Source organism: Helianthus annuus, chromosome 6, assembly GCF_002127325.2.
Source record: "Helianthus annuus cultivar XRQ/B chromosome 6, HanXRQr2.0-SUNRISE, whole genome shotgun sequence".
Taxonomy (NCBI): domain Eukaryota; kingdom Viridiplantae; phylum Streptophyta; class Magnoliopsida; order Asterales; family Asteraceae; genus Helianthus; species Helianthus annuus.
In genome coordinates this window covers 139788959-139861047 of record NC_035438.2, presented here as the reverse complement: position 1 = coordinate 139861047, position 72089 = coordinate 139788959, and the positions used below count along the sequence as shown (strand labels likewise).

Here is a 72089-nt window from a genome sequence, read left to right as displayed (position 1 = left end):
ATGAATCACAATCATTTCTCCGTTCGTCATCGAGGTGCGGATGACAATCTCCGCTGGGTTGTTCGACAACCAGTCCATCCCAATTGTCACATCGAAACTTCCGTCAGGCTTGTTCTATCGAGAACTGGGTATCTAGGTTACTTACTACTAAAACAACTATATTTTCTGAAGCTATAATTTGACAATACTGTCAAATAGAGCGTAACATTAACTATTATGAGACGTACCGATATCCACGCTTGGATTCTATTCCCGCTGTTGAGCTTTCATCCACGTGCTTGAGTGTTCTTAGGGCAATACTTCCTGAAATGCCCCACATCACCACAATTAAAACATGCTTGGCCACAGCCTTGATCGTCACCATCCCTGCCTTGATAGTTGTCGTCGTCGTTATTTCTTCCGCGATTTCCGTTACCATCTTGACCTCTATTTCCATGTTCAGTACCTTGCCGACACGTTTCCTTGACATGTCCCACCTTGCCACAGTCACCACATTTCCCATATCTACACCGCCCGTTATGGTGACGTCGACAGTTGTCGCACTTTGGTAGGATACCCGTGTACTCTTTTCTCTTTTTGGCCTTGTCGTCGCTACTCGACTGGGTACCCTGTTTGAAATTCGCCAACTTCCTCTTGTTGTCCCCAGATGACTCTACATGAGTCTCCTTCTTCTCCTCAGAGGCTGAAAATTTGTTCATCCTGATTGCCTCTTCCGTCAGGGCTACACTTAGATTGATGGCCTCAGAGATTGTTGCAGGCTTTGATGTCGTTACCATGCTGATGATTTGGGGTGCCAATCCCTAAATGAAACGCTCAATCCTCTTAAACTCCGGATCTACCATGTAAGGAACGATACGCGATAGAACTTGGAACTTCTCCACAAACTCAGCTATTTTTGGACCTTCCATCTTCAAGTTCCAGAACTCAGTTTCTACCTTCTGGCTTTCTGTTCTCGAACAGTACTTTTTATGCATTAGCTCTTTCAGCTCGTCCCATGATAGAGCATACGCAGCAGCCTCGCCCATTGTCTGAACCTGAAGTCTCCACCATGACAGAGCCCCATCTCGGAACAGCCCGGAAATGTACGTGACCTGATCTCTTGGGGCGCATTTGCTTGCACGCAAAACAGGGTCCGTCTTCTCAATCCAGCGTACGAAGGCTACGGCACCCCCAGTGCCGTCGAAATGTAGGGGCTGGCAGCCTATGAACTGCTTGTAGGTACAGCCGTTGGGTGGGTCATTTCCTGAGGTACCTCCGTTGCGCTCGGAGTGGTGGGCCTCGTATTGTGCGATGACTGCAGCAATGATTCCCTGAAGTTCCGCCTCGTTGGTGGGTATGTGTACATCCCGTCTTGGAGGCATCTTCTAAATGATGATCGTATGGGTCAGGTCATAGTAAGTAAAGTGTACGTAAGTATACAACAATATCAACACATAACATCTCATGTTATAAATAAATCAATCACATAACATCTCATGTCATAGAACATAAACAATAGATTACTGCGATTGCATTGCCACAAATCGAGACCAGAATGTAAGGTTTACAGGTACCCAACTGTATCATACAACATCAATGACTTAGTAGGTGATGACCCTAGGCAAGTCGTGCGATCGCTGGACATGTTCAGGAATCTCTGGTTCGTCTATTTTCAAATTCCAGGACTCCATCTCAAGCTTCTGTTATTCCAGTCTTAGAACCATATTTCTCCTTAATCATTTCCTTGAGCTCGTCCCAGCTCAGTGCATAGGCAGCATCTGTACCAAGGGTCTGAATCTGAAGATCCTATCATGAGAGTGTGCCATCTAGAAATGACCCCGAGGTAAAGGTAACACTCTGTTGGGGCGAACAGCTAGTCTTTCTTAGAATGGAGTCAATCTTTTCGGACCAACGAACAAATGCAATGGCGCTTCCTGTTTCGTCGAAGTTCAAAGGCTTGCAGTTTGGAACTGCTTATAGGTGCGGTCAGCTGGGGGGTTATTTCCAGTAGTGCCACTGCTGTGCTAAAAGCGGAGAGCTTCATGTCGTGCAATTGCCTGTGAGTTGCGTTTTTGCAGCTCGGCTTCTATCCTTGGCAACATACTGGTGTTTGTGTCACGCCTGGGTGGCATCTTCTTCTGCCGAAATGGCATGAAGTGGGTTAGACAACTTTCCAATTGTCTATGAGATACATAGCACCATAAGCCATCATGTACTCACCCAATTTTACACATAAATATACTCAATGTATGGGTGGGGAAATAAATTTTCTGAGCCTTCACACAGGCTTGCCAATATGGCTTGTTGCTTGAAATAGATTGAACTCGAGGCTTCATCGCCTTGGTCATTAGTTATTTCCTGCTACATTGGTTTCCATTAGCTTAACTCGCAGAGTCCACCGGGATTTCTGTGCACTACAAGTCGTTATTACGTGGGCCCCCGTAATAATAAATTATCTTGCACAGTTACCCCACATTTTCTCTCATCCAAGCAGATGATCAACCAAGGAGCGACAGCAGGTGTATTGGCATGAACAGGGTCATGCTCCAATGCGGGGTCAAGAGCAACTCCTGGCTCAGGGCCACGGCTGGCTCCGGATCAACAAACTCCATCTCAAAAATCAGCTAGATCAACCATCACAGGGGGGGTTGCAGGATCCTCCAAGGGCTGGTCTAAGTGTATGAACTCAAGGTCATGGTCTGGAACAAAACCATATTGAAGAACAGGATCACCCTCAATACTGTGATCAACTCAAAGCTGTGTGCGGGAAACGGTGCAGCTAATGATGCCGTATCGGAGTCGGCGTCGTGTGAATGGTGCTGCACTCCCTGTATATGCGAAAATGCAGATGTCGGAAACTCAATGAGTCTGGGACAGGGGAATGGGCATGAGTTTCCCCCGCAGGGGCGTCCGCAAGCAGTAGGCTAATACCAGCAGCAATAGGGCCTCGCCCTCGAATGGGTCCTCCTCTAGTGGATCGTTATTGTCGACAGAGGCCGTGTCAGGGGCATATCAACAATGGGATAAGCGGCAAGGGGCATAGGAGCAGGGATCACCGCGAGTGGCAAATTCCCAACAAGATGGCCATCAGTAGGCTCTGCTACGACTTCAGGCAGCGCAAAGGGCTGAATGTCGTCATTGTCTATGCCGGTAGTATCGGAAATGTGCACCTCGTGCTCCGATGAACTATGTCGTCTGATGCTATGGCCAAGGGATTCGTAGTGTCCATCTTTCTTGTACATGATGAAAGCATGACGTTTGTAACAAAAACAAATATACGTATAACAATCAATCACATCAACATATAAACATGTTAGTCAGTAATAAGCAATCAAATAATTCTCCTAGTCCCACTAGCCTCCCAGCCTCCCAGACTGATATTCCTAGTCCCACTAGCCAAATTCCTCCCAGCCTCCAAGGCTGCTCTATCATCTACCTCGACCTCCTAGATCGAGCCTCGGCCTCCATGACCGAGCCTCAGCCTCCATGACTGAGCCTACTCTTCCTAGTCTCACTAGCCATCTACCTCGATCTCTAAGATCAAGCCTCGGCCTCCGAGACCGAGCCTCAGCCTCCAAGATTGAGCCTATTCTTCCTAGCCTAGCTAGCCATCTACCTCGATCTCTAAGATCGAGCCTCGGCCTCCAAGACCGAGCCTCAGCCTCCAAGACTAAGTCTAAATAATAAATAAATAAAATGTGCTCAACATTTGTTTATAAAAAGGTTTTGGATCTGGACATAAGTGGTATGCAGTAAAAATGTTTTCGTGAGAGCCCTAGTGATCATAGTCTAGACTCGAGAAGGAATTCTAGTTCGCTATGATCTGAGCTCTGATACCAAGCTGTCACACCCTGGCTTTGCGGAAGCGTGGTTAATTTGGTGTGACTTCTTAATACCATAGCTTAACCATAACAAAGCTATATGAAATAAAACCATGCAAGATCATCCATTTAATTAAGTTTTTAAAAACCAAATACAACAACATTGTCTTAACAAACACAAACATCAACATGACATAAACACAGTTTAAGGACTGTGACTTGTCCAGGAAAGAGTCACATTCCCTAAACCCGGATGACCTCGTAACTAGTGCAGCGGGAAAACGTGTCATACCGCGCCAGATCCTTTAATTCCCTGAAATACATGTAAGTTGAAAAATCAACAAAAATGTTGAGCGAGTTCATGCGTTTAGTATGTGCGCGCGAATAAACCTTTATAATCATTGTAAGTGTGAATATTTTGTAAACTCTAGTATGAAAGCAAATAAGGAAACATATTAGTTAATGTGTAACCACATGGTCCAACCTGCGGGCGCATGGGTGGTGTTACGACAAGGTCACCACATGGTCCAACCTGCGGGCGCATGGGTGGTGTTAAGATAAGGTCACCACATGGTCCAACCTTAGGGCGCATGGGTGGGGTTTTGTTATGCTCAAATAGGCCTATCACTTGTGTCCCTCGATCGTACTACGAGGACTAATGTTCTTAAGGTTTCACCTACCCAAATCACATAACCTAACAGTTCCTTCCTTAGCTGACCATACCATGTAAGAAATATTCGTAATCATAGTAACATGTATTTCACCCCCGCAGTTTAGAAAACTGAAAACAGTTAAGAGAAAAGGGGGACATGAACTCACAGTCGGTGCGTCTCTACCAAGTACTCCAAATCGGGCAGCTGTGCAACGACCTACATGTGCTAATTCTATTAGACGGACGGTCGTGCCTTAGCTTTATAGTTTAAGTTTTTGGGAAATAGTTAGACAACTATTCCGTATTTACCTTTCGTATATACTTGGTAGTTAATCTCCTTCCCAAGGATGGGGGATCTAATACATGTGCGTTTGAATTATATCATTAAGTCTCACTTAATATATATTTATTTCCAATTCCAAAATATAAGTATTTTTCTCAAAAATATTATATTTTCATTTCACATAATTTCCCCAAAAATAATACGTCGACAAAATCACGCGTTCATAAATATTTCCGTAATGCGTAAGTTACGTTTTAACGGTCGGGTGGTAATAATAATAATTACCGGTGTAACTTATATGTTATCGTAGAGGCGTTCGTATTATTTTGGATCCGTTAACGTTCGTAAATATTATTTTTACTCTAAAAATAATATTTGTGTATTTTCACAAAATAATCATAAACAATGTTGTGAAAATATATACTTACCAAATATATTTTAATCGCGTTTAATTTTTGTGAAAATCCCACCTCCGAATATTTGTAAATAAAGTCGTGGCGAAATATATTTTGAAAACATGTCAAAAATAATTCTAACACTTGTAGTGAAAATAATTATAAGTGTTAGGTTTTTAGAAAAAATTCGCCAGAGTTTCCTCTGTAACTGGAGGTGGCCACGCTTTCAAGCGTATCATTTTCTTTTACTAAATCAATTTCAACAACTTCTTTATTCAATCAAACAATTTCCGACACATCAAACTAGTCGACAAGTATGTAAATCGCATAATCACATGAACTTGTAGTTTTTCCGAAACTATAGTGTAAATCCCATTATATTTTGTGGATCTTTATATAAAGAAATGTGATCTCGTAAAAACCTCGTTTTTAGAGTAAATCCATCTTTGCAACTTCTCGTCATCTTTTACAAAGTTTGTTATTTTGTCGAAACTTTTCATTTCACAGTTTTTACACACTTGTGGTTTATAAAAATCATGCTTGTTAGTGTAAGATCCATTTTTAGAAAACATGATTTCTTTGACACTCGGTCCTTTGAAAATACCACTTGCAGATACGTAGATCTGCTAGTTTTAAACACTATTCCACAAGTAAAACATTTTTACACAAGTTCATGATTCGCGTGTGGTAGAGTTTCATCTTTTAACCCTTGTTCTATTCGAAACAACCTTATGTTATGATTCGTGATCATGACCAAACCTCCGAGCTACCACAACATAGATCGGGTCTAAATAATCACAAATCTCAATTACTACAACATTTACACAACTAGTGAGCTTTTAACCATCCTTTTTCATGTTTTTAGTAGACTTTAATGCACCCTTTTGTAAGATTCCGAGTTTTAACCGTTACAACACATATTAACCACTTTAGATTAGTTCAAGTAAGGGATTTAAACATCATACCACTAGCTCGGGGCTAGGGAAGAATCTATGCGCGAAAGAGGTGGATAAAAGCTAGAGAAAGTGGTCCTTCGAACTCCGAGTGCACCAAGCTTCCTAATACGTGACCCTTGATGTTTGTGTATGCTTGGAATGAAGAGATGAGAACTCGAAAATGGTGGGATGGCCAAGGGGGTGTTCGGCCGTGACTTGTAGACAGGGAAAGAGAGAGAGTTTGGATGGTGAAGTGTGTTGGAAGTTCTTTTGTGCCACAAGTGTTACTTATAGACAATTTCTTGGTTATAATCCATTGGTCCTAATGTCATTTAGATATTAAACATCTCTAATTAAAATAATCAAAGTTGTACCATGTGTGTTCCCCCTTAGTTGGGGACGGTTAGGATTGGGGGGGGGGGTTTAGTTGGATGGTAACTAATAGTTAGATTATTTAGTTTGGTTAATAGGTTAGTTAAGTAGTTAACTCGGTTAGTTGCGTGTTGTGCTTTATGGCGGGTGTTAGGGTGTTCAGGGACCCTAACTGGCTCAGAAAAAGGTCAATAATGTTAATGTCAATATTTTTATGTCCCGGGTAAAGTCCGGTTGTTCGGTTGGATAGTAATCCGTTAATGTGCTTAACAAAGCTTTTAAGTGTCGTTAATTCCCTTTTTAGTGACACATCTTATTCTCGACACTTTGGAAAGTGTCTAGTAATATTTTTCTCATGTTTTGGCACTTTATTAGCCAGCTAGAAGCTGAATTGTTCATTTAAGTGCTGTAATTTGTACTTAGTGTACGTTTTAGGCACATCCGATCACTGTATCTTATTCCTAGAGACGCAGTTCTACAACCCTTGTATCCCTACACTCCCTATGGGTGTAGTAAAATATTTCTGGCTCATACAGGCCTTAGAGGCAATATCTGCCTGATGCTGGCTTATCAGCATGTTCAATAGGTTATCCGTTCATAGTGCTACTGTGCTTTTGTGCATCATGTTTGTCACTAGAGTTCAGTATGTAAATAATGTAGTGACAGCAAATAAAGTATGATGCAAGTATGTACAAGTATCAACAGTCAAGTAGCAGTTCATCAGTAATTTCAAGTAAGCACAGTATTTAAGCAGCAATTAATTATTAGTTATGTCGTACGGATACCTGGTTTAGTGAGGGTTGTCACATATTTCTTCTTGTTAACAATACCCATTGACCACTAATCTTGCTTTGTTCCTTGTTATGACTCCCTGTTCATCAGATTTGTTTCTGAATACCCATTTTGAACCATTAACAGATTTGTTGGTTGGTCTGGGTACCAGATTCCACACTTGACTCTTCTTGAATTGGTCAAGCTCTTCTTGCATTGCTTGGACCCAATCTGAGTCACTGAATGCTTCTTTGACAGAGTTTGGCTCTATCAAGCTCTTCTTGAAGTTCTTATGTTAATTGGTTAATAAGATGTTCAGAATTTTCTCGATGACTTTGTCTATTGATTTCTTTTAGAATATCATCATCAATTTTTATTTCTGATGACTAATCAAAAGATACATAAAAAATTTCTCTTATTGTATGAGTATTTATGATAAATACTCTGTAGCCTTTTGAGACTATAGAGTATCCAAGAAAAATTAACTTTTCAGCGTTTCTGTCAAACTTTTCCAAACAATCAAAATCGTTAAACATAAAACATATACAAACGAAGGTGTATAAAAAATGATGTTTGGTACTCTACCGTTGATGATGTGATTAGGTGTTTCTGGTGTCTTTTGTTAATGATAGTTCTGTTTTGAGTAAAACAAGCTTTTGCCATGACTTCTGCCCAAAAGTATGCAGGCAGTTTGGTATAAGCATGCATAGTTCTTGCTGCTTTTACCAATGTTCTATTTCTTCTTTCCACCACTCCATTTTGTTCTGGAGTTCTTGGAGTAGAAAAATCATGAGAAATTCCTTTGTTGAGTAGGAAGGTCTCAAGTTTTGTATTTTTAAACTCTGTTCCATTGTTAGGTCTTTCTGACCGTTAATTTTAACAAATTTTCTATTTTCTTGATAAAGTTTATGATCAGATCTGGGGATTCACTTTTCTTTCTCAAATCTACAATGACCAAAATATATTTCTTTCCAGAAAAAAACTTGATGTACTTATAAGTCCACAAAAGTCCATATGCAAAAATTCTTGATTTTGTGAAATTGAAGATTCAATTATGGTTTTATGTGAGCTTCTTTTTTACTTGCCTAGCTCACATGCTTCACAGATCTTATCCTTCTTGGATGAAATAACTGGCAGGCCTTTTGCCAGATTTTTGTTTGGAAGTTGGTTTCGAGTTTTGAAGTTTAAATAGGATAGCCTTTTGTGCCAAAGCCAACTGCTACTTTATTTTCTTTTGAAAATAGACAAAGTTGAGGATGCTCAACCTTTTCTTTGAAATCAATGTAGTAACTTGATTTTCTGATTCTTTTTCCACTTATATATGCTCTGTTATCTTCCAAACCAACCAACAAACATCTTTCAGGTAAGAAGGTTACTTGGAAGCCTTTATCAAAAAATTGTCCACAACTTAGAAGATTGTATTTCAAAGCTTCTACATAAGCTACCTTTACAATTGTAAGTGATCCACACTTAATGCTATCATATCCTAATGTCCTTCCCATTACCCCATCTCCAAAATTTACTAATCTACCCAGTTTTTCTTTATAGTTACTAAGTAGGCTCCTGTCCACAGTCAAGTGCTTGGAGCTTCCTGAGTCGCAGTAACAAATCAGCTACACATGATGATCCTGAAATGGAGATGTTAGAAATTTGTTGGTACCCAAACCTCTTTTGGGTACTTTTTCTGATGAAAAGTTACTTGTATTTTCTTCCTTAGAGGAGTTGTTTCGAAAGATGTTGTTAACTTAATCTTAGTATTTCAACACACATAGAATACATTTTATTAGAGTTATTTGGAATGCGATGGAAGATTAAAAAATCTTTGAAATTCTGAATGAGTCCTTTTTGTATTTTCTGAGTAAACTTGTTTTAACTCATATTTCTTTGTTTTTAGGCTAGATCTTGAAGAGATAGATAGACTATCAGTGTTTGCAAACTTGCAGTATTCAACATCAGATTCTGATTCTGATGTTAATTTATCAGAATTTTGACACAGATGCTTTTACAAATGTGGTGGGATGTTTATTTTTTTTTTTTTGTATCACAACCCTTCTCCTCTATTTTTTTGGTGTTGCCTCTTTGAAATTAATGAATTCCTTTGCCTGTTGAAAGCCTTTAACATTGATTTCACTTTCATGAATTTTTTTTGTACAACGATTTTCTTTCTTGCTCGTAAAATTTAAGTTTTAAATCTTTAATTATATTTCATCAAGAAGAGACTTATTTCTACATTTGGTTTTATTTAGCAACTTCTACAAATCATCAATTTTTTTTGTTTTCTGCAATTTGTTTTTCTTGCAAATGTTTAAAATTTATCATAAGTTTGTTCAACTGATGTTTCAAATCTTGATTGTTTGAACTTACCTTCTTTTCTGTTGGCTCTGATTCTTCATCTGATATTCTTGCCATTAAACAAAATTCGGCCATTTTTTGATACCTTGTTTTTCAAAACTTCACCTTTAACTAAGATGGCAAACTTTCAAACATGGAACAATGCGTTCAATATCGGGTCTATGTCAAAGCCTCTGAACTTGGTAGAGTGGAGTAACCCCCCCCCCCCCATGGAGAATCAACATGATCAGTTTCCTTAATGGACATGATTAGAGCCATCAGAAATGGCCGACTTTTGTTTGATGGAAAGAATATGGTCCCTGATACAGCTTCGCCATTGTTAGGGTTCTTTGTGCTATTGTGTTATCTTCTATTTATTGTGATATTATTGTTTGTTATTGTTGATTATGGGTGATGTTAGTACTTCTCAGACCCTTATTAGCAAACTGACCCTTATTAGCAAACTGGACACTGTGGACCCATTATACTTACATCCCAGTGATTCCAGTAGTTTAACCATAGTTAGTATCAAACTGAAAGTGACTGAGAATTACTCTGTTCGGTCTAGTGCAATGAAACTTGCACTAGAGGCTAAGAATAAGTTTCGCTTTATTGATGGTAAATGTGAGAGATCCACTGATGATCATGTTCTTGCTAATCAGTGGGATAGATGCAATTAGTTATCTTAACTTGGTTATTAAATTCAGTCTCTAAGGAGTTGTTTTTGGGTCAAGTTTTTTCTAAATATGCCTTAGAAGTTTGGGATGATCTTAAGGAAACCTATGACAAGGTGGAAGGGGTTGTTGTGTATGACCTTTATAAAAAGATTAATGTAATTTCACAAAATGGGAGTTCTGTTCCAGACAATTATAATAGGTTAACAACAACGTGGAAACAGTTTGATGCCATGCTCAAACTGCCCACTTGTTCTTGTAATCCAGCAAAAGATCATAATGATTTCTCAATGTTAATAAAACTTATGCAATTTATCAATTGTCTTGATGATATTTATCAACCTATGAGAACAAACTTGTTAACAAGAGAGACTTTTCCATCTGTCAAGGTTGCCTTTGTTGTGATTTCTAGGGAAGAGTCTCATAGGATTGCTAGTGGAGGTTCTAAGGGTCAAAATTTGTCTTTTTCTTCTAAAACTAATCAAGCTTTTGATTCTAAAAGAAGAATAACTAAGGGTCCTAATCCAAACCGAAATGTACAAACTGTAATATGCTTGGTCATACTGTTGACAAATGTTTTGAGTTAATTGGGTATCCTCCTAGTTTTTAAGAAAAGATCTGCAAGTCAAAATGGTAAATCCAATGTGTCTAATAATAAATCAAATGTGTCTGTTGGTTTACCATTTACTTCTGAACAAATTAATAAGTTGTTAAATTTTCTAATATGGGAGGTAAGTACTCAAAGATGAATGATGTGGTTGGTAGTTTTGTTAGTTGCTCTAGTTATGTAAGAGTAGGGTTTAACTATAACTAGATAATAGATTCTAGGGCTAATCAACACATGGTCATGACAGATAGAGATATGTATAACTGTGTTGATGTAATAGAGTTTGATTTAAAAGTGTGTCACCCAAATGGAACTAGTGCTAAAGTGTCAAAGATTGGTAATACAAAAATTGGCAACTGGAGTTGTTTTATATGATGTATTTTTTGTTCCCATTTATAGTGTGAATCTTGTGTCTGTTTTTAAACTTGCTAGAGATAGTAAATTTTCCGTTGTGTTTGATGAGAGTATTTGTTCTCTTTGGGATTTGAAGTCAAGGATAGTTCTTGTGACTAGTAGACACGACAATGGTTTATATTTTGTGAATAACTGTGGTAATAATATTGGTTTTAGTTTTAATGGTATAAGTAAAGCCAGTTTATGGCATAGTAGACTTGGTCATCCATCTCATCAAGTTCTATCTATTTTAAGAGATAGTCTTGAGATTGGGTCTATTGAAAATCATCATTGTGAAGTATGTCATAGGTCAAAACAAACTAGAGTCCTTTTTTCCGTTAAGTGAACTTAGGACAAAAGCACTAGGTGATTTAATTCATTTAGATGTTTGGGGTCTATCACACCCTCAAATTCCACATGCAGAGTACTACCGCGACGCGTGTGACTGACCAGGATCCAGCCACCAATCATATTGAACATTCATAGTAATACAGTAGTTTCATCAAAATATGATTAGTGTCTAATAAAGTCCATATCCAAAGTCTTAAGTTTAAAAACAATGTTAAGAACAATAGAAGAAGCATAAGTTAAAAATTCAGTTAAAAGTTCAAAGTTTTGAAATTATTAAAAAAACGCAACACGGGTTAATGCAACCACTACAGTTCCCAAGCTGCAAGTTCCTACCATCACTGAGTACCTGCAACGCATGCAGTAGGGTATCAACATAAAGTTGGCGAGTTCACGAGTTGTCTAGTTTTAATTTCCATATAACTTCTTTAAGTTGTTAAGTTACTCATTTATATCATGCCATGGGGAGCTACCCCATATGTAAGCTACTAAATTGCGTAATACCGAATACTTAGCGACCTCATATTTCGTTGTTTCCCCGTTTGCCAATGTCTATCATCATTGAGGTTGGTGAGACCTAATAGCGCTATCAACTAATAACCCGTTCGCCAGGCCAGGCGACTAATTGGTATTGTAAGTGGGACTTCAGTGATATAGTTTTGTTTAGTACGCTTGTTGCATCTAATATAAATAGTAATTAACTGTATCCCAAACCAGGGAAAGTGTTTTTCGTTCTGTTTCCCAACCATCGGGAACGCATGCTTTTAGTAAAGTTTTGGTCAACCACGTCCTATTATAGTTACCATATTTAATTAGGTTCATATCCAAATAATCGTCATGTATACACGTATTCAACAGGTAGCACACAAGTTTCCTATTTCTCATACAAGAGTTTATACGGGCCACATAAACAGTAAACCCTAGATAGTTCAAATACAACAGATAATGTGTGGTCCAAATCAGTAGGTACGGTCCAGTATTCAAGGCCCAATAAGCAGGTGTGCGGCCTATCTAGTAGTGTGCGGTCCAAATCAATTATCAGTCTCTTTAAAGTGTGCGGCCCAACAAGTACCTGGCCCAAGCAAGAGTGTGCGGCCCACTTTGGACAGCCCCCACAGAGTGTGCGGCCTATCTCTAAGTGTGTAGTCATGCAAATCCTTACTTGTACTATGTGTTGCACATGTGGTACATTTATTGTGCGGTTCAGAGTGTGCGACTCTGCATGAATCAACGATACCTCATGCATCAGGGTTTGTAAAAAAGAGGTGTGCGGTTTCTGGTGTGCGACTCTACATCACTTCCTTGTACGTTAGGCAACAACATTGGTACCTTCACAGTGTTTAGCCGCTGTTGGTTGTGTGGTGTCAATTTGGGTAAACACATTTTGTCACAAATTATGCCATCAAATCTAAAAAGACAAAACCGGAAATTATTACATCAATCTAAACCTTTGTCCCAGGTTTTATATTTGTTCAGCATTTAATAAATGTCTGACCTATCCATTTATGTCTACAACAATCTGATCTACTCACAATCATCCTTCTTATTTCGTGTACTCAGATCCATAACGAGCAAAACTCACGACTCATCAAATTATTCATTCATGAAACCAAAACATCAAATCCTACTTCATTAACAGGCGTCAATAGATCTAGATTTCTCACATATGCAATGATTATCCCAACATCTATTTGCATACTAACACCCTTTTTATTTGATATGAACGTACTAAAAAATCTAGTAACGTCACAAACACACAAGGAAACAAGTGATCCTACCCTTATTTAAGCAACTTTGTCACACTATTATCAACAATATCATTCATCAAACAAATCCTTAATCAAGCATGCACCTTTACCATGTATTGTCATCATTTAAAAGATAATACGAACCCGTTTGGATGAGAGTGAAGAATGTGTGTAGAAGAGAAAAGATGAAAGCTCCTAAGGTTGATGAGTAGTGGTGATCCTCGAGTTGAATGGAGGTTGCCGTCAAAATCAGAAAGGAAGGAGGAGGCTTTTGTGTGTTTTTAGGATTTTTAGATTGAGAAAGTTAGAGAGAGAGAATGTTTTTAGGGATAGGTGCCAAATGATTGATGCCTAGAACATTCTCATATGTCGGATGGGAGAGGACATTTATACAAAAGGGAGCCGCACACATTAAGTGTGCTCCCTACAAGTGTGCAAGTTGTACTATGGTTTGTAGTGGACCTTGGGCCAGACCAGGTAGGTGTGCGGTGGCCCAAGCTGGATATGGGTGTGCGGTCAGGGGGCCGTGTACGAGGTTGAAAGAGAGTGTGCGGCTGGGCACACTTCCTTGTTTGGTTGGATTATAAACAATAATAACATTAATACAATAAAGAATTTCACACACTAATCACATATTCGTCAAATAAATCCCATTTATTACGTTCCCATAATAATAACATCAAGTAACTAGTAATGAAGGTTTCAAATATTTTCTAACTGTTGTAGATGATTTTACTAGAACAGTTTGGTGTTATCTATTAAAAGGAAAATTTGAAGTTTTTGATATTCTAGTGTTTTTTATGAATTGTTACATACTCAGTTTGAGAAAAAGGAGTTTTTTTCAAGAGATGTAAAATTTTATGAAACAGTGTATCCTTTTAAATCAAATGTTTGGAGTAATCAGGAAGTTTTAACTGATAGTAGTTTAAATCATTTAAACTTTTTTGATCTGTATGATACACAAGCACCTTCTAGTTCTGATAAGAATGCTGTTGAAAATCCCGATGATAAAGAGAGGGAATTAGGTTCTTCTGAGAGACCTTGTGATGATTAGTAGTCATCTGGTTCTCTCACATCTGCCTTACCTAGTCTAGATAAGTGTACAGAGTAGTAGCGGGAGAATAGTGATAGGGCAGAGGACACAGGTCTCTCTCATGAAAAGACCATCCTGTCTGAGAGAACTCGTCACAACTTAGGAAATCATCTAGGGTTAGTAGTTTGCCTAAAAAGTTTGACCAGTTTGTTGTTAAGGGAAAAGTTAAGTATGGGTTGGAGAAGGTTGTTAACTATTCTCATCTATAATATGAAAACATGTGTTTAGTCTCTTCTTTAAATAAAACTGTTGAACCTGTTACTTATAATGACGCTGTTAAAGATAGTAAATGGGTTGAGGCTATGAATGATGAAATGGAAGCCTTACATAGAAATAATACGTGGGTTTTAACTGATCTTCCAAACGGAAGAAACCCCATAGGGTGTAAATGGGTGTACAAAATTAAATATAAAGCTAATGGTGTAGTGGAACGGTATAAGGCCAAGCTAGTTGCAAAAAGGCTAACGGGAAGGTATAAACTTTGGAGAGACTTTCTCTCCGGTTGTTAAGATGGTAACTGTAAGAATTATAATTAAATTGGTTGTTAATAAATGGCCCTTATATCAACTAGACATTAATAATACCCCACTTGCGGTGTGTACATATAATGTATATATGTGTGGGCGATCGGGGGGCAAAAGTGAAATGGTACTAACTTTAACGTTATTTTACTAATTTCGTGAAAATAACGTTAAAAGCGGCGGATGGTTAATCATGCATCATGTGGTGATGTTGATAGCTGAAAGACACGGGGGTACATGCACCAATCAGTCTCTGTCCCGATTGTTTGAGTGTTATGTGTCTCAAATCCAAGGCTTGATACAAAACTACAATCGAGTCGAGGGTCTCACTGGAAGCAAACTCTCTATTTCTACGAGTAGAGGTAAGGCTATCTACATCTACCCTCCTTAGACCCTACCTTAGCTTTGCTATTGGTGGGATTTACTGAGTATGATGATGATGATCAATTAGACATTAATAATGCTTTTTATATGGGTCGTTGTCCGAAGATGTTTACATGACTTTCCCTTAAGGTTATTATGAAAAGGATAGTTCTAAAGTTTGTAAGTTTGTCAACTCATTGTATGGTCTAAAACAGGCTCCACATAAGTGGAATGAAAGGTTAACTAATGTGCTAATTGATATGGGTTTTGTACAAAGTGTTTGTGATCATTCTATGTTTATTTTGTGTGTCAAAGATGTGTTTATTGTTCCGTTAGTGTATGACATTGTGTTAACAAGAAACAATAAAGTTGAAACTGAAAAAGTTAAAAAGAACTTGAGTGATATCTTTAAAATCAAAGATTTAGGTTTGCTTAAATATTTCTTCGGTATAGAAGTGTTATATGCTGATAATTCTGTATGCTTTGCGCAAAGGAAATATTGTCTTGAACTCTTAAATGAGTTTGGTTATTTAGGTTGTAAACCTGTTGCAACACATATACAACAAAGTTTTTTGGTCACTAATAAAGTGGTTAAAGAAAGTCATTCTTTGTCAAATGTTAATGGCTTTCAAAAGTTGATAGGAAAACTAATATATTTGTCTTTGACCAGACCTGACATTAGTTATGTTCAGTTTTTGAGTCAGTTCATGCATAGTCCCTACCAGTCACACTTGAACATTGCTTTACGACATTTAAGATATCTAAAACAGTCACCTGGTAAAGGAATAGTGTTTAAAAGAACAAATGAAATGAGTTTATCTAGGTTTGTTGACTCAGACTGGGCTAAGTGTATTGTGACAATAAAATCTGTCACTGGGTTTAGAATTTTTCTGCGAGATACACTTGTTTCTTGAAAAAGTAAGAAGCAAAGTGTAATTTCTAGATCCACAGGGGAGGCTGGGTATCGACCCATGTGCTCGGCTACTTGTGAAGTTATGTGGATTTTAAATGTTCTTCAGGAACTTAAATTAAAACCTGTTTTGCATGTTAACTTGTATTGTGATAGCAAGACTGTTATTTCTATTTCACAAAATCCTGTGTTTCATGAGAGAACGAAACATTTTGAAATAGATTTGCACTTTATGAGAGAAAAGTTGCAAATGGTATTGTTGAACCTGAGAAGGTTCACAATGATGATCAGATTGCTGATATTTTTACGAAAGGACTGAGTGTTATACAACATAAAGTTCTTTGTGAAAGATTGGGTATGATTGACATGTATGTGTTGAATATGTCAAGTTCTAATTCTTGTGGCCATATGTCAAAGCTTAATTATTCATTTGCATGATCAAACTTTTACTCCTTATTTATACACGTGTCCTTATCTTTACCTTTTTGTCAGAATTTTTTGATTAGCTATATAAACTCCTTTTACTTTAAACGGCCAACAAATTAAAAATCCGACTATCCAGAGTAACCCAGTAGTAAAAGGCAACCCTATACGTCTGCCACCACAGACAGCATTGGGTAGTTCAAACTCATCATCTCAAGTTCCGGGAAAAAACCCGCCACCCGAAACCCACTGTGGTAAACCCGATTTGGATCGGATTCAAACTTATAGCTCAGTTGCACTATATATATAAATTACTTAAGCGGTATACACATTAATTTATCCTTTTTTTTTGTTAACTTTCCCACATTTGTTAATTAAGTGAACCTAACATTAGATAATCATATACGATCATGCACTAATGGTTAAAGTTGCAAATTTGCCAAGTTGCCAACAAATATTCTACATTATGTTTGAGTTCTATTTTGCCGAATTTGCTACATCTGAACTAAACATTGTATATGACTAATTACATAATCTATCTAATATTATATATTTTTAACACTGTATGTATTCAAACAATAATATTTCATTAGAACAAACTTTTCAACAAGTACGTTAGAATAAGATTTATATAGATGTCACATCCTTTCTCTGTTGGGTGAAGACTCTCCCAGAAAAGAAATTTTGAGTCGTCTCGACACAGCTTACTGAGTTTGTTACACGAAAACTCATTTCTATAATTCTGATACCACAACAACCTCTATCCGTAACTTCCAAGCCTAAGTAAACAAGAAAATAAAGAACAACTTATTGATTGTGAATGTGAAAAACAGGCCAACTAAATTGCAGAATATTTGGAAACTGTTAATTAATTGGTGCCAAGAAACAGATATAAAGAATTTGCGTGAATATTATATGACTCTCTGGAAATATTAAAGTAGAATTTTTTGGATTTGTTAGCAGTTTAGAGATGTGGGAAGTACTTCTAGCTATTTTTCGAAAGATGCATAAATAGGCAGCATGATAAAAAACTCATGCATGCAGATCCTGACAAAGATTTAAAAAGTCCACTGAGAGTTGAGACGGCAAGCAAACTTGGCTCGAGTATGTTAATCAAAGGAGTGAACTGCCTCCCGACTTCTTTTCGATGCAAAGTCAATAAAGTTACTATTGGTTCGAATTTGTTGGTCAATGGGTAAATCCCCTTGTTGGCGTTATCCGAGTTGGCTAGCTTGCCACACCAGCAAACTCAAAAAAGAAGGGAGAATTACAAAAATAATCAAAGTTAAGGCCGCGTTTTTTTTTTCTGAAACGCGCTGGCTAATCTTGCACTATAAAAGTCAAGTACTTCCCACGTCTCTAAACCATTATTTTGTTAAAAGAAAACTTTTAAACAATGAAGTTGGTGGTTTCAATATTAAATGGTATGAGATGTATTAGAAATTTTGTGTTCCTCAACTAAATGATATAATGCATTGAGTTAAATACCGTATTGATGAGGGTTTTCAATGATGCTTATAAGAGGATTGTAGAGATCCGCCATGGCAACCCTTGTCTCAGGAAGACTGCTTACCAATACGCTTAATAAGCGACAAGTAATTCTGTTGATACACTTTGTGTGGACGCGACTCGGCTCAGTTCGACTCGGCTCGGTTCGACTTGGTTTCGACACGGTTATGTTCGGATCAAGCCCAACGTCACGACATTCCTCCGACGTGCGCCCCAGAGTTCGACACGCGAAGCACGGAGAGGCGCGGCCTTTCCCGCCAACACATCACCATGACATCACCTTAGTGATGTCATGATGACGTCACAAATTGTCAAAGTTTGCAAAGTTTTCAATCCTCCTTCTGTTTCGTCGACGAAATAGGTGTGTGGGCCGAGACTCCATTGGGTTTTCACTTTCTAATTGGGCCCAAAACTTACGACGAAACAAGAATAGATTTGAAATGTTTGTCGACGAAACTCACCAGTTTCGTCGACTTTGTGTGTTTCGCCGAGAGTTAGTTGTGTTTCGTCATATCTGTGTCTGTCTTAGTATATATAGCTCTCATAGTTTCTGTGTGAAACTTGGACGAGACACGAGAGCTGTGATACTTTGAGAGAGAGTCTTTAAACACTGTTTATATATGTTTGTATCGTTCTCATCCCTAATCAATAGATATTGAATCTTTTGGTTACGCGTGTTCTTATTTTACACTGTGTTTGGTTTGCACCGTAACGGGGATTCCACACCCGTTAACGTGTTCATGATAAACAAGGATAGGTTTTCGTTATCGATCCACCGGAAAAACGGGACCTACAAATTCAAATCCAAGAAACGTTTACCAATAATCCTACACAAGTGGTCAAGCTGTACACGAATCCGTAAACAAAGTTCACTGCAAAACAAAGCAAAAGTTCATCCGGGTAGAAGTAACAAGAGATTTAGCCGCTCATTGTTGTCTTCACAGCTTGGGTTTTCATCCCGAATTGGTGAATTGGTTGAACATCATCAGCTTTCATCAGCTTTGAAAGATGAGAAAATATAATAAAAATTTTGTCCTTTAGTCGATGTCTCACGGCTGCGATCGAATCCCCTTCTCCTTTTTCTCCCTTTTTCTTTGCATCAATAATGAAAATATATATCATTCACTTTAGGGTTTTAATATGTTGGCCCCTTTCTGTGTGAAACTTGGACAAGACACGAGAGCTGTGAGACTTTGAGAGAGAGAGTCTTTAAACATTGTTTGTATATGTTTGTATCGTTCTCATCCCTAATAAATAGATATTGAATCTTTTGGTTACGCATGTTCTTATTTTACACTGTGTTTGGTTTGCACCGACACGGGGATTCCGCACCCGTTACCGTGTTCGTGATAAACAAGGATAGGTTTTCGTTATCGATCCACCGGAAAAACGGGACCTACAATTGATATCAGAGCTTTGGCTCTAATCCTTGTTTAAAACCAAACAAGTTTCGGTTTTTATCAAGTTTGAACTTGATTGTTTATGATTTTCTGAAAAAGTGTTCTTAAAAGTTCATATATTCTCTGAAAAACTTTCTAAAAATTTGTTAGAACTTGCTTGTTTGCCAAAGTTTTGGTAAAAACCTTTGTTATATTCTTGTTCACAAGATAAAGATCGGGTTTTCATTAAAAGTTTGTGCATTTTTGGGTTTCGGAAAATTATTCGGTGACCGGAATCTACAAATATTCATCTTATTCTTCAGTAAACTTCAAGTTGTTCTTCATATTTCACCTTTTTGATCTTTGGTGAATTTACTATTTATTTTGTTGGTGAATTAAAAATTATATTGGGTTTGCAAAGTATGATGGGTATGGTGTATGTTTGAAAAAGGGTGTCATTGTGTCAGAAAGGATAAGGTTTAGTGTTGAAAATTCTCACCAACTCTTGTGATCTTATCCACTCAATCTGTTTCGTCAACAAGAATCCAAACCTGTTTGGTCTCTCACAATCACAATCAGTTTCGTCATCCTACAAGATCCTTTATCAATTTCGTGACATTAAAGAGTTTAAATTGTTCCGTCGCCAAGAATCAAGCATATCAGTTTTGTCGCTATCAATCTCAGTTTCGTCCAAGTCTTTAAGCTGTTTCGTCATCAACCTTGTTTCGTCAGATCTTTCAACTCTTTTGAGTTTCGTCGAACTCAATTGTTCAAAATAGTTTCGTCGTCTGTGAACAACTTCAGTGTTTCGTCGATCAGATCTACATCACCATAGAGTTACGTTGAGCACCTTTTATCCACAATCTGTTTCGTCGATACATCACATCATTCAGTTTCGCCATACTCAAAGTTCTTTTTGATTGGGCCAAATAATCCACTTTCAAGGGATTAACAGCTGGCCGGCACCTTTTTAATTCATTATCATGTTATTGGACCGATCAAAAGAAGTGGACTGACATTAATCAGATATATTCATGTGATGTTCATGAATGGAACTGAGTCATTAATTGAAAAGTGTGCATGAATATGTTCACTAGTTAAAGAAGTTGCTTGCTGTATTTTTTATATTGTCTAAATCATTGAATTGGTCCAATAGATTTTGAGAGTTCAATATTCTTGTCGGCAATTTTAATTGAAAACATCACCAAGTCACATGATTTAATTAAATTGAGAAGTGATAGATTCCATCATTCACGTGATTCATATATAAAGGCCCAATAGGATTTTAGTTCTCAACTGTTGACGTGTGATTCTTTAATTGTTTGAAACACATAGTGTGATAGTTTGTAGAAATTTAATGATTTGCATGTGATTCGTTTGAAAGAAAAGGTCATTTTGTATTTTTAAACATCAGAGTTTCGTCGTTCTTTAATTAATTGAGTTTCGTCGATATTACAATTTAGAGTTTCGTCGATCAATTCTGTTTCATCGATCAATTCTGTTTCGTCGCACAATTGTTTAAGCTTTGGGTTTCGTCGAAACTTGTTAAATTTTTAACAGAGGCTTTGCAAAAGTGTTTTAACTGTCTGTTTTCAAGTATGTGACCAGGGTTTCCATTTCATACATCAAATATGAGTTGTACAAGTCCGTGGGATTGGAGTACGGACTCACAACCAGTTCAAAAACCGACTTCGATGGCCGAATATTTAGCGAGTACCATACCTCGACAACAACAGTCAATAAGTGCAAGTCAATGGGCATTGGTGTCGAATCAAAATCAGAGCATACAAAGTCTATTGCTTAGTGAGAGTGAGACGGGTAGCAACAATCGGCCGCCAAAGTTGAATCACATGAACGACTATCCATCATGGAAGGGTCGTTTCCACACATATATTCAAGGGCAAAGCAGCAAACTTTGGACATGTTTCATCAATGCATGCAACCCTGCCCTCGAAGTAGCAGTATCAACTTCAGCCGGTTTTACTAATATGCCTGAAAACGACAAAAAGGCATATGATCTGGAGAAGAAGGCATATGCTATTCTCACTCAAGCACTTCATAAAGACATCTACCATCAGTTCTCCTATTATAAGACCACGAAAGAGTTATGGGATGCATTGGTAGCGAGAGGAGAAGGAAATGCAGCTTCTAGAAAGACACGCCATGATCTATTGAAGAAAGAGTTTGAATTATTTCGATTCTTGGATAATGAAACTCTAAATGATATGAGTTCTCGCTTTTATCATTTGATTAGTGAAATGTGTTCTTATAATGTTGCTGCAACTCATCAGGAAATGATTGCACGGTTTGCTGATGCTCTGCCTCCTAAGTGGAGTCCATTCATTGAACTTCTAAAGCATACGGGCGCTATGGATACAGCAAATGGCACTCTCTATGAATTCATTTAGAAGTTGGAGCACAAGAACGAATAGGAAATCCGGAAAGCTAAAATCATTGCACCTCCTCAAAACACAGAAATGTATTTGCCTGGCTTTGGTCCTTCAGCTAGTTCTATTCAGCAACCGAAGCTTCAAACGGCGTTTGTATCCAACACAAGCTCATCTCCGTTTCCACAGTTCAATCAAGCCCAACCACAGTGGAATCAAAGTGCTTATATGTCGCAATCCATACCCCAACCACAAGCCCAACAGCAACAAGCACATTATATCAACAATCCTTCACTCCAAAACACCAACACTGTCAGAGTTGATACATCCAATCTTTCAAAAGTCAGTGTAGAAGTTGCTAAGGAACATTTGGAGCTTCTCAACACAATGTTCAGTTCCTATTGTGGATTGGTGGTAGGTCACATTGGAAACATCAATATGACCAATGAAGATTATCAGCAGATAGACCGTGATGAAATGGAGTTAATGGATATCAAGTGGGCGTTTGCAAGTGCTGTTAGACGGGCAAAGGATTTCATGGCTCAAACGGGAAGAACTTCATTGGAAGGCAAGAATGATACGAAGTACGGGTTTGATAACAATGCGGTTACTTGTTTCAATTGTGGCGAAAGGGGACACTTCAAACGTGAGTGCACTCGGCCAAGCAGATAAGGCAACCAGAATCCATTCAGGAATCAGACAAGTACTTCCAATGCCAATCAAGATAACCGTGGAAAAGGGATAGTAGCGGTGAACAACAACCAGAACCAGTCTAGACCTTCAAACACCAACAGAGCATTAGTTGTTCAAGCTGATGAAGGATGTGATTGGTCTGTACAACTCGGAGATGGTAATCAAGGAGATGGAACTGCATGCTATGCAAAAATCATCAACTACATCAAGCATGTTCACAGAGAAGAATTTGCTGAAAGCGATGATAGCTCAGGTTATAGCGGGAGTTCAGATGAAGAAGGCTCAAATGCTGGAGATTATAGTTCTGAAGATGGATCTTTTTCTAGTCAAACTGCCTTTATGGCAAATGTCTTAGCCTCTACGAGTCAGGTAAGATCTGAAACTCATAGCATATGTAGTGATTGTGCTGATATGAAACTTAAATGTGCTGATTTGAAACGTGAATCTGAAACGGTTCATAGTCACAATCAGAGTTTGGTTGTTGAACTTTCAAAGTGCAAAGAGGCAAATATGGCTTTAGTTCGAAATGAAAAGGAATTTAAATCTGTTATTGAAACCTTAAAGAAAAGTGTTTCCGAAGTGAACAAAGTTGTATATCACAAACAAATTAGTATTAATGATTACATTACCATTGTTGAGGAAACCAAAAGGGAACTAGCCATTGCCAAATGCGAGCATGATGCAATCAAGCAAAAATTGGAGAGTTATTCTAACTCCCGATTTATGCTCCATCACATCATCGACGTTCAACAACTAAAGGGAAACATGAAAGGCGTAGGGTATAAGGCGTGTCCACCCCCTTTGAGACACAACTATACCAAAATGCCCGATGAAGAGGATATGCCTCGGTAGGAACCCAGTGTGCCTCTTGATTATGAGGAAGTTACTACTGGCCTAGGGTTCAAACCGGATAATTCATCGGAGGGCTCATCTGATAACAAAGAAAAGTCATCATGTGCTTCAAATCAAAGTCCTCCAACCATTGAGGACTATGATTCTTCAGATGATGAATCAGATGTAAGTGACTAAGATGAATCACTTGATGAGGCGAAAGGAGTAGAAATTCGAATTGAGAATCATATTCTTTGTGATCCTCCTACTCCTGCCGTGCAACCTGTTGCCAAGCAAGTGATAGATCCTGTCAAAGATGTCAAGAATGACAAGGAATGTGTGGCTGCTGTTAAGAGCAATACCTTGTTGTACACTTTAGTCGGTGATAGTAAAATTTATTCGGACAATGATTTTCCAATTAAAATTGTCAATCCATCTTTGATTGATAAAGTTTTTGAGGACAACACGAATAAATTTTTGGGAAAGACCATTCCCGGAGTTGTGGTAACACAATGTGATCCTGTTCCAAAATCAGAAATTAGAAAACAATTTGGAAACCAAAAATCACCGACAAAGCAACAACCAATTGCTTTTAAGGGTAAACAACAACAACGAGCTCCAAAGCCAAAGGCTAAGGTTGAATCAAAAGGAGCTCGTTACAAGAAGAAAGAAAAAGATGTTAAATTTGTAGCATCAAATGGTACGGATAAAATTGAGACTTTTGAAAACAAATCAAACACCGATTTTGTACAACAAGTCAAGATTTTGAAACGTAATAGCGATAACAATTACACCAAACACACAAACGAGTGTGATGAAAGAGCAAGTACCTCAGGTTCTACAGGTTCGACATCTGCTAGTCGATCAAATTCTCCTAAGTTTGTTGAAATGAGAATGTGTTTTAAATGTGGGAAGTTTGGGCACATCATTAAAGACTGCACAAACTCGCCCAAACCAAATTTTGTTGAAAGAACCCCTTCTGAACAAGGTCACTCACAACGTCGTCCTGTTTCTCCAAAACATGATAAAAGAACTGTTAAGGAACAAGAAACGAAACAACGACGTCATAACATCAAAGCTATTGAAAAGGCTTTAAAATCTGAAGTCAAAACGGTTAAAAGGAAACCTAGTTTGTCACAACCATTAAAACCAGAAATTGTACATAATACACAATCTGGTAAACAAAAACAAGCTTGGAGACCTAAATCGGGTGAAAGTTCAGGGGGAGGTGCGGTGTTTGAAAATCTTCAAGAAATTGAAATTACATTTCTTGATTCTCAGGGGCAACCCAAGTCTATGAAGGCTTGGGTCCCCCTCTCCAACTAATCTCTGAGTGAGTGTGTAGGAAGTTCCGGGAGGAACTATCGATAGTCATAGGATTGTTGATAGTGGTACGTCCTTGCACAAGATAGGCGACAGAAGAAATTGTTTCCTTTGTTGGAGAGAAGAAGAAAAAGGAGACAGAATTATCTGTTGAAGAGATTGAAAAACTTCGACAAAATGCAAATCATTTCAAAAGTGTGATTGTTAAAGGAGTTGATCGGGTCCCCAGGATAGATTCAAATTAAAATGTACACACCTGCGGCACGTCTGAAGTTCACAATCAACAAGATGAACGTGCAATGTACATTTCCTTGCGGTGTGATTGATGAAAATGTGTTCGTTGTACAAACCAACCGGGTGTGGGGATGCCTTGGAGTGGATTGAACAACCACACACTACTTCTCAAGAGAAAGACAAAGACCTTCGCTGGTGCAATGTGGAAGACCAGCCGGAACCAAAGGTTTTTGATCGTGTTGTTGTGAAGAGATTTTTCAGTAGCTACAAAATCGACTTTGAAATCCACACCGGGTGGATATCCAGTTAAGGAGAGCGCTCAGATTTCTGGCAATGCATGAAGCAGTTGCAGAATACGGTTTTAAATTTCTAATCTCTCCTATACTTAGTCGATATTTAAGCTGCTTTATGGATTATTATATCGTACAGCACTCTTTGGCCTGACACGTTGAACTCAAATATCACCTCACACGTGATTGTTTCACTATGAAACTCGTCAATGTTGTCATGGTCCACACCGATTACCGACATGCCAACTGATTTTTTCAAAATTCGATAAAATCATTTCTGATTAAAATTAATTTTGGTAAACGGCATTGAGGTAAAACATGAGTTAACCGACATCGGGAAATCGTTTTTGAAAATATCTTTGTGTCTTTTAAATTTTATCTTAGTTTGTTGATTTTAGGGGGAGTAAATCCAAAATTTGAAAAATCCAAAAACATCGAAAATTTTAAAAAACACAAAAACAATAGAAAAACAAAAATGAGTTTCCTGGCGAGAAAAAGAGAAAATGATAGTACATTAGTGGTCTGTCCAAACCTCTTTAAACCTTAAATGAAAAACGATAAGCAGCTCTATATAAGATGTATCGGTAGGCTCACAATCATTTTAAAGTGTGCAGGGTGATATAAACCTTAAATCAACTGAAGACCAGGTAGGAACCACACATTGGCATATGGTCTTAGTACCGAAATTTCGTTTGAGAGGTTGTTGAGGTTCTGAGATATTCGGTCTTTATGCTGCTTACCATCTGGGTATCATGGTTGTATCTTTTACCGAAAAATAACAGGGACGCAAGTCTAGATCTTCCATGATACCATACATACGTGTACATACTGCATTCGACTTCAATAAGTGATCAACAATCACATGTCCATCAAAATAAGTGATAAAATATCACATTTATCCGGGAGTCAAGTTCGTCTCTCTGCTGTACAAAAGTACTGACCTGTTCACGGACTTGCTCCTGTGCCCTCATGCATCGAAAATCAAGTTCCTCATCAATAAGTGATTCTATCACAAAGGGCTTGTTTTCAAATCAAAATAAGTGAGAATCTCACATCATATACGGTCAAACAGATGATAATCGGTATACTCACCGGTAAGATGAACTCTCGTGCATACCTTGATACGGGAATGTGTCGTGTGTGGATGAACACCGGTCGGTAAGTATAAATCATACCTAATCGTATCCCCTCGCCATGATTACATCTGATAAGTTGAGCTTAAGTGGACAACAATACCGATAATTGTTATAGGATGCTTATCTTAATGTTAACTAATTGAACAACAAGAGCGTTTTGGCGTGACCGTACACTGATATGATTCTCTTACCCTCGAACTCGCAAAAAGAATGTTTGTAAATATTTATTTACTGCTTTTAGTTTTTGCATCTTCTGTATATATTTATTTATTGTTTTCCGTCTTTACATTTGAAAAATGAAAAATTCCAAAAAGATTTTAGGGGTGTTTTAATATAAACTTTATAAAAGCCAAAAGGATTTTGCTTCTAGTTTATTTTGATTGACCGATGTTGGAACTCGAGTCTATCCTAACCAAAATTCTGATCGAAAGCCGGAAAACAATTGCATCTTCATAAATGGTCGAAGTTAACGAGTTTTGAAAGTTAAAGGATTAAGACTGAACATTTTCTAAACTTTCAAACTGTTGTCGGTAGGTGTTTGATTGAGATTTGATCTCATATGTGTCGTTTGTTTAATTTGACTATATTCCAAGCAGTTGTTCTCATTATGCGTTTAGATTTCTTGCGTGTGCATATGCTAAAGGCGAGGAAAACATGTTCGATGGCAAGCTTTGGAATGAAGACACGACGTAAAGGCACTTAAAAGATAAACATGATCGAGTTGCCGCTGACCTCTCAATAACACCACAAGGATCTAAAGAATTGAAGATCAAAAGATTCACAAGCATGACTCAATGGAGGGTTCATTCTAAGGGGGAGTTTGTTAACACACTTCCTAAATGAAATGGGGAGTTTGTTGATACACTTTCTACTTACGACGCGTGAAGACTTTGAAGATCCTCCGACATGAAAGACACAGAAGACGAACAATCACAGAAGACGAACCATCACGAGTAGCGTCCAGGGGGAGTTTGTTGATACACTTTGTGTGGACGCGACGCGGCTCGGTTCGACTCGACTCGGTTCGACTTGGTTACGACACGGTTAGGTTCGGATCAAGCCCGACGTCACGACATTCCTCCGACGTGCGCCCCAGAGTTCGACACACGAAGCACGGAGAGCCGCGGCCTTTCCCGCCAACACATCACCATGACATCACCTTAGTGATGTCATTATGACGTCACAAATTGTCAAAGTTTGCAAAGTTTTCAATCCTCCTTCTGTTTCGTCGACGAAATAGGTGTGTGGGCCGAGACTCCATTGGGCTTTGACTTTCTAATTGGGCCCAAAATTTACGACGAAACAAGAATAGATTTGAAATGTTTGTCGACGAACTCGCCAGTTTCGTCGACTTTGTGTGTTTCGCCGAGAGTTAGTTGTGTTTCGTCATATCTGTGTCTGTCTAAGTATATATAGCTCTCATAGTTTCTGTGTGAAACTTGGACGAGACACAAGAGCTGTGAGACTTTGAGAGAGAGTCTTTAAACATTGTTTGTATATGTTTGTATCGTTCTCATCCCTAATCAATAGATATTGAATCTTTTGGTTACGCGTGTTCTTATTTTACACTGTGTTTGGTTTGCACCGTCACGGGGATTCCGCACCCGTTACCGTGTTCGTGATAAACAAAGATAGGTTTTCGTTATCAATCCACCGAAAAAACGGGACCTACAAATTCAAATACAAGAAACATTTACCAATAATCCTACACAAGTGGTCAAGCTGTACACCAATCCGTAAACAAAGTTCACTGCAAAACAAAGCAAAAGTTCATCCGGGTAAAAGTCACAAGAGATTTAGCCGCTCATTGTTGTCTTCAGAGGGTTTTCATCCCGAATTGGTGAATTGGTTGAACATCATCAACTTTGAAAGATGAGAAAATATAATAAAAATTTGTGCTTTAGTCGATGTCTCACGGCTGCGATCGAATCCCCTTCTCCTTTTTCTCCCTTTTTCTTTGCATGAATAATGAAAATATATATCATTCACTTTAGGGTTTTAATATGTCGGCCCCTTTATGAATATGATGAAAGTTGTTTATTTATTTTCAAAATATGCCCTCTAATCTCATGTATATGATGGCTCCTCTTATGAATAAAAACTAGTTTTTTTACTATCGCCGCGTTGCGGCGAACGTCTTTTGTTCTTTAGTCTGTGTTTACATGTGTTTTGAAATTACTACAAGCGTGTTGCGCACGGAAACCGTTCACAAGAATAAAAAGGAAATATAGGAAAAAACACTAAAAGATAACCAAAAGAAAATCAACAAAAAAGTTGTATGACAATAATGTTGTTCGTATGAAACCTGTGGTCAGAGATGGGCAAATGATACTGGGTATCGGTACCGAATTTCCTGAACCGAAAGATCTTAAGTACCAATACGGTACGACTTTTGGCGTTCCTGGTACCGGTTCGCTACCGTTTTTTACCTTCATATACCGGTACTGTAACTGGTATTTTCGGTACCAGTACCGATTCAGTATTGGTTGGCACCGAGCTCATCCCTACCCATGAAACTAAAAAAAGAAATCATTAAAAGTTAAAGAAAATCAACAAAAAAAAGTTGCACGATACCGTTGTTGTTCGTACGACACTCGTGATCAGGGATGAGCAAATGGTACCGGTTCGCAGTACCGAATTTTCCGAACTAAAATATTTTCAAAATCAATGCGATACCGACTTTTGGTGTTTTCTATACCAGGCTGGTGTCGGTTTTTAACTTCATGTACCGATAACCGTATTGATATTTTCGATACTAGTACCAGTTGACATAAATTTATCTAACTTAAAAAGTAAGAAAGATAATAGAAATAACTAAAAAAACTATATTTATTATTATAACCTTTTGCCTTTTAAATATAGGTATATTATTATTATTACTACGGTTCAAAACATTCTTTTTTTAATATACAGGGTAATATTATTATTAATACTACTGTTCAAAACATTCTTTTTTTAATATATAGGATAATTGCCTCCTTAAATATATATTCAGCCGAACTAAACATAATTTTCACGTAATCACATCCTCCGCGCTTCGTGGAAGTAAACAAGAATTCCCCCGCGTGTCGCGGCTTCGTCCCAACTGACTATCTTTTGTTTCTAGTCTCGTGTTAGCTTGTCGAGCCCATGTTTTCAACTCACTTCTCTCATTTAACCTCGTTTATATCTGTTTAACCACGAAATACCATAAACACTTAAATATATAAACACATAACATTTAAACGTGTTTAACTTCCTAAAACGAAAACGAATAATTATAAATTACTACACATTTTAACCCAACATATATTGATGAGGCTTGGGCTGCATAGAATCAGTCTTGGGCCCAGACACGTAACATATACCCTCTTTTAATATCCCCTCACTTGATTATTTTATCCCCAAGTTTCACATCACTACTTTACCATAAAATTTTTGTCACTAAAACACCAACCGTCCCTAATATCCTCTTACTTTATAACCAGCTAACAACTCTTCGCTTATACAGTTCGAAAAACCAACTATACCCTCCATCTTATTCTACAGCAAAAGCCTTAAACATTTTAACAAACAACACAACTTGCAACTTCTTAATATCAAATATTCACAGTGGTCGTAAATACATACCAACTGTTGCATATACTACCTTCTTCTATAGCCGTTACTCGATAACAACAATTCAGATTTTGATAACTCCAAGTTCAGTCTCAACAAACTAACAAGATTACTCACAACTTCAAATCTCGAATTCTGAATCAGATCTGAACCTTATATGTAATGACCAAACCAAAGGAAATTGTAATTAACAACAACTGGGCAGAAGGCGGATTTCATTGAAATCCTGAGAGAAATTGGGGTGGGAAATAGAACAGAGTACAGAATGGGATGGGAGAAAAAGATGAGATCACTGAGATCTATCAAACTTGCCTACCTCATGATCACACAATAATTACATTAAATAGAAAGACAACAGAATTCTGTTAGACTCCTGCTGATGTGGCGCTCATGGTGTAATCTCGAAACTTCTTGGGTTGAGTCCTAACTCTTTCACTCTTCCTTAATTGGCCTGGATCTATAAGATGGGTTGTGTTACTATTGGGCTGGTCCGTTGGGCTCATAACATTATATGCAGAGGCGGATCTAGGCCACTTTTGTGGGTTCCCAGGAGTTAACCCATTCGGTTTAGAAAAAATGAGAAAAATTAGTGAGAATCTCGTATGTGGAAAAAAATAGTGAGAATCTACCAAAAGGAACCCAGTGAAAAAAGTTCTAGATCCGCCACTGCGCGCTGATGTACTACTTCTATTTCTTTTTCCACAATAACACATCAATATCCTTTGTTTATCTTGTATTTCTATAAACATGATCTTCGTGTATCTTACTAACAACAACAAATCAGATCCTCTATTTTGATTCTGCAACTTTGATTTATTGCCTTTGCAAATCAGATCTGATTCTGGACACACTATGATATTGATGCGTGATTACATGATTTTCAGCGAGTTTTATCTGATAAAACTGATCCGAAAACGATGAAAATTTGTCTGAAATGTATAAACACAACATGATTACATGCAGAGCTATCCGAGCTCTGATACCACTTGAAAGTTCAGGATACGGTTCGTAAACCAACACAATCAATATATGCGTTTAATCATATACGATCATGCACTAATGGTTAAAGTTGCAAATTTGCCAAGTTGCCAACAAATATTCTACATTATGTTTGAGTTCTATTTTGCCAAATTTGTTACATCTGAACTAAACATTGTATTTGACTAATTACATAATCTATCTAATATTATATATTTTTAACATGCATGTGTTCAAACAACAATATTTTATTAGAACAAACTTTTCAATAAGTTCGGTAGAATAAGATTTATATAGATGTCACATCCTTTCTCTGTTGGGTGAAGACTATCCCAGAAAAGAAATTTTGAGTCGTCTCGACACAGCTTGCTGAGTTTGTTACACGAAAAACTCATTTCTATGATTCCGATTCCACAACAGCCTCTATCCGTAACTTCCAAGCCTAAGTAAACAAGAAAATAAAGAACAACTTATTGATTGTGAATAATCAAAGTTAAGGCCGCGTTTTTTTTTCTTCTGAAAAGCGCCGGCTAACCCTGCACTATAAAAGTCATGTACTTCCCACGTCTCTAAGCCAATATTTTGTTAGATGAAAACTTTAAAACAATGAGTTGTGGAGATCAGCTATGTCTCTAAACTTATAAATCCCGAAAATTCTGTAATAAAAACTACCGAACTACAAAACTCTAAGATTATACTATTTTGTTAAAAGAAAACTTTTAAACAATGAAGTTGGTGGTTTCAATATTAAATGGTATGAGATGTATTAGAAATTTTGTGTTCCTCAACTAAATGATATAATGCATTGAGTTAATACCGTATTGGTGAGGGTTTTCAATGATGCTTATTAGAGGATTGTAGAGATCCGCCATGGCAACCCTTGTCTCAGGAAGACGGCCTGCAAGAAACAAGATCTCCTGTTTGAGCATGCTGTTGAATAATTGTGCAGCTTTATTGTACTTGTCCACACATTTTCTATGTAATCCTCCTGCTATCGTTCTCTCGATCGGAATGCAACCAAGTGGAGGCGTGCTAAAGACAACGATCCTTCTTGCTCCTAGTTTATGTATTTCCTTCAGCAAATTAATTTGTAAACACATGTAAGTGATCTCAGTTAACATCAGATTTTCAGTTTATTTATCCATAAATTTAAGTGTCTATTCATCTCTGTATAACGTTACAAAGATGAATACACAAACAAACAAACAAAAAAAAACGTACCAAGTAAAATCTCACTTTTTTTTATGTTTGTGTATTCATCCTAGTAACCTTAGGGGGGTAGGGGTGGGATAACCCACACCCAATTCCATCACTCACAACATCCAATCAGGTTCTGCCATGTCATCAACCATTATTTCCATCACTCACAACCTTTTTTAGTGGAAATGGTCATCACTCACAACCTTTTTATTTTTATTACATCAATGTACAACTCCTCAGCACTAGAGTACAACTCCTCAATACACAAAGTTCCAAAAAATGGTCAAAAAGGGTGAGCAACAGTTGGACTTTTGAAGTTTACAACGCGTCAAGTAGTTCACGCGTTACAAAATTTTGTGGGTGAAACTTTGGGTGGCGGCGGTGTTCCACAAAGTTTCACTCGTGAAACTATGCTATCACGCTACCACCCCGGGTCCTCTTATACCACTTATTTACTCTTATTGTAATATGTACAGGTCTGTTAGAATCATTTTCTGAAGCATTAATCACGGGTTAGAATGCCACAACACATTTACCGATCAATCGATCATAAAGTATAATATGGATTTGTTACCTGAATATAGTCCATGGCAAACTTTACGAGCATTTTACCATACCCGAAGACATCATATCTTAATCTTCTGATGGGGTAGATATAGTAATTTGTTAGAAAATCGTTACTGCCAGCTGAAATGAAATATACACTGTTCGCAATTATGTGTTTTGCTTGTTCTTCCCCAACTTTAATCTTCAGCTTCGAAATGTATTTTTTGAACATCTCCAACTGAACTGATAGTGGTATAACAACCTAAGGATGTGTCAAAAAAATTAACAAACACTTTAAAACATATGCTTCTTTATAGGATATTTACGAAACGGGAATGAAGGAATATATATAACCAAAAGATGTGTATCATACCGCAAGTGTGGATGTTAGGGGGTCATATCCTGAGCCACCAGAAGCAAAACTTACACCAGTTAGAAGATCACTGTCTTTTATTGAAGGGTCTAGATATGCTGGAAGATACTCCTTCACTCCGAACCCCTTGGCTTATAATTTGAAATCAAATATTGCATTCTGTGAGTTGAAATTAATATTAAGCACGACAATGCATGTGTTATATGACTTAGATCCGTTTGAATACATCATGTTAAGGGTGGAGGGTATGGTTCAATCACTCTAGGGTGTTTGAGTCATTCTCTACCCAATAATAGCATGCCATGTTAACTCCCTGTTTTACACTCAATCACTAGGTATTCAAACACCCCTTAATTAAATAAAAAAAAAAAAACTTGAATGGTTGTATCTCTCCTCTCTCCTCTCTCTCTCCTCTCCTCTCCTCTCCTCTCTCCTCTCATCGGTGAGTATACACCGAAATCAACCTTCCCCACTCACCGATCCGCACTCACCGATGGACCGACAATCATTCACCATGCGGTGAATGCCATCCCCGAATGATGTCACCGAACCATACCGACCCCCCTAACTCTTTAAATCATGTTGCATTTCAAATTTCATGAATATACTTCTTATAATAACTTCTTAGCATCTGTACGTTGCAGCATCTTATTTATTTGTAATCATTGGTTTAATATGTCTTATATACTATATTTAAAACGTACACATATGGGTATCACTTGCAATGTAGTGTTGTCAACCAGGGCCGGCTCAACCATTTTGGTGCCTTAAGGCGAAGTAAAATCTTGTGGCCTTTTTCCTAAAAAAATGTATGTGATTAAAAGTTAAACTTAAAGGGCCCAAGTGTAATTATTTGAAAGATTGTGTTAAAATTTAAAAACAAGAAAAAAAAATGGTAAACCAGGGATTCAAACCAGGGTCTCACCAACATCCATACATACACAAAATCAGTAGACTACCAACCATCAATCTGTTGATAACCCACACCCTAAATCTTTTATAAATGAACTGTGGTTTCATCAAATTGTGAAGGCCCTATAATTTTGGTGGCCTAAGGCCCAAGGCTCATTTGGCTTACCCTTGGGCCAGCCCTGTTCTCAACTTATATTTTCATGTTATTGGATTTGCAAATTAAAATAAATATAAATTGCAAGTTAAATATTTTTTTTATTTGGGCGATATATGCTTAACTTACATACTTGGGTTTGTAAACTTTTAATCATGTAGGTGTTTGCTAATTAAATACTTGAAAACCTTTCATGGTTGCACTTTGTGTTCCCGCTTTGGACGGGGCGTTACATTGGTGTCTCGGGAACATCATTGGGTGGTGTCCCCACTAGGGTTGTTCTGTAGTTTTCTTTTCTCTTTATTTTTCCACTCCCACTCTCCTATCTTCTTCTCATCTTAGGTTATTTTTTTTGAGTTAAGTTCACGTACGAAATGTCTTATCGTATCAAACGTACAAAAGCCATAAAAAATTTAAAAAAAACGTGGTGACATTTTTCGTAATTATTTACTCGTACAATAATTATCAAAATTAGTGTACAAATAATTTTGTTGGGTAATTTTGATCTTGTAGAATAATTCTGTAAAATGTTATTTTAGAGTAATTTTGATCTTGTAAAGTAATTTTGTAGACTATCATAATCAGTGGCGGATTCAGGAATTTTTTTCAAGGGGTTTACTTTTTTAAGTGTTCCAATATGATATGTCCGGCATAAAAAAATATGGGTCGGTTCGACGGTTCGGGTCAGATTAAAACGCCTTAACTTGTCACCACTACTAACTTGGGTTTGTGGAAAATCATTTTTTCCCTTGCGGCTGATATGGACCTCTAAGCAAATATGTTCGTCTAATTTGAACAAACATATCAATTGAGATAACGACTAAACAAACATGTCAACATACAATTTTTACATCATCTTTGTTTCACTTTTAACATTTTTCTTGAATTTTCTAATATACAATTTTAACTATCCGTTTTCGCTTGATCGCAATTCTCAAGTTATTTCATTTGACTAACAAAAAGTCAAACTGATTTATAAATATCAAACTATTTCCTTCTCTTCATATATAAAAAATATACACTATAATTCACTTAATCTTCTACACAAAAAACATAATTTGAACAGATATAAGAACCACTTCAGGCAAGAACATCAATTTACACTATAAATCACCTAATCTTCCTCACAAACTGATACAAGTGGGGAACCGAGACTACATGATAATCACATACTGTGGGGAATTGAAACTCGTACCTGGTTCCGTATGAAATCAATCAAGATTAGCAAGAAAGAGGAGAATTGTGGGCCAAGGCTGAAAAATGGTGCGTTCCGGGTGTGTTTTTTGTTTGACGTTTGCGTCTGGGTGGATTATGAAGAAAGGGGCAAGGGCAACTAAACTACTAAACCCTAATCTAATTAGATTTTGAATTTAAAAAAAAGCCAAAAAATGGAATAAAAACGGTCTCAAGCAGACTCGAACACGAGACTTCAGCTATAACAAGCGCGCTACTTCCCACTAAACCATTCTGTAGATTTGTTTTCAAGTTCCCTTACAAAATATTAAGGGGTTCCTTTAACTTTTTGTATATACCTTGACACTATAAATTTCAAACCGAACGGGTTCCTGTGAACCCCCTAAATAAGCGTAGATCCGCCCCTGATCATAGTAACTTTACAAATGATCTTGTAAGGTAATTTTGATCTTCTAAGATAATTTTGTTAAGTATCATAAGTACTCTACAAATGATTTTGTAGAGTAATTTTGAATTGTATGTTTTTTGATAAACTTATAGAGTAATTTTAACACACTTGTAGAATAATTTTGATACAAAGTAATTTTGATACACTTGTAGAGTAATTTTGATAATAACCATACAAGATCAAAATTACTCTACAAGATACACTTGTAGTACAAATGATTTTGTAGAGTAATTTTTAATTGTATGTTGTTTTGTTAAATTTGCTATGTAATTTTGATACACTTGTAGAGTAATTTTGATAATTACAATAAAAGATCAAAATTACTCTACAAGATACACTTGTAGAGTAATTTTGATAATTGCCCTACAAGATGAAAATTACTCTACAAGATGAAAATTGCCCTACAACAACATTTTACAAAATTACTCTACCAGATCAAAATTAACATACAAGATCATTTGTATAGTAATTTTGATAATTACTCTACAAGTAAATAATTATGAGAATGCTACCGTATTTTTTTTCATTTTACCCTATTTGTATGTTTTGAATGATAAGGATACTTATATTTGATTTTTTGTCTACATTTTTAACTAGAATAAAGGAAATTATATTTGATTTTTTGTCTACATTCTTAACTAGAATAAAGGAAATCTCAACATATTAAAGAAAAAGAAAGTTATGGTGTATTGTGTATTTTTCGATTTGTGAAGAATAGAGTGCTTGGGGAAATTAGAGATTGCAACGGATATTTGAGAGACGTCTAGTCACTTTCATATTGAATTATTTTGGTGATTCACCCGAAATTGGATACAACTCAGATTTGAGAATAAGAACTAGTATGTGAATAGATAGTTAGATGGCATGACCAAAGGGTGATCGCAAATGTTTCTAGGATAGGGTCTATTACCACCATCAGACAGATACCTTTTTAATTTTCAAATATCTTAAAAAATATGAGACAATTTTATCTCGAAATTATAAATAATTATTTGAAATTTATTTTTACTAATGCATTTTAATGCTAGGAGTTGTCGTCTCTTGGACCCTACTCCTAGTAGCGTTGCCCCCGGACCTCTGCCAAGGAGGTGTTGCCCCCTTGAAACCCCTATTAATTGAGACTTCGTCTGAACGCTTAGAACTATAACAACTTAAACAAGTGTACAACCCACATATCCTAACTTGCTTGATATGTATTACAATTCACTTTGGTCGCCAATTCAATCTCGATTAGTCTAAAATATTGAACAAGAGTTATGAGCAATTGAGAACTCAACGAAGAGTGCAAGTTATTTTATTGGGTCCCACTTCAATGTTTTGAAGATCCACAACGCAGAACACCACGAATCTCGATAAGCCTCTACTTCAGGAGTTTTTTTCCAAACTAGTGTTGGTGAAAAAACTATTTACTAAAATGGTGTTCCTTGTATACTATTTACCAAAATAGTGTTTTTTGTTTATTTTGTATTTCCTCCTTTTTTTTAACCAACATATTAATTTTTTTATTTTTATTAAATTAATTAAGTATCTATTCTTTTATTCTTGAAATATTTATATATTTTTTTAATAATCCAATATTTATTTATTTCTTTGATTTTAATTTTCCATCTAACTCCGTATATTTTTTAGCAATGATTCTTTGCAAATAGTAAAACTCTCATTATGAGTTTGCTTATGTCTGATATTTCAATAATAAAATAAATTAGAAAATGCTAATAAGTAATCATATATGTGTGTATGTATATGTTCTTAGCAATAATTCTTTGTAAATAGTAAAACTTCCATTATGGTTTTGCTTAGGGGTGCAAACGAGCCGAGCGGCTCGCAAGCTACTCGAGATCAGCTCGAGAAAAAGCTCGAAACGAGCCGAGCCTTATCGAGCCCGAGCCGAGCTTGAGCCTCAAAACAAAGCTCGTTTATTTATCGAGCCCGAGCTCGAGCCTCACATGTGAAGCTCGTTAGGCTCGTCGAGCTTTATCGAGCCTTAGTGTAAATGAGCCGAGTCGAGCCGAGCTTATTTAAACTTGTTTACAAGCCGACCTCGAACCTAAAAATAAGCTTATTTAGTAAACGAGCCCGAGCCCGAGCTTTACTTATCGAGCTCGCAAGCCCAAAAAGTCTATTATTTATATTATTTTTATTTAATATACTAATTAATAGATAATAAACGAGCCGAGCCGAGCCCGAGCCGAGCTTGAGCTTGATAAAATACAAACGAGCCGAGCTCGAGCTTTGAAAACAAAGCTCGAATCGAGCCGAGCTCGGGCTCGACTCGGCTCGTTTACACCCCTAGGTTTTGCTTATATATGATATTTTAATAATAAAATAAAATAAAAAAATGCTCATAGGAAATATGTATCGTGGGTATGTATATGAAGTATGTAATTATGTATGTATGTATGTATGTGTAATGATATTATATATATATATATAGGGGGAAGGTTTTATGCAGAACACTAAATATTGCGAGAACACGCAGAACAAAATGAATCACTCATTTTTTCAATCATAAAAACCTAAAAAGTAAATGAAAATGTTATAAATATAAGATTTATTGTTTCTCACACTACAATTTAAAACAAAATATGAAAAATCTTCAGATTTTAAATAACCTACAAATATGTAGGTTATGTGTAGGCTAAATTACCTACATGTATGTAGACTATGTGTAGGGGAAAATATATGATTTTTTATGTAGATATCATACACATATGAATGTAAAAAACATAAAATTTAAGAAATATGAACCTTAAATCCCAAAATTTTGTGATTTAGAGTTGTTCTTTTTGTTCTCGCAATAATTAGTGTTCTGTAATGATCCTTATCCTATATATAGGGGACCGCTAAAATGAGAACCAACTCGAGTTGTAAGAACCGTGAGAACTACACCGTGAGGGGCGAGGTGGACCAATTTTTTTTTCATAAACGTAGTTGCGTGTATTATAAACACATTTGAAAAAAAAAATCAAAAAAAAATGTCGTGTGTGTACCGTAAATCTAACTGGAAAATTTACGGGTACCGTAAACACAAACTTGTGGTGCTCAAAACTACACACACGACATTTTTTTTTTTTTGAATTTTTTTTACAAATGTGTTTATAATACACGCATCTACGTTTATGAAAAAAATTGGTCCACATCGGCCCGGATAAAAAAATTTTCACGGTTCTTACAACTCGAGGTGGTTCTTATTTTAGCGCAATTCTATATATATATATATATATATATATATATATATATATATATATATATATATATATATATATATATATATATATATATATATATATATATATAGTGGAAGGTTCAAATGAGAAGAAAAATTTTGTAAGAATAAAAAGAATAAGTTTTAAACCAATAGAAATGCTTCATTTTAGTTCATTTAATATGTGTGTTTAATGTTATTAATAAGGGCATATAGATAAATTTCTAAGTGTAATTAATTAACTAACTTATAAAACTTGTAACTCCCGTTTTAAATATACTCTTTCAAGATAAAATAATTTAGGGTGAAGGACAATTTTCGACATGTGTAGGATAAATTTTAGTATGTGTTGGATAAATTTTAGTATGTGTAGGATAAATTCTTAAATGTGTATGATAAATTTAGATATGCGTAGGGTAAATTTCGGTAAGTGTAAGATATAAGTAGGATAAATTTTGAAATATGTAGGATAAAATGTTTTTTTTTTGTTTTATTAATGAGAAATAACATAATTAATAGGAAAAGTTAAAAACTATTTAATGTTTTACCATTATGCCCTTTTTTCTTTTTCTTCTCATATTAAATTTCTTCTCAAATGAATCTTCCTATATATATATATATATATATATATATATATATATATATATATATATATATATATATATATATATATATATATATATATAAAAATTTGATGTGAACTATCAAAATAAATAAGTAACCACAAAAACGATTACACCAAAGCGATTCTAAAAAATAACAAATTCACAAAAGCTTAGTAAGTTGCATACTATTGTTTTAGCACTTTTATAAGTTTTATTAAGCATGGACTTCTTAATTTCTTTTGTTGTTCAATATCAATTGTGTATTCTTTTTAAATAGTTGTCGATTTATTTGAGCTACTTGTTTCACTTTTGAATCAACACATATAACTTTTAATTTAAAGCATAAACAGTTGAAAAAAAAAACAATAATTATTGCTAAAAAGTATAAATAGTTAGTCGGAGAATTAGATTCAAAGAAATAAAAAAAAATATTGAATCGATTGAAAAATTATAAATAATTCAAGAATAAAAAAATAGATACTTGATTAATTAATAGAAATATAAAAGAAGTTTAATATGTTGGTTAAAAAAAAAGAGAAATACAAAATAAACAACGAACACTATTTTGATAAATAGTTTTCAAAAAACACCATTTTGGTAAATAATTTTTCATCAACACTAAATTGGTAAAAAAAACTCTACTTCAGCATGTGACATTAAATTTTAAAGCTCAGTCAAAAACCTCTATTTTTTCTCCAAACCAACAATAAAAAGATTAATAAAATATAAAAATAATATGTCGAAGAAGTGGAGCACACCACCAAGGTTCATTGGTGGCCTGGCCAAGCCGAGTGGTCACCCCAACCCCCAACAGTCAACATCCCCTATAAATACAAACCCAACCCCACTGGCTACCCCAACCCAAACCATCGCTGTCCAACCCCAACCGCACTTGATCCCACCAACCCGCTACCTCAACCCGAAGAAGATGGCCTCTTGGATCCATGAAGAAGAATTAGCTCTCGTCACAAGCGTCGTTGACGCAATGAAGGGGCGACAACCCGGTCAAACACGATATTGGCCGGAAGCCTTCGCAAGCTACCGACATAACATCAGACACGACCGCACAACTTAAACACGTGCCAACATAAATGGCGCGAGCTACGGCCGAAGCTTGATCGTTTCAAGGCCTACTACGAAGCCGTTCCGAGAGGTGAGTTAAGCCACGAGGACCGGGTGGCGGTGGCGAACATTGAGTTTCGAGGCAAGGAGCGAAAGGCGTTCGAAAAGCTCGCGGTTTTTGAAATTTACCTCACGCTTTAGATTTTTTTATTTTGTAATCGTTTTTAGGTTTTTTTTTTTGTAATTTATAGGTTTTTTTGATTTTGTAATCGTTTTTAGGTTTTTTTTTTTGTAATCGTTTTTATAATTTAATAAAATTTTAGGTGTTTTTTTAATGTTGTGCGTATTTTTTTAATTTTTTGTAATTTTTTTAATAAACTGCCAAGCCGGACACGTTATACCCCAACCCAAGCCCCGCCATACCCCACGGACACGTCACTCAGCGTTGGGGGGAGCTCGAACTAAACGTGTCAACTCATGCCCCCAACCCAAGCCCCACCATACCCCACGGTCTCACCAAACGTGTGACAACTCGAATTTCCAAGATTCTAATTCGCGTTTATTGCACGTTCTTGTTTTGTTTAGTTGTTAATTGTGCAAATAATTGGCTATGGAATTGTATACGCTTTGGTGCAATAAACCGTAGTGTGTGATTGTACATGGTTGTTTGTTAATTATGAAAGATTTGTCATATATATAAACTTGGTGATGAAACTGTGAAATTGTTGTGAGATGGTGTACTTGTGTAAAATATAACAATAGAGGGTGTAAAGAGTCATTAGTGAAACATAAATAATACTTAACCCTAATCTCCTTCCCTAATCATTCACTAATCATTCTCAAGGAATCAAAACACGTACTCTCACCTCCTAATCCTCTCTACAACCATCTTATCATCATCCTTGATTTCACAAGTCTTTTGCATCAAAGTTTGATCCTTCAATCCATCTAGAATCGAATCAAGGTAATTGTTTAATCATTGTTCATGATTAATTGTTGATTGATTGATTGATGTTAAAACCCTAGTTCTTCATGATATAGGCTGTGATTATTGATTTGATTCGGAATTACTGTGATGACGATGATGATTAATTGTATGCTTGATGGATCGTTTGTTTTGTGATAGTTATTGTAATCATCGATTGACTGCCTATGATTTCTGTAATGTGAATTAGGGTTTGATTTCATGTAAACGTAACTGGTTGAATATAAGAAACGTAACTGATATAATCCTGTCGAACTTGATCATCTGTATGTATGTTGCTGTTAGTCAGAGTTTTATTGGATGCTCTTGTCTGAGTTTAATGAGGGCATGATTAGGTCCGAATTTCCTTTACATATTTCTGGTCCGAACTCTTTTGATTGGTTATGTGCTGCCCGAGTTTCATCCATTAAGTATGGTCCCGAGTTTAAATTAATCAAGTATGTCCGAGTTTAATGATAGAATTATCTAGTCCGACTTTGTTAGGAAAGGGGATAGGTCCGAGGTTGGTGATATGTGGTGAATGCCCGACCTTGGGTAATCATCTATGATGTCCGAGTATTGGACCCCAAATACTTGTCCGACAATTGAATCAATTGAAAAGGGGTCCGAGGTTGTGCAAAGGGGACCTTTGGTCCGAGTTTATTGAGTTATTTGGTCCGAGGTTATTGAGTTACTTGGTCCGAGTTTAGGGGGAGGATATATGTCCGAGCTTCATGAAATTAATGTGGTCCGAGTTTCTTTGATGAAACTCTTTGTGCGAGTTTTAACACCCCCACACCCCTACCCGAGTTTTAAACACCCTTGTGGTCCGAAATTCTCATGTGTAAGTTATGTTGTACAAGTTTTGAAACCCCCTTATGCTATCCGACTTTTAAACAGGGGAAACCCCCCCCCCCCCTCACTTCTTGTCTGAGTTTTAGATAGGGCAAGACTTTGTGTGATGATAAATTGAAACTATGAATGTATGCTATAACGTGTTGAATCGGTTAAGATGTGAAGGTTACTTTGCTAAGCCACGAACACTGTTAAATATGATATGTTAAATGTGATTGACTCCGTATGATAACCGCGTTGCGTGAATTAACTGTAATACTGTCCTGATTAACTCTGATGCGCATGTGAACTATGCAAAGTGTATTAATCCAGCTATGCGCGGATATTATTGTTAGATTAATTTGAGAAAGCCTTGATGAGAAACAGAGATCGTACTAATGTGATTAACTGACGTATGATGCATGATATCGATTGTCGAACATACTCTGTGGTATTAATTGCATATGAAACCTTACGAACATGAACTGATCAAGTATACGTGCTTACTATAGGATTTGATTGAATAATTGCTAGCACATAATTAAGCATACCGAGCAAACCAAGGTGAGTTCACACCCTTACTAAGGCATGGGATTCCCGGGGCTTGGGAATGGGTATTAAAGGAATAAGGTTGAATAGATTCGTACTGACACTATTACTAGACTACCCTACCATTGTCCTCGGTGGTGCAGGACACATACGTACAATCTACGTACACATATACTTACTACTATCCTCGGTTGTGAAGGATACTCAAACATACTACTATCCTCGGTTGTGAAGGATACTTATGCATACTACTATCCTCGGTTGTGAAGGATACTTATACGTACTACTATCCTCGGTTGTGAAGGATACTTATACTTAATTACTATCCTCGGATGTGAAGGATACCCACGTAAGACCTACGTGAACTTATACTTAATACTGTTCTCGGATTGTGAAGAACACATATGGTTACGAGTAGTCTAGTGGTTATACAACATGGGAAGCCCCCACCAATAGAACGTACTAACGGCCCAGTAGAGCCACCTGTTACAAACGAATTTACTATTACGCATTTTCTTTCTGTGAACTCGCTCAACTAGTTGTTGATCCTCTGTTACATGCCTTGCAGGTCGTTAGGTATATGGAGCTTGCACAGGGAGGAGCAGGTCGTTGTGGGCTTGGATCGTGACTATCGTGTTAAACACTTTTGATATTTAATACTTGTTTACGATGGGTTTTATTTATACGCTTCCGCTAAACAAAGATAACTTTATTATGATGTGGAACACCTTTCATATGGAATTGGTTTGGTTTAAATGACAATTACTCTTATTATATGTATTGTTCTGTATGATTGGTGGCTTGATCCTGGTCAGTCACGCTCCCAAGCGGTGATACTCCACGGGTGGATTTTGGGGGTGTGACAGATCGGTATCAGAGCCATTGGTTATAGAGAACTTGGTTTTAATATGGGAAAACGTTTTTATTAAAACCAGACTATAACCAGAACAGTGCTCTCAACGATCCACAACGACGCTTCTCTCCACGTGCAAGACTCAACATCCTAGGTAATAAGGTTTATGTTTATTGCCTACATGCTAGAATTGCATAGAACTTTGCTCGTAGTATGCTTACATTACTTTGCTCACTACTTTATACTGCTTGAGAACACCTATGTGCCTACACTTTTCTGTCATCGCACTACTCGCGAACCATTCATACTTATGCTACCTTTACTGTTCGATCATGTCTGGACGTGTTGACATGACTCAAGCCCAGTTGACGGCTCTCATTAATGAACAAGTCGCTGCGGCGCTTGCAGCCGCACTAGCAGGAGGTATAACCTGCTATTCCAAACCTATCCTAGGACGTTAGATCCTACTCTCGTGACCCAACTCTCGCGCTTAATCTTAACCTATCTTTCTCGCGCAACGGGTCAGAACGCACATCAACCTCTCTGCACATTCCAGAACTTCATGGACTGTCGTCCAAGCACATTTAGTGGCACATTCAAGAACTTCATGTGTGAACGCCCTGAGGCCCGCAGGGTCAAGTACGCCACTGGTACTTCGGAAGGAATCGCGCTAACCTGGTGGGACGCGCAAATACAGATACTAGGGTTGTCAGCTGCTAACGCCACCCCCTGGAACGAATTCAAGGAATGCATTAAAAAGGGAATACTGCATGCGTGGTGACATCCACAAGTTAGAAGTGGAGCCTTACCATTTGAAAATGACGGGGTCAGAAATTGAAGCTCATACGGAAATGGGATGGGTACTCCAGCAAGGGTTCAGCTACCGTTCAGTCTCAAGCACAGCAGCAGCGCAAGAATAGTGATCACCAGAGCCGAGTCAGCCAACTTCTGGTGGTCAGGGGCAGGGTGGATATCGGGGAATTCACCCAATGTGAAACTAATGCAACAGACACTACGGTGGTTAGTGCAACGAGGGACGTTGCCAGAGGTGTCTCAAGATGGGCCATGAAGCTAAGGATTCAGGAGCCCACGGCCTGCAAATCGGAATCGCCAGCAGCAACATCAAGCAGAAATCCTATGCAAAGAAAAGATTGTTCGCATTCCTCGTTCCGGTCGAGAATCTCTCGAAGTTCAAAGCGACAAGAGTGGTGCTGTGGTTGGCATCACCTCTTTCTTGAAGGCTCAGAAATGTTTACGGAAGAGTCACACCGCAATTTTGGCTCTCGTTACTGACGTGTCAACGAAAGAAAAGAAGTTGGAAGACCATCCAGTTGTACGCGACTTTCCTCAGGTGTTTCCTGAAGATTTACCTGGCCTACCGCCTCATCGTCAGGTCGAATTTCAAATCGAGCTCGCTCCAGGAGCAGCACCCATAGCTCGAGCTCCGTATCGCTTAGCTCCAACAGAATCGGAAGAACTATCGACGCAGCTACAAGAAATCTTGGATAAGGGATTTATCCGACCTATCTCTTCGCCTTGGGGAGCTCCAGTACCTTTCGTGAAAAAGAAGGATGGCACTTTCAGAATGTGCATCGACTACCGTGAACTGAATAAGGTGACGGTGAAGAACCGTTATCCTCTTCCGCGTATAGACGACTTATTCGACCAGTTGCAAGGGTCGTGTTATTACTCCAAGATAGACTTGAGGTCAGGTTACCATCAGCTGAGAGTCCGGGATGAGGACGTCTCCAAGACAGCATTCAGAACTCGCTACGGCCATTACGAGTTTCTTGTCGTGCCATTCGGGCTTACGAACGCGCCTGCAGTATTCATGGATCTTATGAACAGGGTGTGCAAACCCTATCTAGACAAGTTCGTCATAGTTTTCATCGACGACATTCTGATCTACTCCAAGAATCAGGAGGAACACGAGCAGCACTTACGTCTTATCTTGGAACTTCTTCGAAAGGAGCAACTGTATGCAAAGTTTTCAAAATGCGACTTCTGGCTTCGTGAAGTCCACTTCTTAGGCCATGTGGTGAACAAGGATGGGATCCATGTCGATCCATCCAAGGTAGATTCGATCAGGAACTGGCCTGCACCGCGTACACCAACAGAAATACGCCAATTCTTGGGTTTTGCGGGTTACTACAGACAGTTTATCAAAGATTTCTCAAAGATCACGCAACCACTTACACTACTGACACAGAAAGGTGTCACCTACCGTTGGGGAGAGTCCCAGGAAACCGCTTTTCAGTACTTAAAGGATAGGCTTTGCAGTGCACCTATTCTCTCACTGCCAGAGGGCACAGACGATTTTGTGGTCTATTGCGACGCATCGATACAGGGGCTTGGTTGCGTATTGATGCAACGGGATAAGGTTATTGCTTACGCTTCGCGGCAACTCAAGATTCATGAACGGAACTACACGACGCACGATTTAGAGCTGGGAACTGTTGTTTTCGCGCTTAAGATATGGCGGCACTACCTGTACGGTAACAGGTGCACGATTTACACCGATCACAGGAGTCTCGAGCATATTCTTAAGCAAAAGGATTTGAACATGCGTCAACGGAGATGGGTTGAACTACTGAACGACTACGAATGCGCCATCAAGTATCATCCAGGCAAGGCCAATGTTGTGGCCAACGCCCTCAGTCGAAAGGACACCCTACCTAAGCGCGTACGAGCACTACAGCTTACTATCCAGTCCAGTCTTCCTGCACAGATACGTGATGCTCATGTGGAAGCATTAAAACCAGAAAAACGTTAAGGCTGAAGCCTTGCGCGGCTCAAGGCAACGAATGGAACAAAAGGAAGACGGTGCGTACTACGTAACGGGGCGTATTTGGGTCCCACTATACGGCGGTTTACGAGAACTTGTGATGGATGAAGCACGCAAGTCTCGCTACTTGGTACATCCAGGGTCGGATAAAATGTACCACGACCTTAGAACTACATATTGGTGGCCTAGCATGAAGGCCCACATTGCAACTTACGTCGGCAAATGTTTGACTTGTGCGAGAGTCAAGACAGGGTACCAGAAACCCTCAGGCCTACTTCAGCAACCCAGGATGCCACAGTGGAAATGGGAAGAAATTTTCATGGAGTTCGTTACAGGCCTACCTAGATCCCAGCGTGGGAACGATACAATATGGGTAATCGTGGATCGACTCACCAAGTCTGCACACTTTCTAGCTATAAAGGAAACGGATAAGTTCTCCACTCTCGCAGACATCTATCTTAAAGAAGTTGTTTCGAGGCACGGGGTGCCCACCTCCATCATTTCGGATCGGGATGCACGATTCACGTCAGAACTATGGCAAGCGATGCACAAATCTTTCGGCTCACGATTAGACATGAGCACAGCGTATCATCCTCAGACGGATGGGCAGTCTGAGCGCACGATTCAAACTCTAGAAGACATGCTTCGGGCGTGTGTTATCGATTTCGGCAGCAGCTGGGAAAAGCACCTCCCTTTAGTGGTGTTTTCGTACAATAACAGTTACCACACCAGCATTCAAGCCGCTCCATTCGAGGCATTGTACGGACGTAAATGCCGGTCACCTCTCGGTTGGGCAGAGGTGGGGGATAGTTAGATTACAGGCCCAGAAATGGTAGTTGATGCTACTGAACGAATTGCACAGATACGACAACGCATGGCGGCAGCTCGCGATCGCCAGAAAAGCTACGCAGATAAGCGTAGGAAGCCATTGGAATTTCAGGTCGGGGACCGGGTTTTACTCAAAGTTTCACCCTGGAAGGGTGTGGTTAGTTTTGGTAAAAGAGGCAAACTCAATCCACGGTATGTTGGACCGTTCGAAATCATTGAAAGAATAGGCCAAGTAGCCTACAGACTAAACCTACCAGCTGAACTCGGTGCAGTTCACAACGTATTCCACGTGTCGAATCTGAAGAAGTGCCTGTCAGATGAGACCCTCATAATTCCTTTTAAGGAACTCACTATCGACGAGCGGTTGCAGTTCGTCGAGGAACCAGTTGAAATCACGGACCGGGATGTTAAGGTCCTCAAACACAAGAGAATCCCTCTTATTCGAGTTCGTTGGAACTCCAAACGTGGCCCAGAGTACACCTGGGAACGCGAAGACCAGATGACAGAAAAGTACCCCCAATTATTCGAAACCAATGCAACCACCACTGAGGCTGAAGCTACTACTACTGAATTTTGGGACGAAATTCCAAATCAACGGGGGGATGATGTGACACCCCAGGAAAACCAGTGAACAATACAGCTTACCTAGCTTCCTCAGTGAGTGCGTACCAAATTTCGGGACGAAATTTCTTTTAAGTTGAGGATAATGTGACAACTCGAATTTCCAAGATTCTAATTCGCGTTTATTGCACGTTCTTGTTTTGTTTAGTTGTTAATTGTGCAAATAATTGGCTATGGAATTGTATACGCTTTGGTGCAATAAACCGTAGTGTGTGATTGTACATGGTTGTTTGTTAATTATGAAAGATTTGTCATATATATAAACTTGGTGATGAAACTGTGAAATTGTTGTGAGATGGTGTACTTGTGTAAAATATAACAATAGAGGGTGTAAAGAGTCATTAGTGAAACATAAATAATACTTAACCCTAATCTCCTTCCCTAATCATTCACTAATCATTCTCAAGGAATCAAAACACGTACTCTCACCTCCTAATCCTCTCTACAACCATCTTATCATCATCCTTGATTTCACAAGTCTTTTGCATCAAAGTTTGATCCTTCAATCCATCTAGAATCGAATCAAGGTAATTGTTTAATCATTGTTCATGATTAATTGTTGATTGATTGATTGATGTTAAAACCCTAGTTCTTCATGAGATAGGCTGTGATTATTGATTTGATTCGGAATTACTGTGATGACGATGATGATTAATTGTATGCTTGATGGATCGTTTGTTTTGTGATAGTTATTGTAATCATCGATTGACTGCCTATGATTTCTGTAATGTGAATTAGGGTTTGATTTCATGTAAACGTAACTATTTGAATATAAGAAACGTAACTGATATAATCCTGTCGAACTTGATCATCTGTATGTATGTTGCTGTTAGTCAGAGTTTTATTGGATGCTCTTGTCTGAGTTTAATGAGGGCATGATTAGGTCCGAATTTCCTTTACATATTTCTGGTCCGAACTCTTTTGATTGATTATGTGCTGCCCGAGTTTCATCCATTAAGTATGGTCCCGAGTTTAAATTAATCAAGTATGTCCGAGTTTAATGATAGAATTATCTAGTCCGACTTTGTTAGGAAAGGGGATAGGTCCGAGGTTGGTGATATGTGGTGAATGCCCGACCTTGGGTAATCATCTATGATGTCCGAGTATTGGACCCCAAATACTTGTCCGACAATTGAATCAATTGAAAAGGGGTCCGAGGTTGTGCAAAGGGGACCTTTGGTCCGAGTTTATTGAGTTATTTGGTCCGAGGTTATTGAGTTACTTGGTCCGAGTTTAGGGGGAGGATATATGTCCGAGCTTCATGAAATTAATGTGGTCCGAGTTTCTTTGATGAAACTCTTTGTGCGAGTTTTAACACCCCCACACCCCTACCCGACTTTTAAACACCCTTGTGGTCCGAAATTCTCATGTGTAAGTTATGTTGTACAAGTTTTGAAACCCCCTTATGCTATCCGACTTTTAAACAGGGGAAACCCCCCCCCCCCACTTCTTGTCTGAGTTTTAGATAGGGCAAGACTTTGTGTGATGATAAATTGAAACTATGAATGTATGCTATAACGTGTTGAATCGGTTAAGATGTGAAGGTTACTTTGCTAAGCCACGAACACTGTTAAATATGATATGTTAAATGTGATTGACTCCGTATGATAACCGCGTTGCGTGAATTAACTGTAATACTGTCCTGATTAACTCTGATGCGCATGTGAACTATGCAAAGTGTATTAATCCAGCTATGAGCGGATATTATTGTTAGATTAATTTGAGAAAGCCTTGATGAGAAACAGAGATCGTACTAATGTGATTAACTGACGTATGATGCATGATATCGATTGTCGAACATACTCTGTGGTATTAATTGCATATGAAACCTTACGAACATGAACTGATCAAGTATACGTGCTTACTATAGGATTTGATTGAATAATTGCTAGCACATAATTAAGCATACCGAGCAAACCAAGGTGAGTTCACACCCTTACTAAGGCATGGGATTCCCGGGGCTTGGGAATGGGTATTAAAGGAATAAGGTTGAATAGATTCGTACTGACACTATTACTAGACTACCCTACCATTGTCCTCGGTGGTGCAGGACACATACGTACAATCTACATACACATATACTTACTACTATCCTCGGTTGTGAAGGATACTCATACATACTACTATCCTCGGTTGTGAAGGATACTTATGCATACTACTATACTCGATTGTGAAGGATACTTATATGTAATACTATCCTCGGTTGTGAAGGATACTTATACTTAATTACTATCCTCGGATGTGAAGGATACCCACGTAAGACCTACGTGAACTTATACTTAATACTGTTCTCGGATTGTGAAGAACACATATGGTTACGAGTAGTCTAGTGGTTATACAACATGGGAAGCCCCCACCAATAGAACGTACTAACGGCCCAGTAGAGCCACCTGTTACAAACGAATTTACTATTACGCATTTTCTTTCTGTGAACTCGCTCAACTAGTTGTTGATCCTCTGTTACATGCCTTGCAGGTCGTTAGGTATATGGAGCTTGCACAGGGAGGAGCAGGTCGTTGTGGGCTTGGATCGTGACTATCGTGTTAAACACTTTTGATATTTAATACTTGTTTACGATGGGTTTTATTTATACGCTTCCGCTAAACAAAGATAACTTTATTATGATGTGGAACACCTTTCATATGGAATTGGTTTGGTTTAAATGACAATTACTCTTATTATATGTATTGTTCTGTATGATTGGTGGCTTGATCCTGGTCAGTCACGCTCCCAAGCGGTGATACTCCACGGGTGGATTTTGGGGGTGTGACAAAACGAATCCAAATAGGTGACAAATCACCGCATTTTAGAGGCTCTTTTAATAAAATTTCTTAGGCTATAAGGTGTGGTCATGACCCTGATGACCACCATGCCCCTTCACATAGGCATCATGTCATCTATCTTTAATCAATCATTCAAAACCACTACCCTAAGGGTGTGGTCATGACCCAAACCATTATCCATTTTATTTTTTTAATTTATTTTTGTCTTAAAATTATCAAATGGGAGGGTCGTGGTAATCGTGGTTTAATCCATGGGAACCACCATCAATTAAAGAAGGGGATGGTGTACCATTTAATTAATGATCATATCTGAAAATAATGTTCCAATACATGACCCCCACACCTCATAGCCCCTGTTTTCTTTTCTTTTATCTTACTATTCTTTAATAAATATATGAATATTTATTTCGTTAAATATATTATATTAAAGATAGTTATTATTTTATTAATAGATATTATTTGTTGTAAAAATATAGCAAAGAGTTGTTGAAAGTATAGATATTTTTAGGCTCATTCTATACGCACCCCCCCTCTTCCTGATTACACCCCCCTTTGTGAGAGGAAAACTGTCGGTCCCACGCAGGCCCCACCTGTAAGTATGTGAGAGGAGGGGGGTGAAAAAAGTAAATAGGAGGGGTGTAGAAAGTAGTACCCTATTTTTATGGCTAAAGATGGAGTCACGTGACTTGTGTCAACGAGAGCTTTCACATCTCATCTCCTATTTTTAACCATATAATTTAACTTAAAATTATATTTTGAAATTTCTTTCTTAGCTTTTAAGAATCAACTAGTAATTTGCCCTGTCGCGCGTTGCAGCGGCAACGTCGTGTTTATGAATATCATTACACGCGCAACGATAGTGACATTAACATGTGGTGCGTACATGTTACCTTTTTTTTATATTGTTACACACGTTACGTTCATGACATTAACATCGTTAGAAATAGATAAAAAAAAAAGGATGTCTCCAACGTTGTGGTTTAAAGTCCTAAAAGTAATTTAGATAGTGATGTGAAGTCGTAAAACTAATGTAGAAACTAACGTGGTTAGGTGTGATAAAAAAGTATAACAATGTGTCGCACGTTACGGTGTAAAGTCGCAAAAACGTGGTTAGACACAGATAAAAAAAATATAATAATTTGTCGCACGTTACCGTGTAAAATCGAGTAATTTAAACAAAAGAAAGTATCAAGTTATTAATGTTATTGTTAATGCATTTAATATTACATCAAAATTTAAGGTTATAACGTCATCAAGATGTTGAATTTAACTGTTGATATAATACGAAAATTATCAATAATATTTTGAATTAATCATCAAAGAATGTTAAAAATGTGTAGTGATGAAAACCTTGATTTTATTTCTGAAATAGTCAATGTTTTATATTTTTTTTATGAATAAAACCTTAAACAATATGTGGTCAACATCCATCCACGTTTGGAGGTTGACTTCAAAATGGATTAAATTCCAATGAGTTATTCCAATTTATAGAAATTGTGACAACCTCCCTCATCTTTTTTTTTTACCCAAAATCAAACCAAAACACAAACTCATTCTCTTCATCTACATTTTCACAACCATCTACGCCATAAACATTCCTCACCTGCATTTCAAAAAAGTTATATATGCAACTGGCGAAGACCATTGGTGGCGGTGGTGGGGTTGGTACTAGATGACGTGTTGGAGGGGTGGGTGGTGGGTGGGTGGGTGGTGGTGGTGGTGGGGGAGGGGAAAAGTGACTCTTTCGGCTCACGGCGGTGGAAATTCCGATGGCAGCCGCAAGCGGTGCATTTTTGTGAGGTGGGGGAGGAGGTCGGCGACGACATGAACTCGCCACCGTCGACGGCGTGGCCGCCCATGAAGACCATCTCTCCTTCATGACCACATGTGCACTCTCAGAAGTCATTGGAAACATATGAATGTTAATACGATTCAATGGAAGAGTTTCATGCAGCTTTAACTGCTGCCAAAGTTCTCATCGGACCAGTTTTATTCAACAAAGTACGGATCTGAGTTCCATCGGTCAACAGTTTGTCTCCGATCAGCACTTTGGTTTGTCCGTCATTTTTACTCATACTCTGGTCGCCAACGCCCTTCAAGCTTGTAGAACAATCGTCACGGTTGCTGCTGTAGGGGCTCACGACGAAACTCTAGTCGTGCCGCCAAGGTTGGCTCATCCATGCGCTGCTTCCTTGCACCCTAACACTGTGTTCCAGAGTTTACTAACGGAAGGAAAGGAAAGGAAACAAAAAGAAAGTAAAAATATTTTGTGTTCCAGAGTTTCATTTAAGGAAGGAAAAGAAAGAAAAATAAAACATGTCGTGTTCCCGAGTTTCATTTAAGGAAGGAAAAGAAAGGAAAATACAGGAAAACTAGGCTAAATTCTTTAATTTTTCTTTCCTTCCGATTTGGGAGGAAACGGTGGGAAAGACATCTTTTTTTTTCCTTTCTCATCCTTTCCTTTCTCATTTTTGCTTTCTTTTCTTATCCCTCGTTAAGTTAACTCGGGAACAGAAACGTAAAAGGAAATTAAAACTGAAACACAGGGCAAAACTGTAATTTCAGACAGAAGGACAATATTGTAATTTCAGTATATGCACCGACTTTGTCCTTTAAGATGTAGTATAATATAATATAATTACATTCCATTATCTAAATTTATCCTTATTTAATTAAATAATAATTTTACTTCTTATTATTATTCTTTTTCTTTCAGTGAGATGCACCCATAAAATTATAAAAAATGATGTGAAGGATAAATAATGAGAAACAAATTTAGGTGATTAGTTTATTTCTCATGAAAATATGACAGGTATGTGAGATTCCAGGATCTGGCAGGTTTGAAGGAGTTTTGGCTCCGAGATAACCGGTTCGGTAGAATATTATTGATAAGAAAGGAGTAGAAGAAGAATCAACACCGAACAGGTTAATTTAAACTGGTTTCTATTCAATGACTTGAAGTTACATACCCGCGAAACCAATTGGACATCTCCCCTCTGGGAACCAAAGCTTGTCCAAATGAAGAGACTTCATCCCTATTTATAGGCATTATCCATTCACAAGGATCAACATATGTGAATAGACTTTAATCACGGATGCACTATCTAGGGACGGATCAGGTCCATTCGTACGAATGGACTTCTACGGACCAACTGATATGTCAATTTGCAGGGATGGACTCCATCCGTACGAATGTACATTTTCATTAAAAAAAAACCTTGTCCATTTTCACAATAAATAATACAATATTCAACACACGCTCTATCTAGCCTATTCGCACAGTGGCAGACATACGAAATATGCACCAACAGATTCCCCCTTGGCCGTCACTGTCGAATCATGTAACACCCCGTGTTTTCGAATGTCAAAGTCAAAGTCAAAGTCAACTTTGACTTTCTTTGACTGTAGATAGTCTATTTTATGTTTTAATTGTATTATGTGGAGTAAGTGTTGTAATCAGCAAGAATCGAAGTAATCGAATGTGTTAACGCGAACCGATCTACGACTGTGAATGGTAGGAAGTAACAATGCGATAAAGTTAACTAATCAGTAATCAAACCAATCTAACAATCATCGAACTCGAGACTCGAATTATGCAAATTGTGGTATTGCTATACGTGTGTGTGTGCCTTATGTGTTACTTGTGCGTGTTTACTTATATGTTTGGTGTGGTATTCAAGTGAATCAATCGAAAATCAAATTGAAACTCGAAAAGCAATCGAACACAATCGAAACCGACATCGAAACGTGACTTATAGAAGATTGTATGTTAGATATAGTGATTGGGACTGAAAGTAATTTGATTAGGAACTCTATCGTATTCGTATCATCGTCCATCGAAATCGAAACATCGAAAATCGTCGCGAAATACTCGAAGTGGGTCGCGGATCGAACAGGAAGCACCCTGATCGAACAGGCCAGCCGATCGGCTAGCATCTTGCTAGCCGATCGAGTAGCCTACTCGATCGGAGCTCCTGGCCGATCGGCTGCCACTTTCCTCTTTTGGAAGCCTATAAATAGGGCTGTCCTTGTCTTCATTTCCACTTTTGGAAAGTTCTGACCGGCCAGCTCCTATTCTTCATCTTTTCTCAGATTTCTCTCAATCCCGGTAAGTTTTCACTCTAACTCTTGTACGTTCTTGATCATTACTTGATTCTACACCTTTCTATCTTTCAAAACTTGGATTCTAACCGTGAAATCACCAAGATCTAAGTGTTCTTGGGTGATGTCATCATGGTGTTCTTGAAGAACATCAAACTTTGGCCTCATCCAACCATGAATAGCTTAGATCTAACCGATTTCCACATAAACAAGTTAAGATCTATCAAAGATCTAAACATCCACAAGTTGTGAAGGATTGAAAGAAGGAATCCCAACTTTCTCTCAACTCTTTTACACTCAATGTCTTCAAACCGCTAGAAACGGAGCTTGAACCGGCTAACTAATCATCCTAACAAGTTAAAAGGTTCAAGATTCGGATTCTATATACAAGGTTCACCGATTTTGGGTTAAACTCTAAACCAACGTTCCGAACCGTTCATCGGTCGGACTTGGGTGATTCCTGTCCAAGGCAAAGAAGCGAGTAGGAACGGAGGGCATCATAGTTCAACTCATTGTCAAGTTACCTTAAAAGAATGACAAACAATTAAATAGCCAAGTGTTAGACGAAAGGCTGACCAGGTCAGAGATGCTGGCCGAACGGCAGGCTGTTCAAACAGCCCAGCCGATCGGACATACCAGCCGATCGACCGGGCCAGCCGAACGACTAGCACATGGTCCCACACTTTTAAAATTTCAGGAAGCATAGTATTGAGGAAGAGATGTTCGATCGAACTGCGTTTGGTAAACATTACTCTTCGGAACATGAGATACTACTCTTCAACACTTAATCGTTTTCACAAATCGTTCGTAGTAGGGAATGCCAGCCGATCGAACAGACTGTTCGATCGAGTGACATTCAGTTGAGGATTAATTCTGAAGTTCCTAGCCGATCGAGTGAGCTAGCCGATCGAACGAACTGTTCGATCGATCGACCTGAAAGGTAGGAACACTTCAGTATTCTCAAATGCTGCAACGAAAACTTCAAAAGCTCAAATCCTCAAACACAAACACACCAGAGGAAGAAACAATCCACTCGAATGGCCCAGCCGATCGAGCCTACCGGCCGATCGAACAGGACTGTCCAACCGGACATACCAGCCGACCGAACAGCCCGTTCGATCGAACCTGTCGTTCGATCGACCAGCCCATTCGATCCATTCACACTTGTTTACTTTTCCGCGTTACTTATCGTTATGCTATCGAACTATTCAGGCTAATCTTACTCTCAGCGCTCCCTTCAATCCACAATCAATCACTGTGAGTATACTCGATCCCTTTTTGCTTTTAGCACTTTTGGGTGTTACATACGTTACATATCAAACCACAATCAAACACAAACTATTTGAACGCTAACCATTTGCATGTGCTACTTGACTAAATGAATGCTGTTTATTATGTTTACATGTGGAGTGCTATCTACCTGCCTTAGCAACATAGTACTATAGTTTGGACTCAGCACCCGTTTGCACGGGGGTTGTTAAGGACAATTACTTGCATGGATTACGGTGGTAATCATGTATTGCGAACCGTCCCGGACGGTCAACCCGCAGTCGTTGGTATCGATGGTCCCATGTCGATAATTTACATGCATCGTTTTCCTCTATGTACGTGCTTGGTTATGCGTAAACTATTCGAACTCTATATGCTATTATCAAACTTGTGTGCTCACCTTTACATTTTATGTATTGACTTTATTTTAACGTATGTGACAGGTGCTTAAGTTGCTAGGATGCTTAGGCGCGTGGTGATGAAATCGAGGCTAGGGAGTCTAGAAATAATAAACAATTGTCTGTAATAATAATTGAATCTGAGTTGTCGGAACGGAATTATTTGCCTAGTTGCTTTCTATGATAACTTGTTTATTTGTTTGGGATACGGTATGGGACGTATCATTTAACTGAATTTGTAATAATAGTTGTTGTGGAAACTTCTGGACAATCTGTTTCGCTCAGTGTCGCGCCCCGATGATTCCGCCATCGGTTGGAGTGTGACAAATCATGTCTTTGAAAACTTAGATCCGTGTTTTGAATATTCTGCAACTTCAATTAGGCATTTCAAAATCTTCAATAAATTCCCCCTTGATTGATGATTCGGGTTTGCACTATCTTTGTTATGCACAAATTTCCTCTGAAATGAATCTACAGGTCTTTGTTTGCACAATTCACGACTCCTCCTCTGATTTGCTAAACTGCAATCTTCACGAATAATCACCAAATTGAAACTTATCAATGCAGCTTCTCCGTTTCGGCTTTAACCACATCCGTGTTTGGTTTTTGATTTACCATTTTAGCCCCATCGATCACGCATTCCGCCGGCTTGATCTTTTTAATGTTCAAAAACCCAACCGGCAATTAATAGAAACTTCGAACACTACATCACTAACCTTCAAGTTTATGAATACCCATGAAAATCTGAACTCCCGTTTTCTATGATCACCTTTAAGCACCTTCCTGAATGATAGATCCGTATAAACGGTATTCTCCACAATCAACAAATCTTCATCGGATAACACATCATCTAGTAACATATTCAGATCTCAGAAACATTTATCCACGATCAAATTCACATTCTTTCTCTTCAGTCACGATAACAGATGTATAGTCTTCTCCGCTAGTTCTGGCAGCAACTTAATCAACAAACATCATCATTCCCCGACGGTTAGTACGAAAAACAATTCATCTGCTCTAACATTAACCATTCTGACACTTTAGACCATCACACGTCTGTGATATCTTATAAGTATCCACAATACAGATGCATCTCATGATGTTAATCCTGCTAACCGGCTTGATGAAGACCCGAGACTCAAACCCTAAGACGTCAATCTGAGCCTGATCTATAGAGTCTAAACTTCCAATGATCACGAATTCACGAATCCAGATCCTATGCATCCCTAGAGAATCTAAAGTTGGAACCACTAGAATACAGTTGCATCGTCACGAATTTCATAAATGTCGGAATTTCAATATGAAATTTGTATTCCCCCTCATTTTTTCAAATTCTGATGTCTTATCACTGAATTCCCACTCAAATTGAGCAATTCAGTTCTTCTCTTATCTTTGAAAAACTGACTATACCGAGAATATGACAGTTTTTCCCCCAAACGTCAGTTTTTCATCATTGCGTATTTTACTTTACGGCCCATTAGTAGTGAGATAACCCAGATGATAGTCATTCTGCACCAGTACATGACTACCCCTACTAATTTCCATAATTTGTGATCGCATCATCATATCTGTTCTATTAAGAGCCAGACGATGTCCCCGAACAACCCAGCTTGGTCGTTAAAAATGCGAAACAATTTTCAATCACCAAATTTTTTTCTGGAGATTCATCTCGTCATTGCGATCAATGGAGTAGGTCCATCCGTGCGAATGAACTGATTTTGGAACGAATTGACATTTAAACCCGAATTCCCGATCCGTGCGAATCAAGAATGTTGATTCGTACGAATCAAGAGGCCAATCCGTGCGAATGTACACATCCACATTCGTAAGATTTTACATAACCACATCCGTACAAACCTGCACATCCGCTCGAAAATGTCTGACTTCTCAAGAACATTCCCAATCACATTTTTCGATCCAAAATATTTATTTTTGCGAATTTCAAGATGAAACTTCACAGGATTGTGCGAAAATCAATCACGAATCTAATGATGTCTTCAAATTCAAATTCCATCTATGAATTGACCTTCAATTTGATCTTTAACGTCAAAACCTCCAAAAAAAATCCAAAATTTATGAGCGTAGGTGATTCAATCAACTGTTAGATCGATTGAATCGGTACCGTAGCTCTGATACGAATTGGGATTCTAGAATCCGGCAGGTTTGACGGAGTTTTGGCCCCGAGATAACCGGTTCGGTAGAATATTATTAATAAGGTAGGAGTAGAAGAAGAATCAATACGGAACATGTTAATTTAAACTGGTTTCTATTCAGTGACTTGAAGTTGCATACCCGCAAAACCAATTGGACATCATCTCCCCTCTGGAAACCAAAGCTTGTCCAAATGAAAAGACCTCATCCCTATTTATAAGCATTGTCCATTCGCAAGGATCAACATATGCGAATGGACTTTAATCACGGATGCACCATCTAGGGACGGATCAGGTCCATTCGTACGAATGGACTTCTACGGACCAACTGATATGTCCATTCACACGGATGGACTCTATCCGTACGAATGTACATTTTCATTACAAAATCTTGTCTATTTTCACACTAAACTATACAATATTCAATACACGCTCTATCTAGCCTATTCGCACAGTGGCGGACATACGAAATATGCACCAACAGTATAGATGGAATGGGGAGTAGGAAGAAGAGGTGTTTGTGTTTTATGTGTAATTTTTTTTTCATTTCCTTCCAAATTTATGAATGAGATTGGAAATGGGGATGATATGTGAATGCTATATGGTGCCAAAAAGATTAAAGATCTGTATGATAAATAATTTTCATCATTGAATATATTAGTGGATGCTTGCATAATATGACGGAGAATATAACATTTAGATCGGTGATTTTAGGGATTTACGAGGTGTGATTTGGTTCGGTTTTGATCCATAACCAACACCAACTCAGGTCAGGTTAAGTGGCATGAATAACTTTTAAAAACATAAAAAAAACTCTTATAGATGAATAACTTTTAAAAACATAAAATAAAACTCTAATAGATACCGAAACATGTGTGCCAATGGATCAAAATGTTTAAACTTTTTAAATTTTCTATAAATAAGCAATGTGTTAAAAATGATTACATATATAAAAAAAATTGTAAATATCACATTTGAACTTGTAAAGAAAATAAACAGATTATTATTAAATGGCGTCTTAAATAGGAGCAGGGGCGGAACCACATTAAACGGGTCGGGGTCCCCGGACTCCAATGTTTTTTAAAAAGATACTAGAACCAATATATTAAATTTTCTATGGACCCCATAAAATAAATTAGTTGGACACCAATAAAAAAATTATGAGCTTAGTGCAGTGGTGAGTCCTCGTGTTTACAAGCGAAAGGACCCGGGTTCGATCCATAGTGAACCCGTTTTTTTGTTTTGTTTTTACTTCTATTTTTAAACTAGGGTTTTTTTTTTTAACATACAAAGGCAAGAAAAATAAAAAAATAGAACCCACAAACACACACACTACCTTCTTCTTCTAGAATTCAGCGACTCCCTTCTTCCAGAATTCAGCGACCCTCTGCCCCTTTGCTCGTCTGCTGCCGTCCTCCGCCTCTCTGCCGTGCTTCTGCTCCTCTCCACAGAGCACAGGTAAGGTAACTAAGAACTATTATTTTATTTTAGTTTCAAAACATCAATTTTCATAATTGTTTGATTGTTTAAGGCATTACAAACTATGAATTCTTGTATGCTTTGAATTGTAATGATTTTTTTTCCGTTTCGAATTACATCGTATTTTTATTATGTGTTTTCTAATTAGTAATGATTATATAATTATGGTATTGTATTTTATTATGTTTATCGCCTCGACCCGTCCCAAACGACGACAACTCGAAAATTTTAGCGTTTGTTTGTGAAAAAATCTGAACACTGAAAAAAGTGCACCCCATTGGAAAAAATCCTGGGTCCACCACTGATTAGGAGAAATGTATTAAATGAGGTCTTAATTAGAAAAAAAGTAAGGACAAGTTATGAACTATTGCATATAGCACTTTACCTTAGGTATCAAAATGAATACTATGCGTGACAATTGTATCATCCTCAAATCTTTTATATGATAGTATAGATATAGATTAGTGTGTTCTTCTAACGTAATTTATACCGGCCTTTTGATTTGAATTTTATACATGACAAATTTGTTATTATTATTTTTTGTTAAAACGAAATAACTAAGCGTGTAGTATGACACTATTTGTTAACATGAAATAACAAAGATATACCCGTCTTTTTGTATATCTGATCCCTTCTCAGTGTATCAACGTATATCTTTTAGTTTTACTTATGTTATTGTTATTTGAGTATATGCTTTTTTATAATGTTGATATTTTGTAACCCAGATGCTAGTGGTTGGAAATACTACTTTTGGAAGACATCTCAGAGCCTATTTGCGTGTTCTATTTTTTTAACGGTAAGGAACGACGTGCCAGCCATCGTGACACCGGGCGCTGTGGTTAATGTCGACTACTCGACCACCGCCAGCCCTTGGCTCTCCCAGATGCGCGGAAACCCGACCTCCACCCGCTCGAAGGCACGACAGTGGGATAATCGGTAAAACGTCGCCCCTCATCCAAGACGAACTGGCGCCACCCGTATTCGCCCTTCACCTGAATGCCGCAGAAAATGATGGGGAGCGTGGGAGTCGAACCTGGGTCACAAGGAGCACCAAGTCTTCCCCCCAACCATTCCACCACTGCCTTATTGGCATTTGCGTGTTCTATTTAAATAGTTCTCTGTTGCTTAAGGAAACTACTTGAGCTATATATTAAGATAATCATGTGAAATGTGTGTGGTAACGTCCTAGTGGTTCTGCAACAGAGAAAAGCTTAAATGTTTCTCTCATAACCAAAAAAAAAAAAAAATGCATAGGAAGTTTTGGAATTGGATTTGGTTTTTAATTAGGTATCATATATTTATATGTTATTGTATAAGTGATGTTAGATACTTGATATGAGTTAACTATGTGTTTTCCTTTAGACAGTTTCCGTGTATTATTTTGGCAAAAAGTTTAGGATATATGTACATGATTTTCTTATTTATAAAAACTTAGAAAATTAACATTCGATAAGGTGGTAAGTTGAAAAAAAAATGCCTTCATGTAAAGGTAAATATGATGAAATAGTGAGTGCTTTCACTATTATGTCAAGTAAGTCGATCAAATTAATTTCTAAGTAAACATTACAATAACCTTCTTGTATTCTGTTTAATATAAGGTTTGGTATAATCTGCAAAACACAACATTTATCTTGTATTCTACGTTTATGAACATTAGAGTAATAACATGAACCAAAAGAGAGCAAGCGAAAGAATAGGTACCCAAAAAATCGCCTAGTGTTTTCCCATTGGTGAATCTTCCCGTCGGTTTTCCGCCGACGAAATCCTTTCCGTATGGGGGAAAGTTAGCTTTGGTAAAAGTCATGAGACGGTTATTGTTCCCAGGATCCAGTAAGGAGTCTCCGAACGCTATGATTGCTGGCACGGACACATTATCCGGAAGATAGGTTGCTCCGTTGCCATGTAAGTAAACAGAAGTGACTAGAAAATGAGAATGACTTCCATAACTAAACGAAAAAATGATGAAGAAATATACGGAGAACATTAAGAACCGGTAACAAGAGATAGCTCGGTTTTGCAACAAACAGTATTATGATTAACAAACTATGAACAATTTGTTTAAAAGAATTCAGACACCTTTTTTTTAAAAAAAATAATGGCTATATATTGAACTTGTTTCTTTAACGTATACTGTTAGTTTATTGGTATTCATATTCTTAGTTACCTATTTATTGGTATTCATATTCTGAGTTACCTATACGTCTGAAGAACTTGATGTTGTGGGGGTAGTTTTGTGTTTTATTTATGAAAATGTGCTTGTTACAAGAAAATGTTTCTTTAATGTAATTTAATGAACTGATTAATCATATAAATTTTATTGTTAGGTGCTTGAATTGGCTATAAATTGTAATGTAGAAATTATATTAATTTGTTTGGAGTTTTGATTGTTATTTTTAACAACTATCCGATACCTTTTTGGTCGAATGTTTAGCTATATTATTAAAGTAGTTAAGTTGGTATGGACCTCCATCAATGGTTGGTTGATTTAGCAACTGATATGAAATGGCTGATAAAGATAGCATGTCTCGACACTATATATAACCACCAAGCCCCAAACATGTGGCTTTGAGACACAAATAAATTATATCAATCTCTATCTGTATTTATATAATATAATAAATCAGAAGAGATTTAGGACACGTCATGTAAATAGGTTATTAGTTTTATGGTTTTGAAGCTTCTTTTGATATCTTTGACATCATATTTCTATAGTCGCTCTTTAACTGATTATGTGAATGGTTTGACTAACATGGTATGGATAAAGGGGGTGTTAGCGTCTACTTCATCATCGGTTTTAGTGAACGGTTCGCCTACAATTATGTTTGATTGCTCGAAAGGAATTAGATAAGGAGATCCTACTTCGCCTTTTCTGTTTATAATAGTTATGGAAGCGTTTGGTAGTATGGTCACTAAGGCGGCTTCTATGAATATTTTTAAGGGTGTTAAATTACCAAATGGAGGCCCCAGTTTATCGCATCTTTTGTAGGCGGACGATGCATTGGTGATGGGAGAATGGTTGTTAAAGAATGTTAAAACGATTACACGAATGTTAAGAGTATTCAACATTTGTTGAAAATTAACTTGGTCAAGTCTAATCTTTTCGGTTTGGGGGTGGCCAATGCGGAGGTCGAAAGTATGTCAGAGATATGGGTTTGTAAGATGGGTATGGTTCCTTTTGTTAGGAACTCGAATCATTGGATTAAATTGTTCCTTTGGAATGCCAGGTAACAAGTGTTAAACACAAGTCCCAACATTGCTTAGAATACGCTCGAACTATGAGGCTGTAGCGTTTCTGATAAGGGTGGTATACCCAATTAAGGAATCGCTTTCATGTGCCAAGAATGTAAAAATGAAAAGCATTAATTGTTATGCATAAGGTAGCCGATTATAGGCTTTATGATTATTAAAATCACCAGAGGCGGAACCACAAGAGTGTCAGGAGCGATAATGGTTGACGGAAATAATGGATACTTTTTTGGTGAAGAAGAAGAAAAAGAAACAAAGTATATATATTTTTTATTTACTTTATTACTTTACATCAATAGCGCAGGTAAGCGAGCAACAAGCTGCGCCGCTACCCCTTTCTGAATAGCAAACCCTAGCCTATTAAAGACAAACCCCTGCCCCCCTGTTGATGAGCAACTGTTATGGACAACCTTGTGGACCCTAGTCAACAAACGGATAGCTTCTGGAGCTAGGGTGCCAAAGGTGTCGAAGGCGAAGGGGACAAATACATGTTGGTTATCAGCACATGCTTTAGCGTGTTTATCCACCTTTTTTGATTCTGCTTTCCTTATAGCTTGTTCTGCTACAAACCCGCTTTCCCTTAAACCAGCTAAGGGGGAGACTCCTGTGAGATCCACACAAGCATATTTCCCTCCTGCCCAGCCAAAGACGAGCAGATCCGCTGGTCTCAGTGTAGATCTCCCTTCCATGGGGTCTGTAAGGAAATTCACAGGGGCCTCCTTCTCAATAGCTATTGGCCTAGCCCACTTAATACCATCCGATTTGGATTTTGCATAAAAGATAAATAGGAGTAGAATCTGAAAAAAAAAAAAAAGATTAATTGATATATTGATATATGATAAAAAGGAAACTTAATGAAGAGTAGTTTATTATTAAATTAAAATTAGAATTAGAATTTATCATTAATTTATAGTAACATCATTAAGAGATGAGCAAATGGTATCGGGTATAGGTATCTGTCTTAAATTTACCAAACCGGTGTATTTTCGGTACCGGTTTTGCACAGGTATTCACCGGTTTTTACCCTCAAATACCGGTGTCGTCCTAGTACCGACCGGTACCGAACCGTACCATACTAGGTATATTCGGTACCGGTACCCAATTTTGGGGATTTCGGTAACGGTATTTTCGGTACCGGTTGGTACCGAGCTCATCAAATCCTGTAGCAACGCAGCAATGCAAGTAATTGCACCATTTAGATTACTTTTCATACACACAGTAAGTAAACTGTATTTTGTTTGAATGAGGTTTTATATACACAACAACTTATTTTGCTTTCTTTTTTGTCTTTTTCTGTAATGAATGAATTGTAGCATGTAAAATTAACTTGGATATTTAGAATATTGATGAGCAAATCGTCTGTAAACGAACCGGCATCGTATCGGTACCAAATTTACTATACCAAATCATTTTCGGTACCAATTTGGTACCCACCTTTTGGCGTTTTCGGAATCGTTACTTTCGGTTCGACACCGGTCTAGCACCATACCTGTATTTATTGATTTTTACCTTCAAATACCATACCGTATTGTACCGAGCATTTTCGGTGCCGGTACCTAATTTCGTTGATTTTCCGGATCGGTACTTTCGCTGCCGTTACCGGTACCGAGCTCATCCATATTTTAACGTGTTAGCACCGTAATAACTGAACTGAAAACAACCGAATTTCCAACGTGTAGGACGTGTGGGTCCTATTATTATATATTAAGTTATTTAAAATCGTTTTTTATGACGGAGTGACTATCCTTACCACGTCATTTTATTTAAGTTTTGATATTCGGTATCTGTGTGCCGTTACTGACACGCCTTTTGTAGTTATTGGGTCCCGCCGCAACGCGTGGACGGAAAATAACTCGTTTATATAAACTTACAGCGGGAGATATGGTTTTACAAAATAACAAGATATATTGTTGAGGAATAAAATTTTCCATTTATGCTTGGATTTATTAAATCTACTAGATTATTTTCTTTTTAACAGCCAAAGCTTTTTTTTTTTTTTTTTTTTAAAGGATTGAACATTGGTCAAGTTTTGTTTTCTAGACATATTGTTACAAAACTATTCTATAAAATAATTCGAACCAAGCTATTGATAAAAATGTTTAGGTTAAGATTATTAGCAAAAAAAAAAAAAAAAAAAAAATTGTCTGCTTTTAGAGTATTTGTTACAGTTTTTTTTTTTTTTACCCCCCAACTAAAAATGTCTGGTTTCGCCACCGACAATCACGAAGCCCAAGATTGGCGTATCGAGGATTTATTTCAGCTAAAAAGAAAATCATGTCTCAAAGATGACTTGTAACACGGGAGAATTTGCAAATGAGTCGTAAAGTATACTCGTGATGCCCCAATTGCAATCCGTGTCTCGACTTGGGGTCTTGAAAACAAATTTCTCATAACTTACCACAATTTGTGTTAAATAAGCGAAATCATAGAATTTGAATTCTCCAATCACGAAAGCCAAAACAAGCTAACTAAAACTCTCATGATTAGTCTAACGCTGCTTTTGAAAAATTGACAGAGACACTTATATATAGGAAGTATCAGCGGCGTATCCACCATGTCTCTATCAAACTTTCATCCACATCGTTATTCGAATCATGATTGATAACACAAACACAACTTACATAGAACATCTCTCAACCAATCTAAAGAGGCTTTTGATAGTTTGATAAGAACACTTATGTATAGGAAGTACCAGCGGCGTATCCACCATGTCCTTATCAAATTTCATTGGCTTCGTTAGCGGTTTTGATTGGCTCTATGTGACGACTCAGCTCAACTTACTAATTAAATAACCACAACCATTGTATGAGTCTCGAACCCAAAAAGGGTGTGACTAACTGGTGGCAGTACCTATATCCATAGTTATGAGGGAAGGGTCGGTCTATGAAAAAGTGAGACGATACCCACGTCACACAAACTATAGGGAAGGTAAGCCGTGATGAGTGATGATGTGAATCTGCAACAATATGAAATAGAAATAATACATAACATAAATGCATAACATAGCGATACATAAAAACGTCCGAGTAAAGGATGAGAACGACGACAAATGGTAACGCCGAAAGTGTGACAACGTCACAAGCTATCAATGGTACTGATTAAGAGTTGGTAATTGTATCAACTGCCGTTAGTGAGAACTTCAAGGATATGAAGTGAGAGTAGCAAGTAAATTCGTTAATGAGGGAAGACTAAACGTGAAGTCGAATGGCGGAGGAGATGAAGTAGCGTCATTGATTTACACTTCCCCCAGTCAGGCGATAATTACGATTCGGACAAAAGTAGAGGGGCCCTAAGATAAATTAAGGAAACCATAACTTTGTTAACCTAACTCACGTTCACTTCGTTTTGTTAACTGTATTTCCACTTTACCAAGTATAGCACATTGGTATTTTAAATTTTTCATGTACAAAAGCAACTTAGTTTATTTAGAAAATATTTTCGTTAAACTTTACAAAAAAACACATTTTTTGTCCAAAAGTAGAACATTTACAATATATATTTATTACATTTTGTTATTATTTTATAAAACCAGTTTTTGAGGTCAGAAAATTTTTATCGTCACCATGTTCTCTCGACTCAAATTTTCCAAACCCTGGGCATAGGTTACGATATTGGTTGTGATGTTCAACTCATATTAGGCGACTCGTTAAGGTTTAAAACATATAAACAAAATTCGAATTATTATACTTGTGCTCGGAAATTCGGAAAAATCCTTATTTATTCCCATTTAGTTCATACAAAATTTAACTTAAAACATTTTATTCGCAATAACTCAACACATAAAAATTCATCGTGTTGCTGACCGCGTCATGGTTGTATTGGATCTAGATGAGTGTTCGTCCACGTGCCTTCTAGTTATCCTGGTCCTTTAGTTCGGTATGACAGGCTGGATTGTAAGGAACAAGTTGGGTGTAATAAAATATGGTCGGTTGATCCATTAGTGGAGCGTCGGGTTAGACATACGGTTGGATCATAAGGTGGGTGTTTGGTTGGTCAAGTGGAGGTGTCATGTGCTGTACATTAAATGGTGCCATAGGTGGTTCTGTTTGAGGGTTATAGTGCCAACAAGTGTCGATTAAGTGACCATAAAGTCCACAATAAGTGCAAAGGCGGCACAGAGTGTTGATTGGGTGATGTTTTTTGGCAAGTGGGGCACTGTGGAAAATGTCCCCGATAAGGTTTTCTACCAGGTGCAGGATTAAGAGCAACCTAGTTTAGCGGAACAGCCGGTATGGCGTAAATCGTGGTTGGTTTCACTCCTTTGATGGTTGTTATCGGGTGAAGACGGCTCAGCTTCAGCCTCTTCGATTTGATTCGTGGAGACATGGGTGTTGAGCGCATTTTGAACTTGGATGACGATGGTAGGAATAACGGCGGCCATTTGTTCAGCTATTAAAGCTGCCATTCGGCGGCTAGAAATCCTCGACTGACGGCGACGATGACGATAAGGCGACATCTGCGAGGGACAACATAAGTAAGATGTATAGCCCATAACGAGATTTGATGGTCAGGTGGTTGGGATCCATAGATTTGTGAAATCATGGAACTTAGGAAGATCCCGTGATTCAAGAATACAAATCTCATGAAAATATTACGGAGTATCAAAGGGTAATAAAAGTCTACCCCTTTGACAAATTACAATAAGACTAGGGTGATTTCTTTAAAGAAATTTTTTTTCGGAATCTTGTGGAATATTTAAGGAATTATTCCGGTGGTTTATATATGAAATGACATAATAACCACGTGGAATATGATAAGATAATAAAACTTAAGATAAAATAACATTTCATCATAAAATATTGAAAATCACAGGTTTGGCACATCATAGGGTTTAGTATGACTTCCGTGCGTCACTTTCGTAATTATGTGTGCACCCGCAATTACCGAGCTTTCGCATGGTCCTCATATGTCTACCCATTGACGCACAACTTAACCCGAATAAAATCGTAAATCAATAAATGAAATAAATTTTGGGGTGTTGTAAAATGATGTTTAGGATAGTATCCATGAATTAACATGGACACGTTTGACATATCAAAGTGTTGTTAGTTCACGTGACGTTTGGTGTGACATGCTTTGGCCTAATAGGTATCGGTACTCTCATCGATAGTCCCCAGGTAGGCAAACTGGTCCATTAATTGGATTTATACGAATGCCAGCCTAGAGAGGACGTCCCGATTACCGGTACGTAACCCTTCCAGTTAATACATGTCCGTCACAAGAACTCACTTTGACGAGAGTGAAACTCAATTGAAATTTGAAACTAAAAAACGAAATGAAATCAAATCATGAGTAATTGAAATGTATTAAAGAAAATGAATTGATTCAAGACTTTAGATATATAGGAATAAGAATTAGAATATTGAATATTTGTATATAGTATAAGGTGCGTGCGACGTGACATGGAAAAAGAAATAATAAACCATGGTTTAATAATAAAGCACATATTGTCATTTATGTGATATAATACTTAGCATATAACAATTAAATGTGCTCATATATATATATATATGTGTGTGTGTGTGTGTGTGTGTGTGTGTGTGACATTAGAAAATTTAAATCATGAGCACTTATTTTTTTTAGCTAAGACAATCGAACAATTAAGCACTTAAGGTACCTATGGTACCTATAGTCCTAGTCTAAGAGTCTAATAACCTAAACCTAGTTTCCTATAGTCATTGGCTATGATACCAATCTGTCACACCCGACCCGCAGCGGAAAGGTACGGGGCATGATGATTGCCCATAGCTCATGACAACTAATTATTGTTTCAATATTTAAAGTATATCCATTTAAATAGTCACATAACATATAATAATCAAAATTGTTCATACATTGTTCAAACCAAAACACATCAAGAATTTAATTTAATTTCCTAAGGCCCATGATACGTGTTCACATCACTTGATCATCAACTTTGAGAACCTGCACCACGTTATATATTTTTGGGTAAACAAATATGTTGGTGAATAATTTCCTCCTTTTATAGAAAACAGTTCTATATTTATTTCTTTTAAATAAATATTTTTAGCATGCACCTCAAGGCTAATATGAAATTGGCCTCATATCATAGTCCACATATCCATATATCCAAATTCACCAAATAAGAATACCCAATCAAATAACAACTGACGTGTGCGCGACTACACATATTTTTACAATGGAATTACACACGATTTGGTTTTAAATTTATAAAAGTGATTATTACTTTTACATCAAAACACACACGAAAGAGGCAAGTGTACCCCGTCATATATGTAGTAAAGTATCGGTAAGAACCAAGTATCGATCCACGGAAATGGGAGGGGAAATAATACTAGACCTTCGTCACTAAACTACCGGTAAAAACATAAGTTGTTTGATTTTTTATAACTAAAGTAAGCATAAACAAATACTTGTAAAACATAGTAGATTTCAAATACTAAAATAGATAAATAGCCTTGCTTAATACACAACCAAAGCATGTCAACTAAGTCGGTTTTGGCACTAGAAGCATTCGGTCAATTTTCCATTTTTAAGACAATTAGTATCCCTTTCGGGAATCCTAACATGACAATCATTCGGAAAGCTATAACGATAAACACACTTTAACCACCTAAAATTGTTCTTTAACGCGCAATTAATAAATGTCTATGAAAATCTCTTAAAAATAAGTTAGTCATCCGTTAGGAGTTTTCTAACCTCACTTAATCAAGGAAAGTGACACCGATAAACACAATGCAACCACCGAGACAAGCATAAACTAGATTAAATCACAACCGAGTTTATTTTACAAATCTTGCACATAAATTCACCAAGATAGCAATTTTGGCCTAAACTACTAACTAAGCTAACAAATCATGGCAAGAATTTATAACGACACCATCTAACCCGTTAAGGTCCTTACGTAACGGCAAGCTTTCTTGATTAACAATAATTACATTTTATTAAACAACTAACCATTTCTAGTATCATGGTGCACACATTTAAACCAAGCTAAACTAGTTAACCAAGTTTAAAGTTTACTAATACAAGATTAATTAAGCTTCATTTTTCAACTATCTTAACTAACCAAATACCAATCATCCAACACAATTACTTATAATCAAGAAATCAATATCAATAACAAGGTTGCAAACTAATCATCAAAGATTAACATAGAAAATACTTCCAAATGTCATTAGAAACAAAGATTAACATACTAATGGCTATAATCAAGTAAGAGATTGTTGTGTTTTTGCCCAAAGGCTACAATAATACAGAATAATCAATCTTAATGATTGAAACATAACAAAATTATGGAAAGACTTAAGAAACCAAACCATAAACAAGCATAAGAATGAGAATGCGGATAGAAATGGAGCTTATCGGCACAATGTGGCTTGAATCCGGGTCAAAAGCATAGCCTCCGGAGCCTGTGAAATCGCCTGATGAGCTCCCAAAAACCCAGAATTTCCGAACAGAATGTTACTGTCTATTTTTTATAACATTTTGCGATCGCACGATCGTGCCAATAAAGTGCACGACCGTTCACTTTTAAATTACATTGCACCATACTTTTGTGACATCAGCAGAGTTGACTGGTCTTCGAGGTCGCACGGGCGTGCCAGGGGCCGCACGGTCGTTCATATCCAGGATCTTGTTGCACGGACTGATGCACTGGTCGTTCATCACCGGGATTTGGCTGAACATCGGATCCGCACGGGGTGAAAGGTATGGCATGACCGTGCGTCACCGGAATTATCTTGAACGCCGAGTCGCACCCTCGTTCACTGCCGGGCTGTGCTGCACTTGTCGGAACCGCACAGTCGTTCATCATGTCGCACGACCGTTCGGTTTGCCCAGGTCAAAAACTTCACAGAATGTTCGCAGCTTTGTCGTTTCGTCCGGAAAGTCCTCGTTTTCACTATTATCTTGTCTGGTATGCTGTTTTAGGCCTGTAAACAAAAGTATACTTGATTAAGTATCTGAATGACGGTTTTACAGCCGAAAATGCATAAAATGGGGATAAAATGGGGATAAAATGGGGGACTAAAATATGTGTAAATTAGCGAATATCAAATCTCCCCACACTTGAACCTTGCTTGTCCTCAAGCAAGCTAAACTAAAATGCAATAAAAGATAGAATCAAACAAGAACGATAATTTACACACTATTTTATTGAAAACAACTGTAAACGGTTAGCCGGTTTTTCGAAAGACAACATCAAAAGACTCAAACCCAACAAGCATATGCAAATATATAGCGACAACCAAAAAGCCGTGACTTCACATTTAATTGACTCAACATGTTAATCTTCACACAACTCACAATGTTCACACACAGTCGGTTTTATTTATGAACCATACATAAAATGTGTACGTGCAAACACTCAATGCCTCGTCAATGAAATGTGTAATATCATAAGCTTGTCATAAGATCTCGTCTCCACCAACTAACATGCGAAAAACTGTAAATCAAGAGGTCTTTACGGGTTGTAACGTTGGGCTTGGGCGAAGGGTATGGAAATGGAAATTTAAAGTGGCGAAATGGTTAAAACTCGGTTTTAGCGTTTAACTAGCGACGAATAATACAA

General features: G+C 37.6%; 1 protein-coding gene across 1 annotated transcript; it reads right to left on the bottom strand.

The window, feature by feature from the left end:
- Positions 1-31083: 31083 nt before the first annotated feature.
- Positions 31084-62409, bottom strand: LOC110942020 (GDSL esterase/lipase At5g42170). The gene is made up of 5 exons (XM_022183713.2): positions 61991-62409; positions 33096-33226; positions 32751-32984; positions 31794-32049; positions 31084-31418 (listed from the first exon to the last, which is right to left on the bottom strand). The coding sequence occupies exons 1-5, from the start codon at positions 62271-62273 to the stop codon at positions 31228-31230; spliced, it is 1095 nt and encodes a 364-aa protein (XP_022039405.1). The 5' UTR covers positions 62274-62409; the 3' UTR covers positions 31084-31227.
- Positions 62410-72089: the final 9680 nt, after the last annotated feature.

Coding starts and splice junctions, on each gene's coding strand:
- LOC110942020 (XM_022183713.2), bottom strand. CDS start 62,273: ATGTTCTCCGTATATTTCTTCATCATTTTTTCGTTTAGTTATGGAAGT. Junction 33,227..61,990: donor AACACTAGGCGATTTTTTGG/GTACCTATTCTT, acceptor TCAAATTATAAG/CCAAGGGGTTCGGAGTGAAG. Junction 32,985..33,095: donor CCCTAACATCCACACTTGCG/GTATGATACACA, acceptor ACACATCCTTAG/GTTGTTATACCACTATCAGT.